This window comes from Tetrao urogallus (assembly GCF_951394365.1).
Source record: "Tetrao urogallus genome assembly, chromosome: 1".
Classification (NCBI taxonomy): Eukaryota; Metazoa; Chordata; class Aves; order Galliformes; family Phasianidae; genus Tetrao; species Tetrao urogallus.
In genome coordinates this window covers 121,882,510-121,954,598 of record NC_136813.1, presented here as the reverse complement: position 1 = coordinate 121,954,598, position 72,089 = coordinate 121,882,510, and the positions used below count along the sequence as shown (strand labels likewise).

The following is a 72,089-nucleotide window of genomic DNA, read 5'->3' as shown; positions in this document are numbered from 1 at the left end:
GTTATTATATAGATCCAAAATCTAGAAAAAAATATGTAGTTCATGTAATCCAACTAAAACAGTCTGTCTTTTCAGTACTACCTATCAAGTGAAAGGTCTCAGTACTACTGCTCAAACATACACTTGTCATGTGATAATACCGTTGCAGTTTTTTTCTTCCTTCAGTCCTAGAGACAAGTTTTATCCACAGCAGGGGTGCTGTGCATGTTCTCAGCATGCAGCAAGCAGATGAAAGGAAGTCATAGGATTTGCGGGCCATACCTGTGTTATGACAGAAGTCCTGGGGACGAGCAGTGGAAACAAAGGTCCATCCTCCCTGCTCCCCATAAATCCATGGGCTTAGAAACAACTGTCCATTAGCACCTTTTCTTCTCACACAGTTAAACAGTGTTTGCTTTTCCCTCTGATACTTTCAGCAGCCAGCACACATTGCCTTCATTTTTTTTTCACATTATTATCCCTGTCACTGAAACATGCACCAGAATGCAAGTTAGTTTTGAGACATCTATTCTTAAACTGTTTAATTCATTGCCAACTGATTTGCTGAATCCAAGAAGCCATAACTCTGTTGCCTCTGAGGTGTAACCAGGGAATGTCCCTGCTCCTGACAGCCTTTGGGCTTCTAAACACAGTTCTAATCAGTGACTTTTTAAAATATTGATTTGCGGAATCAAACTCTGTAACCCAGAGTTAGGTTATAAAGCAGGTATGTTTCATTCAGCATTTTCAATATTATTCATATTCATATCATTCACACATTATTCAGCCAAGCTGGGTGCAAGGGGGATAGCTCCTCCAAACTTGCACACCGTAGACAAAAGCTTGGTACAGATATAGACCGAACTAATACATAATCAGTGTTTTTCCCAGAATTCGTGTTCATATTCATCACATTTCCGAGAACCCATCAGCATACGGTCCCGCCCTCTTGCCCATGCGCAGTGGGCAGTGGGGGTCTTCTGGTGTTCATGGGATGAAGGCTCATTGTCTTCAACCGAAGGAATCTGATCCAACCTGTTCCTTGTGTGATGTTCTCTTCAAGTTTACAATAGAGTTTCAAGATGTTCTTTTCTTATCTGGCCTCACATCCTGCTTACCTGCATTCCTATGCAATGGTTAACCCTTATCTTGTCCTCTCTTTACTCACATTCCTTTGCAGTTGTTAACCCTTATTTACTGCATATCCTGCTTGCTACATTCTTTTGTCTTGTCTTCCTTTACAGCAGGCCCATGTTTACCCTTCATCCCCTAACTCAATCCCCCCTTTTTCTTGAACCTAGCAAATTCTTTTGCTGGATTATTCCATTCAGGAAAAGGGAAGTTTTAAAATAACTCCCACTTCCTTGTGAACTGCATTCAGTCGACTGGGCAAAACTCATCTAGGTCATTCAAGGCCTACTGTACTTCTCAATTTCTTTCTTTCATTAAAATCCCTGTTTCTATATACTTTCCAGGCCCCCTCATATAATTTGTCTAGTTCCGTTACTTCAATTCCTTTAACATGTATACTATCACGAAAAAATATTCTTGATCAAACTAGCAAAAGACCTTCGGAGGTATAAACAAGTTAAAGATTGTAACTCTTCATGCCAGACAGACCCTCTTGACATGATCACAAGACGTGGGTGTCAGCAGATGCTATAAAGACCATTGGCAAGCCCCACCAAAACTGAGGTGGCTTGGTGGAGGTGAGTGGCAAGGAACCATGGGTTTGTGTGTGACAAAGGAGAAGACGGCGGATTGCCAACTGACAGAAGAACCCATCAATTATACATGGAACCCACTTTACAATACGCTGGAGAAAATGAAATATAAAATAAAAGTAAAAATCAATACTGAATTCCCTATAAAGAGCACACGTGAAATGTGATACCACAAACAAAACTTTAGCAACTCTCATCACTAAACACCATAGGCTTAAGCCTCATTTCATGTTTAAGTTTGAGAAACAATCTGTTGCCTGTCAGCAAAAATCTATTGTCAGGAAGTGGTTACTAGCTCCTGGGGCTACCTACATATTCTGATTAAATTTCTGGGATAGGTAAGGTAGGTAAGATAGGAACAGGTAGGGTAAGCGATGGATGTGAGTTTAATGTTGTTGGCTCAGCAAGAAAGTCTGTCAAGCCTGCCATATGGCAATTTCTCTTTCTTCATCATCTGCTTTTACTCACTTGCTACTATCCATACTCTCTTTTGCAGCAGGCATTGTTTGTATTATAAGGGGGTCAAAACAGGTTGGAATTGTTTACTTGCTTAGAAATTGTTATTTACAGAGAACTGCTGAATAGTCTCGCTGGCAGCTTTTCAGTACCTACAGGGAAGGTGCTCACCAGGGGGAAACATACTTACCTTCCAGTGGAGATGGCCTATTCTTCCCTACCCTAAAAGAAATGAGGTGCTTTTTCCCGGTGCCTTGTAATCTTTGCATTTTTCTGTGATTTCCACAAACAACAAGCCATATTTTGATCTATTACTTCTGTAAATTCTGTTTTCCTTTTCTACTATACAGTTGCTAAAAATGGAGGAGATAAGTCTTACCTCTCAAAATACCTGCCTTTCTTTTCCTTGTATTTTTTCATTTTCTTGTGACTGAAAGTTGCCTCATCACTTGTTTGCAGATTTTCTCCTCCCTCTTTCTCTCTCTAATGTGAGAGGTTTTTATTTGACTTTGCAATTTTACTTAATATAGTGCACACAAATAAAAGATGGAGGTGCTTTCATAAAAGATATATTGCCAATATACACTATATTTTAGAGATTCTTGGTTTCTCCTAAGTTTCTTAATCTTTGTGCATACAACAGGGAAAAAAAAATCTTCAGTGTTTTAAAGTATCATCCTATTTATTCTATGTCATAACAAATTTAAATTAGCTCTTGTCTCGCTCCAATTTATGGGAGGGAGATGAGGTTCTTTTAACATCTATATATATAGATGTATACCCAGCATGAGATTAAGAAACAGTGGTTCAAATGTTACTCCAACAGTTTATTATAAATCCTAATCAGGGAGACAGGGAAGGGAAGGAGGGCAATAGGAAAGATAGGAAAAAGCAAGAATCGCGTAAAGCGGGGATAGCAGAATCCAGCAGCAATCCTGTTGCACAACGTTTTGAAGGTCCGAGGGGGGAGGCAGCAGGGGGGAGAGCAACAGCGTGGCCGGCCTTGGGCAGCAAGCAGGTAGCTGGTGGCAGTCACAGAGCCAATCCGGGAGGAAGCAGCAGGACTCAGGTAGCAGGCCCAGGAGAGTCCGTCAGCATGCAGGAATTCCGTAGTGAGGAATCTGATGGCAGACAGCTTTGTTCTTCTTCAGCATTGTGGTAGAGCGCAGAGCAAGTCCAGCAGGGAGAGAATGCAGAGCAAGTCCAGGAGGAAGAAAGGCAGGTTGTGAGGCTTCTCATGTCAGAGAACACAGAACATTCATCTTCATGAGGAATCTGTTGCCAGAAAACCTCTGTTCTTCATGAGGAATCTGTTGCCAGAAAACCTAAACCTCATGGTTTGCAATTGCTCTTTTATCCTACTTTTTCTCCTGCCTATGTGATGTCCCTGGGTTCTCGAGCAAGATTCATGTGAGTACCCCCTGAGATGGCCATCTTCCTTGAGATAAGTCCACACAAAAGACCGCTTCACAGCCATTAAGCTGTGGCTTATCTCTCATTCCCCTGGCCTTGTCCATCTGTGTCCCCCAGACAAAGGATTTCACAACCCTTGCCCAGGACTTGTCCTTCAAAGTTCTCCAGACAAAGGATTTCTCAACCTCAGTCCAGGACTTGCTTGGACTTTTTCATCTGTGTCCTCAGCATGCTTTGAGACAATGATGTAACAGAATAATCTCTTACAGCTGTGCTAGTGTACTGGATATCTGATGAACCAGTGTTAGAGATTCAAAGTGATAGCCCCTCTCTGCCCTGATCTCCCTTAAACACAGGACTATTTTGGAGAGTAGACAGTGCAACTGTAAACACATTTCTATTGTTCCTGTAGCCAGGGACAAATTCTGCTTAACATACTAACTAGGTATGAGTATTCTTCATTTAAATGTACAAATACTTGGAACTAGTATGCTAGCTAAAACACTGAGAGCAAACTGATGTTGAGTGTTTTATCAAAAGGGAATTCTTTCAAGGTCATGCTGTAATATTTTCCATGGAAGACAAGCCTAATGAAAACTCTTAAAGGAAAAGTAGTAATCATAACCAGAAGTAGTAGCCAACTTTTGGGTCTTGTATCAAATAATACTATTTCTAGTAAAGAATCTGTGCACAGGGTTCTGGTTTGTTTTTGTTTATCTGCTGCAAACAAGTGTACTCAAAGTGTTGATATACAAGACGTTTGTGGGAATTTTATCTCCTGAACAACAAGAAAAGGATGGGGGAGGAAGGAACAAAAATCAGCTGGAAGATGAGATATGTTCCTTGGCAACTAAGAACAAGAGAGTTGCTTTATGGTCTTTTGGGCTTGCCAAACTTAATTGACTGCCAAAAGTGTATTTTGAGAGAGGAAAACATTCTTAGAAAATGTGAGCTCTATACTGTACAATAATCAATGCAAACTGTTATATAGAAAAACTGCAGAAATCTGTGCTAGGATTTAGATACCTTGATCATGAGTCATTGATGTTTTTATACAACCACACCTGTTTTTCCCCTTATGTCCTCCTTTCTCAAAACAGAGCTTCCGTGACTTACTTTCCTATATAAAAACCCTTCACCTGGATAACTGCAAACCACAAAACCACAGCATGGCTATGGTTGGCAGGGTCCTCTGGGTTGATCTGGTCCAACCCCCTTCTCAAGCAGGGGTACCCAAAGCAGGGTGCCAAGGCCCAGGCAGGTTCTGAAGATCTCCAAGGAGGAGACTCCACAGCCTAACTGCGCAACCTGTGCCAGTGTTCCACCACATGCTCATCACAGAAGTGCTTCCTAGTTTGCAGAGGAAGCCTTCTGTGCTGCAGTTTGTGCCCACTGCCTCTTGTCCTAGTACAAGGCACCTCTAAAAAGAGGCTGGCTTCATCTTCCATGCAATGTCCATTCAGATATTTGTATATGCATGGCTTATTTGTGTCTCCAGTTTAAATTATAACCAAAAAGGGCTTTTTTTTTCTTCTCTGGGATAAAATTTTTATCCTATCTATTGTTTGCTCCAGCAAAATGTTTTGTTCTAACAAAATGCTGGGTGGGAGAGAAGAAATCCAGTTGCTTCAGCTAGAGTCAAATTACAAGAGAAAGAGATCAGACTGATGGTAGCATGTTTGAGTAAATTGATGTTCACCCATCCGAGTTTCAGCTTTTTTCTTGGTATTAGGCAACTGAGTTTACCAGCCCAAATGCTGAGAACTTTAAGACAGCATTTAAGACAACTGTTAGAGGGAGCAAATGATTTAGCCATCATAAAGTAATATGACGGGTTCCAGAGGTGTAGGTAGTTTTTTATTTTTGGCAGGCATATTGAGGTGGGCATGTCCATTCTTCTGATGTTACAAAAGTGTATTCTATTCTCATTTCTGAGTGCATGAAGTACCTCATTTTCTTCTGCATACTATTATACCACTTAATGTTCAACAGCCATATGATTCTATGAAACATTCTTTCTAGTCTAAGCTCATTCCTATTGTTTGTGTATTTTTGTTATCCAAAAAAATTTGTGACCAAGTCAGAAAGAGAAGAGGTTGCCTGTGTGCCCTTGTAGGCAGGTTTTGATGTCTATCAGTTCACTTATAGCTCTATTTCCAGTCTCCTGAGGCTTGATGTTTTGTTGAAAGATTTTGTGCTTTTATATATATAATCAGAAACAAATTAGACTTGGTCGGAAATATTGGTAAAGGAAGAATTTTTTTTCTGTTGAAAATACCAAGATGTTAAAATTAGAAAGGAGTCTGGGAATGTGTTGGTTTCAGCAGAACTGGAGAAGAAGACCAGACAGGTTTAATAGAAGTTTGCCTAGGCTTGGACTCTGCTAACTGGCAGGCTGTCTGGCAAGGATTTAGACATATCTGACTTTCTTTTTTTGCCTCAGAATAAAATATATATTCAGGGATTTTAAGCCTTCAACCAAAGGAAAATTCCAGCCATAACATGAGTACACTGAGGATGTCTGTTCTCAGATTTTTCTTCAGCTTATTCCAGGCTGAAGCCAGAAAAGACTGACACTAGCCCAGTGGCACGTAACACAAAGTTGCCCATCTGGCTCCAATCGGAAGAAAAGGATCCAGTGTGTTTCTGTTCAGTTTGAAATCTTACAAGTCTTGATTTTTGGTGGGGAGGAACATTACTGCTTGCTTTCAATGGACATAAAAGCTGTTTTTGAATGCTCACAACCTGCAATACAGCTTGCTTTCCTTGTACAAACTCTTTCACAGACTGTTCTTTCTGAGTCAGACTTATAGCTGTCTATATTGCACTGCTACATTTTTTTCTAAGGGCTAAGTCAGCCTCAGCTAAGAAAGGTTCAGGTATTCAGGTATACTCCTGACTTTGCCTCAGGGCATGCCAGTGTTCTGACCATGGAATAACTATGAGGACTAGACCTAGGACATCAGCTTTTAGCTTCTTCACTACAATACAACACCAGCAAATATGTTTAGAGGATGAAACTTGCATAACTTTCTTTAGAACTGTCAGAAATACCAATTTGGCAAAGTGATGACTGTCCACGCAAAGTCTTGATATATTGTTTCTATATTTTTATTTCTCTGCCGTAAACCTCGTCTCAGATATAATCACCACGTCTCATGATCTAACATACAAAGCTACTTCAGAACTATCTAAGTTTGACTTACTGTTTGAAACTTTCGCTACTTTGCTATTGACTATTACTGCTTTGAGAATCAAAACTAAATAATTCTCAAGGTTTTGTGAGAGTTTTAAAATGCCTCATGATGCATCAGACATAGTCAACACTACATTTACCTTTAAAAAAAAAAAGGCGTTTTCTAAGTGGTACTTTTATTTATCCTAAAATTACTGGAATTACTGCATGTATCATGTAAAAATTGACTTATCAGTATCATTAGTTGATGAAAGAGAAGAAAAAGAAGAAGAAAAAAACACTTTTTCTTGGTTAAATCAAAATGGAATCTTTCAGTCATTTTAATTTTAGAGCACACAAAAATTGATACAATGCAAACTCAATTATCTTTAATGAATGAATGAAACAAACAAAAAATTATTTTTCAGATTTTACTCATTGCTATTCAGAAACTAAATTGTCCAGGTTATTTTTTTATGGCCACTTTAGTTAATTACTGCCAGTACTTCAGTCTCCTTCAGAGGGGGATAATCTTGTCCCAAAAGTCTTAGAAGTAACTACCTAATATTTCTAAAACACCTAGGAAATCAACAAAGGGATTTACAAAGATATGTTACTATTCTGTATCTTTCTTGTGACCTTTGAGCTGCGTATGTGTGATCTATCACCAGCTTGAATCACTAGCTAGCAATGCTGTTCTGGTCATAGTGTGAGCCACATATCATAGAAAAAAATAATTCATTTGTAACCAGCTTTCTGAGTCAACTGACCAAAGACTTGCTATCTTTAAAGCATCTTTCTCATATTAGTAGCAAAGACTTCACATTTTTGAACTATCTAACAGTCTAATCTATCTGCTGTTCTTTAGAGAGTACTACAACACGGATTTTGCCTTTTCTCTGAATTTAACTTGCACTAGTCCAAAATGAGCAGAACACATTTATGCACTACAAAAAATGCAGTGGTATTAGAGAAACTCTTCTTCAGTGCCCTGCCATTCCTAGAGCTTAAGCTCCTCCGCTCAACCGAGTATCTTCCATTAATGCTTTCTTTGTTTTTGAGCTTATACCTCCATATGTCCTGTTACCTGTATGCTTGGATGTCCTTTCTGTCCTTTGGACAGAAATCAACATCTGTTTTGATTATTTGTCAGGCTTGCCACACTAAGTCTCTAAAAGAAAGGACCTAGTCACTTCTTCAAACATTCACAGAAATACTTCATCACACAACAACAGGATTTTATGATCAGTTTTTGTGGTTCTGACATATTTTCACTGGCCTTGGCTTTGAAACAGATCAGTAAGTTTTAGCATGTATCTTCATGCCGTATCTTCCTATCATGCTATTTCACAGAGACAGAAAATTACCACAGAGTAACACTGACCTCTTTGTTATGCTCACATTAATTACTATATTAAATTAATTAATATAAAAGCTTATAATGATGCAGTGCAACTTTATCCAGTATTAGGTTAATGTCAGCTTGTTGATTATCATAAAGAAGTCTAAAGCACTCCTCTTCTTGAACTAGCTACCATGTAAAGTCCACAGTTTAATGAGCAACTGTAACAATAGCATCAAGAAATACATTTTTGTTTTACTGCCGTCTGTAACAGCAGAAAATTTTTCCACAATATCATAACAAAATTCCATCATCAGCACCATATCAATGCCACAGCACAGTATTTGTTTTCACTATAGAAACAAACGGCTTCACTATAGGAAAAACATTAGCCTGTGAGGACATTAGACCATGCAATGATCTATTGCATGGTCTGTTACAAAATTGAGATTCTAAAATAAGGCGGATTAAATTTCTTACATAAATGATGGAAAAAGTCATCAATTATTTCAAAAAATGAAAATAAAACTTAGACAGCTTGTGGCTTTGTGCCCTGTGGTTAGGTTATTCTGTGCCTAAAAAGAAGGAAGCTCAGATCAAAGTTCTTCCTTAGAACTTTCATAACATCTCTCTTTTGAAAACTCTTTGGTGCCAATGCCAAACAATTTAACTGAGCTCAAAGTGAAGTGTTTTCATCTTTGGGATTATTAATTTTTTTTTCCTCTGTCCAACTGCTTATTTTAACAAAACTTGAAGAAATTTATTATCTCTGACATGTCTCATCCTCTGTCAATATTTGCTGAAACTTGCCAACTGGCTCAGAAGTTTTTGGTAAGGCACTTTCAGACAGATGTACTCAGTGTGGTTGCATAAACCTAATTTCCTTCGGAAAAGAGGCTAAACATTAATGACTGTTCCCATATATTTTTAGAACAACCTAATCTTGGACTTAAGAGAATCCTAAATATAATTCTCTTTAATATTAGTACATCTCCAATAGCAACTCAGTTCACTCAATTTTATCAACCAGTTTTACAGGTAACCCAAAGCAGTAAAAAGAATGTAACACTTCAATAAAATTAATAGTTCTTCAATTTCTTCCCTTTAATACTGCTCAGCTGTTGGTACCTGAAGTTATCCTCATAGACAAGACACTAGTTTAATGCCACTAAACTGCTAGTATATAGACAAAATGTAGTTGGAGTAGCTCCAAACTGAAAAACTTGTCAGTTCAGTTTCTGAGGAAAACATCCAAAATGTAACTGCTATTATGGCAAAAACAAACAAACAAACAAACAAACAAACATACAAACAAAAACTGAATCCAGCAATAATAAAAACCCCAAACTTACCCTTATGAAAGCACATCATGTCCAGACTTCAGCTTTGATATCAAGGTCAAAAACAGAATCTTGAAAGCAGTCATATGCTTATGATTACTCTGAACTTTAGTTGTTGCTGGTATTGCAATCACATCATTGGAAAAAGCAAAATACCGACATGCATTCTAGAGATAACTGCAGGAAGGACAGAGTTGGGAATTTGGCAGTCCCTTTGAGATAAACATATGAAAATAATGGGCTATAGGTTCCATTTACTAATAAAACATAAGCACTGTGTAAACTCACTTGCAAAATATATGCAGTTTCATTGAGAGCTGGTACACCCAAAGAACCAAAAGAAACAGAGTCATCTAAAGGAAGTAGACTAATGTTTTTGCCTCTTAGTGTTTTTTACACTAGCAGTTGTATGCCAAACAAAAATGGAATATCAGAACAGTGGATCTCAATTTCATTAGCATTGACAGAATATGTCTGCAGCATTTCCTACACAAAGCTGAGGAAAGTAAAAAAAAAAAAAAAAAAAAAAAAAAAAAAAAAAAGATAAAGCAAACTTTGAAGATAAATAATAATATGAGAATTTTTCAGTTTTTAGTTTGTCTCACTGATTAAATTATCTTCTTTATTCATTATGCGTGCTAACACAGACTTCCTTACATAGTGCCTCTTCTGCAGGAAAAATCCTAGCTAGCCAGCCAAAATTTTTAAAATGTGTCATGTTCTCTCTTTCCAAAGTTATAAATCAGTTATAAATAATAGAGTGTTTTTCATATATTTGTAAGAATCATCGATTTTGAAATTATTCAACATAGTTATTTTCAGCAAATAGCCAGGAGTGTGCATTTGTGTGTGCTTATGTGCCTCTGCATGAAGAAGCTGTGGAAGCCAGTGCAAAGGAAGAGAGGTGTAACAAAGTGAACTCAGGGTGTTTTCATATACAACAGAGCCAACATCATACTCTGGTGGCAAAAAGGAGAGCTCTCATTCATCCTATTGCACCCTTACCAGCTGGTTAGGATTGGCTCCAGCTCAAGTCAGACCAATATTGTATTATATTGTGTTATCTTGTGTTCCTATATCATACTTAGTAAACTAACTGTCTTAGTGCTCCAAGGATAGTCAAGGACAACCAGAGCTGTCAGAAGCAAGCTGAATGGCTAAGGCAGACACAGGAAGCAGAACTGGAGGTAACCCAGTAGCAACAGACTGTTACACCTGTTCACCTTGTCTCATGGGAATCTGCGGGATATTTAAAGTGGTCTGACTTTTGAATGGGAGCAAGATCTAAGATACATTTAACAAGTGAAACCACCACAAAGTAACCTTGAACAGCTGCAATTTTGTACTTAGACTTTTGCAGTGTTACACAACAAGCAAGTAGCAGGCGTGAGAATAAAGCCGAGGAGTTCATCTCATAGGTTTCCTTCTTGACTCAGACTTACTTCTCTTTTCAACCAGCCTGTAGTTTCTCCACTGCCAGCCTGCAAGTCTTTCAGCTGTGCAAACTCCAGTAGTGATGCTGACATCCGTCCAATAAGAACTGGAATGAGACCATTGGCTCTTTTTCGAACTCCCTGAAAACCTTATTTCTTTGGTATTGACTTGGATGAGATTCAACCAGTTGCCTATGGGAGAAAGGTTCCTTCTTCCACCATGAATTCCATGCTCTCCCCTTCCCCTAGCCTCCTCCCATCACGTCCTAAACTTTCTTTTTCTTAGTGGCTCTCTTTGAGCTTCTTGACCTATTTCAGCTGTCTCACAATTCCAGCTTCTTATGTCTAGTCAGTCTTCTGATATCCAAGAGGTAAGCCTTGTTTTGTCCTTCCTGCAGTTCCTAAGACAAGTTAAATCTAGCCTTCTATGAAAGCTTCTCTGTTTCTTTCCTGGGCTCAGGGAGGTGCAGCTGTGCAGCACAGTGCTACACTATGATGCAGACATCCTTGGGTTGGCAGAGTGTCCTCAGTCACTCACATTCAGAACAAATCAATAACTGAAAGGAAGCAATTACCTCTTCTCTCTGAGCACAACTGAAACCGTATGGTTCCATAAGCTTGAATGAGCCAGTAGTGTATGCTTGCAGCCCAGAAGGCCAACAGTATCCTGAACTACTTTTAAAAGAGGGGTGGCCGACAGGATGAGGGAGGTTGATTGTCTCCTTCTTCTCTGCCCATGTGAGACCTCAACTGCTGAATCATGTCAAGAGGAGGGCCACAAAGATGACTGCAGCACCTCTCCTAAAAAAGCTGAGAGAGCTGGGCTTGTTCAGCCCGGAGAAGGCTCTGGGGAGACTTCATTGTGGCCCTCCAGTACTTAGATGGAGTTTATGATCAGGAGGGAGACTGACTTTTTACATGGGCGGATAGTGATAGGACATTAGAGAATGGTTCAAAACTAAAAGAGGGGAGATTTAGATGTCAGGAGGATTTTTTTCACAGAGGATGCTGAGGTGCTAGAACACCTGGGCTCCCACTGCAAAAATGATAGAGATCTCCTGGAAAGAGTTCAGAAGAGGGCCACGTATATGATAAAGGGCCTGGAGCACCTCTCTAATGAGGAAGGGCTGAGCTACCTGGGTCGGTAGGGGCTTGAGAAAAGAAGACTGAGAGGGGATCTGATCAATGTCTATAAATATACCAGGTACAGGAGTTTCTTTCAGCTGTTCGTAGTGATAGGACAAGGGGAAATGGCCACAAACTGAAGCATAGGAAGTTCCACACAAATGTGCACAGGAACTTCTTCTCGGTAAGCATGACAGAGCACTGGAACAGGCTACCCAGGGAGACTGTGGAATCTCCTTCTGTGGAGATATTCAAGACATGCTTGGATGCCTATCTGTGCAGCCTGCTGTAGGGATCCTGCTTTGGCAAGGGGGATTGGATTCAATGATCTCTAGAGGTCCTTTCTAGCCCCTACAGTTCTGTGATTCTGTGATCCTGTGAACAGGCTGCCCAGAGAAGCTGTGGATGCTCCATTCCTGGAGCTGGTCAAGGCCAGGCTGAATGGGGCCCTTAGCAGCCTCATCTAGTGAATGGTAACTGCACATGGCAGGGAGTTGGAGCTTGATCTTAAAGGTCCCATCCAACCCAAGCCATTCTGTGATTACATGATTCTATGATTTTATGATTCTATGATTCTATCTCTTTAACAATCAGTTGCCACTTAAGTATAAGTGTGTGGCAGGACACATGAAATGAACCTTTAGTTTCAAAAGCTTGAGTTACATCCTCCTGCTTCTTATTTGATGCCTTTGTAAACATGGCAGAGAAGACAGACCATCTCCACCCCTTGTTTACAGCCAAGGTGGCCTGCAAAGGCTAGGCAACATTTCCCACTCAGAATTACATATCAGCACTTCAATCATATACACTGGATCCTGCTTTTGGTTTATAATAGTTGATATCTAAACTGTGGTCAATAATCTTGCTATCAGGAAAACTGTCTGGTGTCATCACTTTCTACTCTACACAGGTATGTGTACAAAAAATAAAATATTTTAGCCAAATGAGCACCATATTCTAGACAACCATCAAGCCATCTGCAATTCTAGTTGTAATTATAAATATTTCAGAAATGCAAACTCATTACATGAAAAAGGCTCGTTACCATGCATTACTCATCACCAATATATAAGAATACGTAGAAGACTCATACCAATAAATAAGAACTTGCATATTGTATTTTTCATTCAGAAGATAAAATGTGAGGTTTCCATTCCAATACCTTCGTATGTAGCTGTGATGTAAACAATGTGTAGTTAAACTTACAAACCAAATGCAAGCCAGTCATCCACTTCTTTTTTTGGACTGATGACTACACATCTAACAGTTGGACTCTAACATATATTGATATCCAGTACCTTAAGGCTCTTACATAGCAGCAAGAACTGCCTAGTTATGATTGGTGTATTGCTACTGCATGTCACAGCTGTTCCTGAAGACCTCACCTCTGAAGCCCTCTTTCTAATTTGTCAGTGTGGTCCTCTACCTTGTTCCTGAGGCTTTAAGGAGTTAAGTATCTCACAACATTTTCTGTGAAGCTGAAAATTACCTAAGTGACAAGATTTTGGGGATCGGGAGAGGGAATTCTCAAACAAACTTTCTTCACCTCTTGAAATATTTTGTCCTGAAACAATTATTTTAGCCTGGGAAAACTACAAAAAATCAGCAGTAAATACAAATTAAATTAAACAAAAATAATTCCTATTTCTAACAAACATCGCAAGGTTGCTTAGGAGCATGAGTTTACCTCCTTACAAAATAACTTTTTAAGTATTAAAAAAAGTTTTAAGTATCAGGAAAGCTATAAATATTACATGAGACAAGAGATTATTTTGCTAGTTTCAGAATACAAAAGCACTATCATTCTCTAGTGTTTTCTCACTTTGCCTGTTCACAGAAAAGTTAGGTTTTCTGTAGTAAAACTGGCTCCAGATCAGAAGAGACTCCAGTCCTTCCTAGTAAGAAAATTCCCATAAGTTTGTACATGACTTACACGGTCCTTATTGCATATGAAGGGCAAAATGATGATTAAAGTACTCTGTTGCTCCCCCAGGCTACACAGTATTCAGCTACATACTTGGAAGACTGGATTTGTTATCAAAATATCAACAGAACAACTTTAAATAAATTGCATAAATAAGTAACAAGGGAGACTTTTAAAAAATAAATTATAGTTTATCCTCATTATAAAATAAATTGTATTTTAGATCACCTCTCTACTGCTTAAATAAATAAATAAATAAATAAATAAATATTGTTGTATAGCATCTTCTTTCCAAAACAAAAACTAGCCTCAAAAAATGGACATAACTATTGTGATAATTATGAGGACAAATAACTTATGACAAAATGCTGTCTAAAAGCTTCTAAGCAATCCTAAAGGAAAAACTTTCAGAACAATTAAAATATTCTTAAGTTAGAAACCCTTACACATTTTTATTAAATACACACACACATATATGTATATATATATCTGCCCTAATACCTATATTTTCTCCAGTTCTCTACTGTGAATTGAATGGGATGGGGTTTGATAGAGTGGGGCACATGCATGTGTGTGTGTGTGCAGTATGTATTTACTTTTATTTATTCTGGATTTAAATGTTTGTAGCAAAATATAAGAACATATTAAAGCCTGAGTGTCCAACCTTTTGTCTTGCCTGGGCCATATTTAGTGAACAGAAATTGCCTTGGGTGACATATATATAGGTCACTCCAAAAGTAACATCTCCTGTTTATTTCCATGGAAACAACAACAGATACAAAAAGCACAATAACACTATTTGATAGAGCAAATTCTTAGCTACAAAACACTATTTTTCAACATAGCCACCATCACTAGATACCCACTTTTTTGCCAGCAATGAACAAGAGCCTGCATGCCACACTCATCAAAATCTAAACCAGTGACCCACTGTCACCAATTACGAAATGCACCACCCACCACCTTATTGTGATCATATCAGCTGTTTGGTCTCCATAAACATTCAACAAGCATTGGTGAATGTCAGTGGGTGCCATTTTTTCCACATGGAGGAATTCAATTACACATCTTTGCTTCATACACACTTCCATGTAAGAAATCATTTTGTCAAACTGCCCCTCTGCTGCCCTCTGTTGCATTGCAACAAAATGTAACAGATACTGGTGGGAACATTCAACCTCTACTGCCGTACCATCAATATCTACCTTCAACATTGCTGGCCAACATAATAAAATAGGGGGCATTACTTTTGGTGCAGTTCTCACAAAATATACAATACGTTAATATATACATTAAAAAAAAAAAAAAAAGAAAAAAATTGCATTGAAACACTACAGAAAAAAAAAAGATGGAGGAACAAAAGCATAAAACTAGTGGGATATTTGACCCTGGTTTTGTGAAACTAACATACCTGTACTTCATTCTTGACAACAATTGTTCACAAATGTATGTACTGCCAAAAAGTGATGATATAAAAAATGTATGATTGTAAAGCAAAGGATATTTTTCTCTGCTAAGATAGGGATTATGCAAGTCTCATAAAGAGAAATGATCAGATTTTTGACTTGAATATCTGATCACAATTTTATACATTCCATTTCAATTCCACTGCAGAGTACATATTTATAACAACTGAAAATGGTCTTGTAAATGCAAATTGATGGGGATTTTTTGGTTGTCTTGAAAGCTGTCGGGTGCAGTTGATCAACCTGAGGGATAGGATGCCATCCAGAGACCTAGATAGGCTTGAGCACATTGAACCTCATGAGGTTCAACAAAGCCAAGTGCAAGGTCTTGCACCTGGGTTGAAGCAAGTCCCAGTACTAATACAAACTGAGGAATTAAATGATTGAGCTCACCCCTGCCAGCATTATCTGGGGGTTATGCTGGATGGCAAGCTGGATATGAGTCAGCAGTGTGTCATCACATCCCAGAAAGCCAACTATATCCTGGGCTACATCCAAAGCAGTGTAGCCATCAGGTTGAGGGAGGTGATCCTGCCCCTCTACTCTGAGCTCCTGAGACTCCACATGAAATACTGAGTTCAGAACTGGAGTCCTCAGCACAGGAGAGTCATAGACCTGTTGAAATGCATTCAGAGGAGGGCAACAAAAATGATCCAAGGGATGAAGACATTCAAATTCAGGCTGGATGGGGCTTTGAGCAAATTGCAGGAGAGTAGGACTAGATGATCTTCAAAGGTCCCTTCAAACTCTAAGGGTTCTATGATTCTGTCATTCCATTATCAAATTTCATTACCAAAATAGAAAGCATGGATGCATATTCTTCACTGTTCAGAGATCTGTCAGTCAAAATGCATACAGTTAAGTGCCATCATTTGAGTCAGCACTGCACAGCACTGCCCTCCCCATGCCCTACTTTCGGTTGACAATGTTAATAGCACAGTGACGGTTTGATTGCTGCTGAGCCACGAGCACTGGACAGGGAAGCTTTGTAGCACCAGGAGGAGGTAGGCTGCAGGTTGGACTGATCTGTATTACAGGTTAACTTCAGTCTGAGATAACTAAATAACATGAATAATGAAACAAATGCATTTTTGTAAGCTTAATAAATCCTAATCTGAAATAGGCTTAAATCCTGATCATTCACATATTTCAATCTACACAAATTACATCCGTCTAAGACCTAGGAATCATTGTATAATATAAACCTATTCCATGAATGAGGTTTCAAGAATCAAAATATGCTTTTAAAAAAAAGTCAAAGACTATCTTCAGAGATAAATGGAAGTAAATATTGGTAGAACCATCTATTTTGTGCCAAGTAGAAGCACTATGATTCATTCTTAAAATCCTGACTGCAATAACTGATCTGTATCTGAGATGAACAGAGTAATTCCAATGAGCTGCATTTCTTCAGGACATATGAGTGTTAATAAAGGCAAGGACTTTTGGCACAGTTTGCAATCACTTTAGCCAGTGAAATTTCCTCCTATCTTGGTGGGCACAACAGGACTCTTTCTACAACTAAGAAGACATATTATTAAACTGTTTTGCAGCATTTAAAATAGTACTTGAAGTCCAGCTAAATTTGACAGATGCTATAAGCAGCTCAGAGAAAATGGTAGCAGCTGTATTAATTTATTAAGTGCTGCTTCACAAAGGTAAATATAAGCTTTATATTCTTTTTGTTTGTACTATAAACATGACATAATGAAAACTTTTTGCTAAATTTGTACTTATGTTCACACCTATAAATTAATTCAGATGAGTAATGTTATGACTAAATGTTTTTCCAACAAATTACTTCAGCATGAGCAAAATGTTTTTATAAAAGTGCCAGAAGTCTGATCATAACTAAACTTTCTACCTCAAGCTAAAAACTGCAGTATCTGAAGCCAGAACAATGTAAAACAGCTAAGGCATATATATATATGAGTTGTCATGAGCATCTAGGACTTCAGCTCACAAATATCACGTATATATAGTACATCTTTAAAGATAACTATCAAGAATAAACATTGCTTCTCTGTAAATGTTAATGAATATGATGACTGATACTTTGTGAAACCAGCTTTTTCTTTGTTTAGAATGGCATTATTCACTTAACTGAAGTTTTCAACCTTGGAGTTAAAGTAATGTGATTTCTGATTGATAAAGGGGATAGCTTCAAATTTTTCTTAAACCAAAGATTATGTAAAAAATGTAGTTACACAGTAAAATGATAAACAAAACTCTTTCACCCACTGGGCCTCTCCAGGAAGACATCTACCTGCGTATGGTTTTAGTTAACTAACAGTTATGGAAACAATTTCTTGTACAGGCCCTGTGGACTTTACTTGTCAAGGCTGAGGCCTTTACGCCTTCCTTGGGATTAGAGGGAATTGCAGATCCATTATTTATGAGGGCATCTGGAGCCAGTGCCACCAAAGAGTACTTCATGTTGCTTGAGTTCCTCTTGACTTTCAGCAAAGATGCAAATTTACTATTTCCATTCAGACTACAAAGTTGGGAAACAGAGCCTTGAACTTGTAGACAGAGGTTATACATGGGGTGCCCAACAGTTTATCTGTTATCACAGAATGTTGTGCAAAAATGTGTAGGTATTACTAAGCCTAATCACTATTTTAAATCACAATAGTTACTGTATGACACTCTTTTAGCTAAAAAAATGACTGAGGTGACAGAGCAGGCTTTTTCACTGGAGTCAGGCTTGTCATGCTAGATGGAAAAACACAAAAACACAAGGAAGAACAAAAATAGTAGTAACTTAAATGCATGTTCACACTATATTAGATTATCTAACATCTCTAATACCTTTATGATTAGCCAGAGTTTCTAAATAACATGTATTATGTAAATAATATGTGTTCTCCTCATCTCATTTTTATGTAAAGTCATGGTTTTGAATAAAGATTCTTTTTCTCATACTGAAACTGGAAATGCTTTGCAAAATTTATATCTCAAAGTAAAGGAGTAACACTTGTATACAAAATAGGTGCACAAATAATGTATCCTGAGGTAAGTTCATAAGGCCAATCCATAGATCTCTTCATCTAAACTTAATGTATGCATAAATTGATCACTAGAGCAGCAGTTTTAGGAATATCTGTTTAATCTTAACTAAAGCCATTCAGATGAAGTTTTTAATTATGAATTTACAGATTATATCTCTTTTTTTAAAATATATATTTCTGGAAAAGCTTGCTAGGATGGAAAAAGGCAATATAGAAAAAATGCCAGCAGACGCATCTTAATTAAATAGTAGCAATGGTCAAAAATGCAGTGAAAAGTAACATTTATTATAAATAAAAACATAGTATTTTCTCTGGGTAGCAATTTTTAATAATTTGTGATGATGCATGGAAAATAATATTTTATTTGTTTTTGCAGCTGTATTGTGTTACCGTCGCTTACAGGAAAATCGGATCTTCTGAATCTATTTTTTCCCTTCACTCTTCAATATAAAAATAACATTATTTTCTCAATTGTTACTGAGCTTACAAGACAAATTTGGACTTATGTCCTGTTACGTTTTAACCTCGGAGGTGGCTAAGCACCACACAGTCATTTGCTCATGCCTCCCTCTTGCCAGATGGGGGAGAGAATAAAAAAAAACAAAGTAGAACTGATGGGTTGCAATAAAACTACCACTAAGATAGAGAAGTGGGAAAGGATAATAATTATGATATACGCATATTTATACTCACATATAAATATACAAATCCATATAACAAGTGATGCACAAGCAATTGTTCCCGGGGGGTGACTGATGACCAACCAGCTTCCCAAGGAGCAGAGAGAGCGAGACAAACTCCCATCTCCTTCAAAACTCCTTCCACATGATGTCATATGGTATGGAATATCCCTTTGGCCTCTTAAGTCATCTGTCCTAATTCTGTTCTATCTCAGCTCCTCATGCTCTTTGCTGAGAACAGCCTTCACTCTGTACAACACTGCTTATAGCAGCAACTGTAAACATCTCTGTGTGATCAACATTGTTTTTCTCCTAGAACTAAAACATACTACTGTAACAGACACTCAGAAGAAATCAGTTCCTGTCCCAGTTGAAACTAAGACATGTTATCTCAGGGAAACAAGCAAAAAGAGCAAAGGAAATGCTTAAGAACTAAATAATTCAAAACCAGGAAAGAATACAAAACATTATTTTAAATAGTTTCGCTGTTGTTATTTTTGTTGTTTGGCTTGTTTGTTGTTTTATTCACACATACTTGCTGATAGGTGGTTTTTTTCCTCCTTTTTTTTTTTTTCATAAGAAATCAGCTGTGATTGTGTAGACTTATTTCTTTTCAGGTATACATATGTTGGATAAGCCAGGCAATATGAAATCAAGAAAATGTTCTGAAGGAAGATTTTAATCAAACTTGAAAGGCTGTAGAGATTCTTTTAATTTTAGTGTATTTTCTAGTCTACTCATATTATCCCTCATTACCTTTGCATTAGAAATTTTCAAAGTATCACTAATAAAACAGGTGGAAAGAGGGTGAAGAATCAGATGAACATGATGAGTTCAGCAGGGAATATCTGCATATGAGGCACTTCAGACTACTTTTAATTACCTTTGAGAAATCCAAGACTGTATTTAGCTTGGCTTAGTCAGTGTAGTCAATAAGCAAAGGAATTGGTAACAAGACACCATTTGATCTGCTTAAAAGTAGCTATGGAAAAAAAAACTGCCTCATAAATAAGTGTCCTTGAAGAAGCTGGGATTCTTTAGAACTGTTTATTACAGCAATTAGAAGATCCTATAAATGCTTTCTTAAAACATTCTTCTGAAGTAGACAGTAGGATGTTCACTTGGCTTGAGGAAAATCTAACTTCAGCAGTAAGTGGTGCGTTGAACACAAAACAGTTTATGTTTAAATTGTGACTAACTGGCTAACTTTAGAAAGCGCATTAAAAAATTTGAAGAGGGTCTTAAAATAAATTAATAACTTTACATACTGCAGTCTAACAAATGCAAATGATTTTTGCTTAAGTCATGAACCAAGAACTTCTAGTTTACATATAAAACCTGCAGTTAACTGGATCTAGTTCTGCACTACATGCTTTAAACAACAAAAGATCTCTCCTTATGTTACCATAATATGGAAAATATAATAAGCTAAAACTCAGAGCATCTTCTATTAAGAATAAGTAAGAACACTCTAGTAAGAATATATAGCAGAATTTCAGTGCAGCTGCCTAAATTTTGTTTTGTATTTGTAAAATTCAATAAATATACTGCTAACATAACAAAAAAAAAATTAAATTGTTTAAATACAAACTTTATTATCCATTTTATCTTCACATGAATAAGCTAACTTAAAAAGTTTCTATCAGGATGAAAACAGCAGGAGCATAGGTGTGTGTGTAAACTCAGGAAGTGTTTCTCTGAAACTAGGCAATAGTGTAACATGAAGGCAATGGAATCTGCATCACAGATAACCTAAAAGTAAAAATGCAGTAATGCTTTAAATTGGGAAAGCAGGTACTAAAAAATATATGTAAGATATATTTCTGAACTTATCCCATGGTATTCAACGTAATTTTGTATAGCTCATGTAAATAGCGTTAACTAGTCACTTACAGGTTGATTTACATATAGGACAGTGTGATCCTCGGTTTCCAGTTCATACTCCAGCAGGGCAGAACCCTTTCAGGTTTTAGCTAAGGAGAAATAATTTCTGAAGAAGTGCTATGAAAAAACACTGACCTGCACACAGCCTTGCCCCTATCTCGGCAGTACCAAACACTCAGAAGTTGAGCATGGAACTTCCTGACTGCACCACTGACAAGAAACCCATTCTCTCTAAAAGAGATTTAAAATGCAGTTCCTGCGCAACAATACAGTGCCATCACAGGGGCAGTTGAAACGTCCCCACAGAGAGCTACCCCTATCTTGCATAGACTCAGCACTACGGGCAGGAGGCCCACTTACACTGACCTACGTTACTTAATCAACCCAGGTTGCGGAGCTCTGCTCTTCCACTTAATTCCTCTTTCACATATGCCTTCAATTGCTTGAACCTGCCTACGTCCTTATCACCTCTCTTTATCACTGATCCTCCCCTGCTTTAGGGGGGCAAAGAGCAAAAGAACTCGTACGTATTTTTTTATTCATGAAACGAAAAAAAAATCCCTAGGGAGATTCGCTCTCACCCGACACTCCTCGCCTAGGGATCGGCTGCACCCGTGGAGCACTAACAATGCTGCGCAAAGCACGACAACACAGCAAAGGAAATTAACGAGCTCAAATCAATTTCCGACTGTCTCCCTCTCTTTACCCATCCTGCTTCTCTTCCAGGAGACGAATCAGTTTGAGTGTTCTGCTAAGCTTGCCCTTCCCCTTTGTAGGCGGGAAATATCGCACGCAGCTCCTCTCCCGAAAATGGCGGCGGCGGGCTGGGCAGTGTGTGGCTCGGGCCGTTGGCCCGCGCTGGCCCGGTGCTGCTGGAGGGCAGAGGTGGTTGCTTACTTTTCTGCACCAGCTGCGAGCAACAGGGAAGCCCAGCGGAGGGAAGGTGAGGGTGGCCCGGCTCGCTCCGCGACGCTGCCGCCGGGCATGAGGCTGAATTCCGGCCTTGCCTGTTTACGGGCGGTAAGGCCTTGAGGGCGGGTGGGGAGCTCGGCCCGCCACCTTCCTCCCTTCGGGTCAGGATTGTGCTTGTCCCAGCAGGCCAGTGCCTGTGAATTTAAGTTGTTGAAATTAGAATCTAGCAGTTGCCAAGGGATATGAACTTGCACTGTGTGTTTGGCTGAACAATTGTGCCTCCTCAGAGTCCAGATGAGTCCAAAGTGTTCGGAGCCCCGTTAATCAGGGCTGTAACCAGCATTTTTTCTGAGGTAGTGTGGACGTTTGTCATTTGCAGATTGCCAGGTTTGTAAAAGGGCCCTGGAGCGATGTCAGGTGGTGGGGCTCATTGGGGCATTCCTAGTCATAGACTGTAGATGTTTGTGACTGAAAGTATAAGACTAGTATGAATTGTGTGTGTCTGTGTATGAATGCTCCACAAAGTAATAGTGGTTGTTGCAGAGCTCTGTATGTATTCTTTATTTTAAATGTCTTTATAGTAGGAAGAGTTAGAATGGAATTGCTTTATGATGTAAGTATATGTTGATTTTGCAAGAGAAAAAAAAAATGTGCGGTGTGCGCTGTATTTGAACACCACATAACAGTTCGTATTATGAAAAATTTTCTTATTTTTTTCGTTCAGACTCAACAAGGAGAAGAGGCAGGACAGAACAGTTCATAAGATCGGTAAGAATTGAGTATGTTTGCAGCTAACTCAGAAATGGATGAGAGCATTTTCCATGTTCGAATAGTCTTAATAGTTTCTATAGGAACCCCTTAAAACAAGGTGAACTGATTTAACGTGAATCAATTCCTGAATGTACACTTACCTTCTTTAATCTCCTAACTCTTTTCAATCTGTAATCTGAAAAAAAGGCTTGTGCAGAGTCCATGTTTGTGACTAAAGGTTGCATTTAAGCATGAAAGTAACTTAAGGTTGCATTTAAAAGAAAAACAGGTACCTTAATGTTACATACAGATTGGCAGGATTTGTAGTGTTTGCTTTCTGGCATAATTAAAAGACGTCTGTTAACATGTATAAGTGAAACTGTGCTTCCACAGTAGAATTGGTCTGATATCCAAGGAAGTAATTGCTAGGAGTTTTGTCACACAAATTTTAAAAGCAATAAAAAACCAAAATTTTAAAAACAACAAAAAAACAAAAAAAATAAGGTTTTAGAAAAAGAAATAGTGGCTTTACTTTTTTGCATGTATATCCATTTCTTTTAATATGAAACTATTCAGGCTTTTGGAATTCAAAAAACTTAAAACTCATGTTCTTGCCTCCTGCAGTGAGCGCTTGGGCACTTCAGGCAATTGAGTTTGATTTCTGAACTCTTCCCCACTTCTTCCCCAACTTGCCAAGGCTTCTTTTTAAATATTTCTGAAATAATGGATTTTTATTATTTAGGCTGAGAAGGGCACGCATCTTAACCTTTGATCGCTTCTCTTTTAAAAATTCCTTGGGAAGTGAGCACTAATTTTTTTTATATTAAGGTGTGTCATGAAATTTTTAGTTAGGAGAACTTATCCCTGAATAACTTTCCATGTACGTTCCTGCTTGATATCACAAATCAGTATGTCTCCCATCAAACTTGTACAATCTTCAATTTGTTAGCATGCACCTCCCAGAACTGAGAGGATGGCTGTTGACCAGGACTGGAGCAGCGTTTATCCAACAGCAGCTCCATTTAAACCTGCATCTGTACCTCTCCCAATTCGAATGGGCTACCCAGTGAAGGGAGGAGTACCTCCACCAAAAGAAGGCAACTTAGAGCTTATAAAGGTAAGTCACATTCTACTGGTGTGCGATAACACTGAAAATTATTATTCATTAGGATTGAGCTATTTTAATTGAAATAGTTTTATTGGATACTGTTTTCTATAAGTAGAATAATATTCTATATAACTTCTAGATTAAAAAGTAACCAAGACAAAGCTTAAAAAGAAATACAAGTGAATCAAATTAGCAGGCTTTGATTGGATTATCAGGCCTGTGACTTATTATTGAACTTAAAATATTTTCCTGAATGAAGCTTGAGGATTTTTCTTACCTTTATCTTCTGTTAAATGTATTGAATTACATTAACAAATTCTGAAAATGTAACCAAATTTCAGTTATGCCCCTTTAATTATTAAGAGGCAAAATGATGTTATTTTGGTAACTCTTGGTATGTCTATTCTAGATTCCCAATTTTTTACATCTTACTCCTCCTGCAATTAAGAAACACTGTGCAGCTCTCAGAGGTAGGATTTGTTTACTTTGTTTTACTTTCTCAGGCTTTTTTTTGTTGGGATGTGTGGGGGGGGGTGTATGTGTGGATGTGTTTGTGTTGGGGTGGGCATCTCTGAAGCTGTTTTTTTGTCAGGCTTTGGCTAGTATAGTATGCTTTGGTTTTGCTTCATTATATTATACACGTGGTAAGCAGATAGGTCTTGTGAGGTTTCCAGTACACCTGTGAGACTTGAATTTTACTGTTCTATTAGACCCTGCTTGTACTGAAGAATTCATAGTTTGGACTCATAAGGTAAATGGATGGTGAATATGACTCAGTTCTCAGAAAATTAAAGCCTGGTTTAATCACAGCTAATCAATGGTCGTTCGTGTGTACAATTAAATTTAAAAAAAGGAAAAAAAAAAAAGCCATATATAAGAGATTGTGTGAGATTCAGTGAAGAGCAGAGGATCTACCAGCCAGAGCTAATTAGGAGTTCCTAATGAGGTTAGTCCAGAGCGAAGTGGAGGGAGGAGGTGCTAAGAGACCTGGCTTGAACTACCTGTTTACAAACACATGCAGCATTTACAGGAGGAATTACAAGTTTGAAGAGTCATGGAAATGCAAGGAGAAATCTTGTTCCTGTCTGTTTCACAATCATGCAGGATGGAGGAGCTGCTGATCTGTTCTGAAACAACTTGGTTATGGAGGTTTGCTGTGAGATGGGTTACAAGCCAATTGAGAGTCTGGTGGGCCAGGCTGCCTGAAGAAGTGAAAGTAGATGAACTGTTCCTGAAATAGATGAAAAACCCTGACCCTTACCATCTTTGGTACTGATGGGAAGCTGCAGCCATCTAAACATTGTCTAGAAAAGTAGCAGAACGGAATAGAAACAATCTTGGAGACTTGTGGAGTATTATCAATGTTATTGTGTTCAGATCCTGGGCAAACTGTCCATGAGAAAATTCTGTTTTACGTGTGCTAGTCACAAGTATGGAAGAACTGGCTGTGGATTTGAAAGCTGATGGCAGCTCTTGATTGTGAAAAAAGATGTTGGAGTTCAAGATCTTGAGAGAACTAAGGAGGACACTTAGCATATTAACAGCAATTTGTTGATGCACATGATCTGCCAGTTGACTACAAGAAATGCTCTGCTGGATTTGTCATTCACAAACTAGGAAGGACTGGTTGCACCTAAGAAGGTTAGGGGCAGCCTTGATAACAGTGATCATGAAACTGTGTAGTTTAAAATCCTCGGAGAACTGCAGCCAGAAATTCAGGAGAATGATATTTGTTTATTCAGAAGTCTGCTTGGCAGATCTTATTGGAGGTAGCGGGGAGAAAGGGAGCTTTTAGAACTGCCTCCTAAAAGCACAAGAATAGTCCATTCCAGTCAGCAAAAGCTTGAGTAAGTATGGTAGAAGGACAGCATGGGTGAGCAGGGAACTCCTGAGTGACCCAAGATACAAAAACAAAGATTACTTAGGATTACCCAGGATGAGTAGGATATTTTTTGTGAAAATTTCATGAAGGTGAGAGAGAAGGTGTCAGAAACAACATGTCAGTCAGCCTCACTGTAGTCTTTAGAAGATGATGAAGCAAACCTATAAACCATTTCCAAGTATGTGTGAAGTATGCATTGTAACAAGCTGGGTGATGACAGAGAGCACCACTTCATCACGTTTTCATATAGTAACAAATAGGGGAGGGAGTAAAACAGGCTGTCATTCAGAGGGATGTCAACAGGCGGGGAAAAAAAATCTGCTGCTAGGACTTCCATGAAGTTAATTAACTGTAAATAGTCGTGTGTCTGGGATGGAGTAGCTCATGCCAGTTGTATGTGAGGCCTACAAAGGACAAAGCATCTTTGTGGACAAGACCATGGAGAGCCCAGCAGGCTTTTGAAGGTCGAATGTGGAACAGCAGTGTACCCTGGCAACGATGAAGTCTAACTGTATTCTGGGTTGTACTAGCAGAAGCGTAGCCAACGTATTTAGGAAATTATTTTTTTTTTCCCCATCTTTGTAATTTCTGAGACTGCATCCGGAATACTGTGTCCAGTTTTGAGGAACCCAGTCCAAAAAAGACATTGAAATACTGGAGGGAGTCTAGCAGAGATGCTGCTATTGCCTGTGAAAGAGTATAGTTTCTCTAGAATTACTCCTAAAAACACGAATTACAGTAAACTTGAGAAAAGACAGAAATTACTTGGGTTGTTTTCTTTTATTATACAGATTTCTGCACTGAATGGCCAAGTGCTTTGGACAGTGATGAGAAATGCGAACAGCATTTTCCTATTGAAATTGAGACAGTGGATTATGTTTCTTCAGGTACATCTATTCGTAATCCCAAAGCAAGAATAGTGACTTTAAGAGTAAGTAGTACTCTTGGAAAGCAAACACCTTTGTTTTTAACGCCCAGATACTTGACTTTCTTTTAAAACATTTTAGAAGTATGGGAATGTGGGAAATGGTTCATTGAATGACCAAAAAAAAGCAGCAGAGGATTGCCTTATATATTGCAGCATGTTAGAACTCAGCTTATAATGATGTGAATATATATTTATAAGTAAATTCTGAGCTTTGATACAGACAAAACAGCATGCATTCTTAAAAATCAACTTTTCCATATGTAGACACAGTAGGTGCTATGTTGTCACTTGAACAGTGTGAGGCTACATGTTGTCCTTTATTAAAAAGGGTATTCGTTTTTTTTTCCAGACATCTCTTTTCTTTGGTTGAGAAATCTTAGTTTTCTGTCCGGAATTGTGACATAAATAGAGCATCTCTAGATTCTTCTGTTTTCAAGCATGCATTGGGAATATGTATCTGGCACCCTAAGCTCATTCTTTTTTTTTGATTTGGCATGTTTTAACTTTTTTTTTTTTTTTATAAAGATGCTGAAATATGTGTAGGAATCAATATAATGATGCACTCTGGGAAATGATAGGATGTATTTGATACACGACCTCGCTTTGAGCAATCAGTTGAGGTGTTTTCCTGTCCTTGTGGTATAAATGTTAGGACTGTGGCTTTTGAATATGCCTTTCGAGACTAGATTCTAAAAGCCTATTCTAAAAGCAGCATCAGTGGAGTCAGTGATGGCTGTATTCTTTTGGTGCATAAGCTAAAATGCCACATTATAGCAGCTTCATAGCATCTAATTAAGCAACCAAACAGCAGTCATTCGTTTTATCTATAGGAGGCTACATCTTCCCTTTTGATTGTGAAATGTTATTGGTTGAAATTTAATTTGGTTTGTCATTTACTTAAATATACATTTCAACCAACTATTAGCAGTAGTTTCCCTTTTTTGTCATTGCATATTAGAGTTTAACTGTTTGTCTCTTAATTCACATTTCTAGTCAAGGCCAAATTTTTGCAGATTTGTATGTATTGTAAATATCAGAAAATTGAATGAGAATGTAAGCCTCTGGCTTTATGCCGGACTGTAAATTACAGAAGGAGACACTCATTTGACCTCACGCTCCCACCCCCCTCATCACTCCTGTGTTCAAAGCATTCTCAGGACAGTGGTGGGCATGGTATCTCAGGTAGGGCAAAGAGCTCAGCTGCTTGGTCAAGCAACCTTCAGTCTCCTCCCAGTAAAAACAGTAGATTGTGAGAGCATGCAAGTTTCTTGCCTTCTAAATTATGTAAAATGTTACTAAATATAAGTCTCTTCTTTCAGTTGAGGTTCTTGAGACAAAAGGTGTTGGTGTAGGAGTCAGATTAGTTGCAGTAGAGAGGATAATTCAAAATGATACATGGAAATAAGTTTGTATTATCCTGTCTAAATCTTCCATTAATGTTAGCTGGCCCTGATTCCTGTGAGGCTTGATGTGGTTGTCCATTATGCATGTGTTATAGAAAAAGGAGGGGTTGGAGTGGGAGACAAATATGGAACAACTGTCTGTATGCCTTCTTCAGTTACAGGTGTTCTGATCTCAGATTTATTAATAAATTAATTGTCTAGTATTTTGTGATTAGTCCTCTGACAGCAGAAACTGCTTAGGGAGGAAGAAGAGAAGGATTTAAAAGTGAAAGCAGATGACATTAAGTCAGATAAGGTTGAGTTTGTATCAGTGAGAGCTTTTTCTGTTTGCTCTGTTACAGACTGCAATGCACTTTCTCATGGTTCTTTAAGAAAATAATGAAAACTGTAAGAATTAAAAGCAAAAATTCTTAAAGAGATTTTTTGTTTGTTTGTTTCAAGTTGAGATCTTACTGTAGATGCTCATTTTTCATCTGTTGTAGCCTAGTGCCTGTATTTCTTGGTACCAAGTTTATCATAGTCTGGTCCCAAGTGCAGTTGTCGGAATTGTGCCAAACAACAGGATTTAAAAGAAAACTATTTTTCAAGCAATCGTTATTTTTTGTGGAGCTCTAGCTTGTCTAAAATTCAACATGAAATAGCATGCAGCATTTCAGGTCACAATTATAAGCTCTCTAAACCGTATCTTGTTTTTGAAGCAAGAAGTCATGCAAACATTTGTCACTTTAATATGAGTTTGGATTGGTTTTTTTTGTGTTCCTGTAGCATAGATAACAGACCAGATAGTCTTCTTATACAAGATTCCTGAATTTGATCAGTTCCTTTGTACTGCAGTGATGTGTTAGGAAGGATATAGAGGGAACAAAAAAAGCAATGGTCCAATACATGAAAGGCATTTAATGTCTTAAAATTTTTAGTATTCATCATCAGCTTACATTTCTAACCCTTGTACTTTCAGACACTAGCTTTACTGTTTGCTGTTGTACAAACATTGAATATCTAAAAACACCTAGCTTTACTTATGGTACTTGTAACTGTATTCAGAAATTAGCTTCAGAGTAACTACTTCATTATGGGTTTTCTGTGGTGTAGTGGTTTTTTTCTTTTTAGAAAAGTAACAGTTATTTCCTTATGTTTGTTTTTTTTTGTTTTGTTTTTGATACTATAAGAAACGGGAAGCTGTTAACACAGTAGTTGGATGAATTATGTGAGATGGTTGTGGTCCCTTAGGTTTGTATGCATTTTAGTATACTGATATTAATGATCTTCTAATAATGATGGTGAGAATTCTGAGTCGATGACTGTTGATGTCTTCTCTTCTGGGTGCTTGTAACAAATATTTTTTAAATATCCTAATATTACCCTTACCAATCTCTATCTAGAAAACATAAACTTGCTAAAAATATTTATTTTCCCCATTAAGTTCATATGAGTATGAAGTGAAGGTACAGATGAAACTGACAGCTTTTTTTTCCCATCTGAAAGAAGTTAAAGTAGAATTATTCTCTCAACCCCTCTGGTATTTGAATGAGAAGAAATCTATTACTTGAATATTCACATTGTATTTGCCATGTGCTTAAAAGTTTTTGGTAAGTGATAAAACTGGAAGATAAAACTCTAAAAATGCATATTTAATAACTATGCTTTTAATTTCAGATATGTCCAGATATGAAAGATATGTCTAATCATATCTAAAAGTATTTTGGGGGGTGCAGAGATTGAATTTCTCCAAATAAACAAGAGTGTTTTCTTTTCTACTTCAAGGTTAAACTTTCTAACCTGAATTTGGACGACCATGCAAAGAAGAAGCTCATTAAACTTGTAGGAGCGCGGTACTGCAAGGATACAGATGTACTCACTATTGTAATAGACAGGTATGATTACAGGATGAAAAAATGTCAGTTTCAGCAGTTGCAGTATAGAAAGGGGCCAGATCTTTTCCAATTCAGTCAGTACCAGTACTTCTGTTCTGTGATAAGTGATAAAATGTTATGGACAAATCACATAATACCAAGCATAATCTTTGTTTAGTATTATCAGATATTGTATTTAAAAATATTATAAGTAGTAGCAGTTGTTCACAAACAGCTTCTGTAGGTTACAACAATTTTCAAAAGAAGTGTGGACAAGAAAAATGAGGACATCAGTGCTCAGACATTTTTCAGTGTTTTGATGTTCTAGATTTTAAAAAGATGATGGTAGTTATTCACATTCATTTTCAGAAAACTGCACTGGAGAAGTTTGTTTTCTGTGTTTGAATTCTGAAGCGCTTATGAGAATCCATTTGTATTGCTTTATGTGCTTTATTTCATATCTGCATTCACTGCTAGGAAAAAAAATATTGGTAGTTTTATCTCTTAGCTTTTTAAAATTATTATGAGTTGTTTTCCCATTATTTCCTGACATTCAGTCAGTTTTATTGCTGCTATTAAAAACTGTATTCCTTTTGTCTTGGAAGTCTGGGTGGCTTACTGGGTCCACGTGAGCTACAGTTTCTTATCCATGGCAAAACTTACTGTGTGGCTATTAGCATAGCTGAAAGGTGTTTTACCTCTATAGTATTTGTAAACGATCTCATGAATCATTCCTGGAGGATTTTTTAATGTGCTTATTAATATTTCACTTTATTTCTAGTAAACTCTGCGGCTTAATCTCTGCGCAGTATCCATTTTGTTCTAGGCTAGTATTTGAAGTACTTCTAAACTGAAGTTTCTTCTTTGTGAAGGAAGTATGAGCAGGAAGTTTGAGCCCTTTTAAGAGGTTATTTGCTAGAATAGTCAGTCCCTAGCCATTCAGATTAATGTTTTCAAAGCATCTCAGATGTAGTCTTGTATGATTCAATCTGTTCTGTATTCATCAGTAAGAGAAATCAGGGATCAAAAAAAAAAAAAGTATGCTAACTGCTTCCAGGCTTATTTCTGATGACAGCTTTTATAACAGACAACCAGTGCTTGAATTTTCAGAACAACCATTGTAGGAAATTCCTGTTTTAATTAACTTGTTCACTTCAAAAATAGCAGGCAATCCCATCTGGAATTGTTACTGCTTTTTAAATGAGAAAGTAATACCATGAGTAGTATAGGTCAGTAAAGGCTGGAAGTAGAATTATAAAATATTTTTAAAATATTTATTCTCTGGTAGTGTGAAACAATTGTAATTAATTCAAAGTTAACTAGGTTCACCTACTAATTTCAACTGGAAAACTGAACACCCTTTTTACTGTCTTGATTTCAGCGTAAATTCTCATAAAATGAAAGAGGAGAAGTTTCATACATTGTGACAATCGTAATTCTTACTACTTAAGGTTCCTGTTGATCCTTAGAGCAAGTAAAAAATTCATGATTTATGGGTTTTGTGTAACTTACATCGTTAAAGAATACAGTTTCGCAGTCACTGTAATCTACTGTAATTCAGTACTGCTGCTGAAAGAGTTTGTCCCTCAGAAGGAAAGGTGAAAAAAAGAACCAGCTTTGACTGGTATCAGTCCTTGATCTGGTTTACTGCAGAGCTGCTGGAACTGAGATACTATATGGTGTATAGGACAAATAGTTTCCGAAGTTTCAGTGTATCTGCTACACAATATTCTAGAAGAGAGAGAATTGAACTCTTGCTTATTAAAAAAGTGGGAGACAAAACAGCCTCTTGGAAAAGGTGTGAGGAAGAGGAGGTTACTCGTGATCAGCATGAGAAAATAATTAATGTCACCAAAATCTCAGCAGGCATTTTGTATTACTTCTTTGAAGAAGTGCTTGTGCAGTGCTGTGCCTTATCTGGACAAATGTTGCTGGTGATTCTATTTTGATTTAAAGCTACATTGACTTAGAGACTTTTTCTGTCTAGGTTATTGACTAGGTCTTCTGTTCTGAACTGCATTGAATTGATTTGCTCACCTATTTCTTCCTTTTAGATCTACGGTTAAAAAAAAAATCAGGTCTTAAGGCAGTATGGACTAATGCATGTTGGATTCAATTTTGGCTATTTCTAGCAGAGTAATGCAGCATACCGTTAGTCTGGTTTTTTAAAGGTTCTGAAGATCTGTAAATTGCTTTTGTACATTTTCCTTTAGACTTGAAGATGTTCTGTGATGTCTTTATGATCATGTTATTCTTGATAACGTGTAATTCAGAAATGTTTGAATCAGACACAGACACATTTCCGTAGAATTGCCTATTTACAGATTAGAAATTTTGGTAAGTTTATTATTTTCTTCAAGTATATTTACATCTTTACTGTAGTTCGATTTCAGAAAGACTAGCTTTGTGAATTTTTCAGATGTCCACTAAGAAGACAGAACTATGATTATGGAATACATCTCCTCACAGTTCTGTACCATGAGTCTTGGGTAAGTAGTTGGAGAAGAAAATCTCTCATGCTCTTTCTCCCTTCTCTCCCATCTACATAAACTAAACTTACCTGAAACTTAAATAAAAGTTTCTGACTGAACTGCTTAAAGTATATTACCTTAGATTCTTTTCCCCATCTCGGTTCTTCAAAATCAACAAAAATGACTATGCTTGGATCATACTTCCACAGTTAACTAAGACTTCATTTAATTACCTTTATAAGGCCTATGCTGTTTTTATTTTGTGTGTGTATTTTATATCTATACCTGAAATGTTACATCATAGGGTTTAAAACTTCTCTAAAATTCCCTTTTAAGACAGATTTTGTTTGAATTTATCTGACTTGGCTAATGGACTGATTCCAGTTAGTCTAAGTTTCACACATAACTGAGAGTCACATGTGTCGTAATGATGTTTGTTTGCTTGAAAAGTCTCCCTAGGTGAATGAGTTTGTTTTATCATAGAATCATAGAATGGCCTGGGTCGAAAAGGAACTCAAAGATCATCTAGTTTCAAACCCCCCCATGCCATGGGTGGGGTCACCAGTCACCAGACCAGGCTGCCCAGAGCCACATCCAGCCTGGCCTTGAATGCCTCCAGGGATGCAGCATCCACAACCTCCTTGGGCAACCTGTTCCAATGTGTCACCACCCTCTGGGTGAAAAACTCCCTACTCTCCTGTCTCAGTTGAAAACCATTCCCCCTCATCCTGTCACTGTCCACCTATGTAAACAGCTGTTCCCTCTCCTGTTTATAAGCTCCCTTCAAGTACTGGAAGGCCACAATGAGTTCTCCCCGAACCCTTCTCCTTTCCAAGCTAAACAAGCCCAGTTCCCTCAACCTTTCGTCATAGGAGAGGTGCTCCAGCCCTCTGATCATCGTAGTTGCCCTTCTCTTGACTCGTTCCAAGAGCTCTGCGTCTTTCTTATGCTGAGGCCCCAGGCCTGGACGCAGTACTCCAGATGGGGCCACACAAGAGCTGAGTAGAGGAGAACAAGCACCTCCCTATCCCTGCTGGCCACCCTTTTTTTTTTTTTTTTTTTTTATGCATCCTGGGATGTAGTTGGCCTTCCAGCCTGCAAACACACACTGCTGGCTCATGTCCAGCTTGTCCACCAGGACCCCCAAGTCCTTCTCCACAGGGCTGCTCTCAAGGAGTTCTTCCCCCAGACTGTATAAATACCTGGGATTTCTCTGGCCCAAGTGCAGCACCTTGCACTTGGCCTTGTGGAGCCTCATTAAGTTTTCCAGCCTGTCCAGGTTCCTCTGGATGGCTTCCCTTTCCTCCAGTGTATCAGCTGCACTACTCAGCTTGGTGTCATCTGCAGTGATTTATGTGATGATTTATGTGGCTGAAAAATAAAGTGGCTCATCTTAAATAAGCAGAACATCTTTAAGCATGTATTTGAAGTTATGAAATTATAAAAAATTACAGAAACTAAAATATAGCCTGATTCCAAGCTCCTCCTACTTAATAATTAGAATCTGTCATTTCATGATCTCTTTTAAACCACAGCTGTGACTTGGAAATATTCCTTTAAAGTACTCTCCTAAATTTTTCCTCAAGCTGAAAGGAATGAGGACTGAAAGTCCTATTCTGAGCTCAGAAAAGGGACACATCATCCCCAGCTTCTGTTGGCTTTAGAGATAGTTGGCACTATAAAGTAGTTTAATTGTGCTCTTTGTATCTGTTGTAGTTTCCATGCAAACTAATGAGACGTTATTTTTGGAGCAATCTACAGATGATTTGCCAAGTTGGGAGGAGCCATTAACATGCTTGAGGATAGGAAGGACATCTGGGTAGGCTGGATTCATGGGCTGAAGCACAAGACCAAGTGCGGGGTCATCTGCTTGGGTTGTAACAACCCCATGCATCACTATAAGCTTTGGGCAGAATGACTGAAAAGCTGTGTGGTAGAATGGGATCTGGTGGTGTTATTCAATGGTGGATGAACAGCAGTGTGCCTAGGTGGCCAAGAAGGCCAGTGACTTGTATGAGAAATAGTATAGCCAGGAGGACTAGGAAGATGATTATCCCTTTGTGTTTGGCACGACAAGGCTACGTCTCAAGCAGTGTGTTCAGTTTTGGGCCCCTCACTACAAGAGATGCATTGAGGCCCTGGAGCATGCCACAAGAAGGATAACAAAGCTGGTAAAGGTTTTTGAACACCAGTCTTGTGAGGAGCTGCTGAGGGAACTGGCATTGTTTTGTCTGGAGGAAGCTCAAGAGAGACCATGTCACTCTACACAACTACCTAAAAGGAAGTTGTAGTGAGGTGTGGGGGGGTTGACCCTAGTGACAGCTGCACTCTCCAGCTGGGATGGAGGGAGTGGGATTCAAGCTGGGTATTAGGAAAATCTTCTCAGGAGCCATAGTCGAGAACTGGAACAGGCTGCCCAGAGGGGAGGTGGAGTCAGTGTCTGTGTAGGTTTTCTCGAAATTGAAGATGGGACACGTAGGGACATGGTTTAGTAGTCATGGGTGATGATGAGTTGTTGGACCAGATGATCTTAGAGATCTTTTCCAACTTTTACAATTCTATGATTATTTTTAGGAGAACTAGAATACTACTGGATAGCCTTTGGGGTAATATAAGCCCTGGGGATTTGTAGTTAAAAGTAATATTGCACTTGAAGCTAGCATATCTTATAGCTTTCACACAAATGTAAGCAATTAACTTTACCAAAATATTGCTAAAGCTGAAGGCTTTTTAAAAAAAAAAAAAAAAAAAAACAACAAAAACTTAAGGGTTTTCTTAAAAACATAAAGAAGTGTTACCTGACTTTACACTAACTAAAACCCTTTCTTTGGAAGCAATAATTGTGGTGTTTATTATTGTTCCTGTAATGAATAGTGTAGCCCATCCTTTTGGCAGCAGGTATCTTGGTATTTTCTGATAGTCTTTGTTACTTTCGAGTGGATAAATTTGAATGTTTATTTGTTTTAGTAGGGAAAATGAAGGAAGAGAGGAAGAAATAAGTGACTTTATTGTTTGGTTCTTAATTTATTCTATTATTGCTGTTTCAAATAAGGTGTACATAACACAGAACAGCTATGTAGATATCTGACATGCACCATCTGTAGCAAAAATCAACCTTCTTTCATTGGACTTTCTCTGATTCCTTTCAAATTATTTCCCAGGATTGTGCCTGGAGTGAATTCAGCAAATGAAAGAGTGAGATACATTAAGTACATTATTAAACAGCAGATAAAATAGTTGTATTTCTGCTGCTTTATGTGAGTGCTTCTTGAATGCTGCAACTTCAGCTTTTAAGGTATTAAGTGGTTTTTAAAAACTAATGGTTTCCTGCCCCCACGTGGTTAAAAAGAGCACATAATTGGGATTGGTAGTTTGTCACTATAAAGTGAAGTCCTGTATGAATTTCAAGTGGAAGGGAGAACAAAGTGGAGCACACAGTCTTAAGTTTTGAATAAGAAAAAAACATTACTAGTAGCTATAAAGGTGGTGAATATGGAAAAGATAATGATGAGAAAGAAAGAATTCAATCGTTTTAAATGAGATTAAAAAAAGTTGCAACAGTATTTCGTAGTCCGGATAGACATGATTTTCAACATGCACAAAGCGAGATGATGCGGAATGGAGGATATAATTCTCCATTACACAGATAAGATCTTAAAAGATTATTAGTGAAAAGTTACACAGGAATAGAAAGTGAAAGGGCATCTCTTAAAGTAAAAAGTGCAATCTCGCATACTAAAAACAGTAATAACATTGTGCACACTTCTTGTATCTTGCTTTTTCTAAAGTTGTAAGTACAGAAGAATGATTATAAAAGATTTGAGACTTGAACAGTAAGGAAGGAGGCGTGTAGGAGTAGACATAATTAGATAGTGGTTTCTGATAGAGTATGTACAGTTATAGCCAAAGGTCTTCTGGGTGTTTTCCTTTATCATATGTTTGCATTGCAGTTAATACTTGATGAACTGAAGGAACAGGGAAGTTGAAGCAGGAGGGTGGATGGGAGAAGAAGAAAACAGTGGAATGTACAGGACATTGTGATACTAAACAATTAAATTTGCCTGTGAACTCCCAAAGCTTTATGTATTAAATAAATTTGAGGAAGACATCCCACCTTGCTTCTATGTTCCTTTTACGGTAGAGCATTTAACTACAAGACACGGGTGGTATATGCTTGCTTGCAGCAGAATGAATATTTTACATAATCATTGGTTATCCCAATATCCATAGTAGTTTTCCTCTAGACTCGAATTCACATTTACATTGTATTGCCTTTTTTCTCTTTGGTCATTTACATTACAAGATATTTTTATCACTTCAGGTTATATCAGGAGAATTTGGCAGCAATGGAACATTGCGATTTTCATAGTAGGATTTTAATATTTTTATTTGGATTATAAGATGAAGTTCTGAAACCTAAGCAGGCCTTGTTGTGAACACTCACAATGCTGTGACCTGTGGGTTGTAGGATTAAAATGGCAGGTTGAAGAATGGCATTCTCATCTTGCTGGAACTCTCTCCCTGAGTGGGAAAAAGGCTCAAGATGCATAGAAAATGAAAGGAGTGCTGTAACCCAGTGATTAGTGAAAGACAGATACCTAGCTCTGAGCACCGTTTAGTGTATTTTAAGACTTTGTTTAAATTTCATGGCTTTGAGATTGCAGAATAATAAAGTGTGATATAATTGTACCATTCCTGAGTGTTCTTTCTCAGTACATCCTTATACCAATAATGTAAACTGAGGCTGAGGTAGGGGTGATTTCTAAATGCTGTGATACTTTATGTTACATTTCCTTATGAACTCACTCATAGTCAAAATCTAACAACTTCCAAAGAGTCTTTATCATTAATGTCAGTCAGAAAAGCTAAGTGGCATAAATAGATAATTTAATAACTTTCTTTGAAGTTCTGAATTCAGACATTTAAAATCAAAAGAAGGAATTTTACTGACAGGAAATGCTCACTTCAGTGAGAGAAAGAAAAATGACTTCATCCCACAAGGGATGAATATTTAAGCAAACATTTATCACAAAGCTGGAATTGAAACAATACTGTCGCTTGCAGTGTTTCAGTTAAATCTTTGACTATGTGCTATTTCAGACTGTAGTAATTTTTTGCATACCTTTTGTTTAACCTTAATTTTTTTAATTATTGGAGAAACAAGTCTCCTTTTTAATGTGTAGATATTTTTACAATTGTGTCATTCTAAATATTTGAGAGAAAGTCTTACAGGAGATAGGTATTAGCAAATTCAACAGAAAATAGAGAATGGGACCATTAATATCACCACTGTTTTTGGTGAAATCAGAGTCTTTTCTGATTCAGATAGTAGGAAACAATTGAGTGAAATAAATACCTTTCAACTGACCTTTCAGAGGCATGAAGATTCCACAGCCTCTCTGGGCAGCTTGTTGCAGTGCTCAGAAGTTTTTCCTCATGTTTGTATGGAACTTCCTGTGTTCCAGTTTGTTACTGTTGCCTCTTGTCCTGTTGCTGGACACCTCTGAAAAGATCTGGGGTCCATCCTCTTGACACCTGCCCTTTAGATATCAATAAGCACTGATAAGATTCCTATTCTAGTTTTCTCTAGGCTGAGGGTCTCAGACTTTCCTCATAAGAGATGTTCCAGGGCCCTAATCAGCTTTGTGGCTCTCTGCTGGACTTTCCCCAGCAGTTTCCTGTCTTTCTTGAGCTGGGGAGTGCAGTACTCCAGCTGTGATCTCAGCAAGGCAGAGCAGAGAGAGAGGAGTACCTCCCTTGACTTACTGGCCATGCTCTTTTTAGTGCATTCCAGAATACCATTGGCCTCATTGGCACAGTGGTGGTTTGTGGTTAACCTGTTGTCCTCCTGGGCACCTAGATCCTTCCGTGCAGAGCTCCTTTCTTGCAGGTTAGCAATTAAATTGTACTGATATGTGTGGTTGTTCTTCCTTAGGTGTAGGACCCTTCACTTGCTCTGTATATGCCTTTTTCAGCATGTCAGATTAATCATTTATTTTGGAAAGTTTCCAAGTCTTTGCAGTATTTAAAGTGCAAGTTTTGCTTTAAAATAAATCCTTATGCTGTTTGTGATGTTAAAAAAAAAATGTTTATTTGTATTAGCAAGTGTATAAAAACAAATCACAGTCATCTGTGCCTGTTGTTTAGTACTAAGTTTGGTTACTGTGTTTTTTTGGATGAAGAGGTGTTTTTTCCTTGGGTTATTCCCCCCAGTTCTTATTGGAATTTTTGTGAGAAAAACAGTTGAAATTAGCTACTGAGCATATTATCAGCCAAACGGGTTAATATTAACTGAAATTCTGAATTATCTGGGATAGAATGAAGAAATCATTTTATTTAGTCCATTGAAGAACACGTTCATGATCTTTTAACTTACTACAGTAAATGTGAATTCTAGAAATATGTTACACAGCTCCACACTTACATTACGTTTTCATTGTTTTATTCTCTTGCTTGTAAGGCTCTTACTACATTGTTTACTAAAATATTAAATTCTCAGGGAATGAAAATAATTATAATAATACGGATTGGGATTTGTTTTGCTTTTTACCTGAATTGGAATGAGGAAAAAAGAGTCTACAAATTATTTTGGCTTTGTTTCAGTTTTTAGTTTTAAAATCAGGTACATTTTCTTTCAGAAAACTGAGGCATGGGAGAGCGAGAAGACTGAGGAAGACATGGAAGAGTATATTTGGGAAAACAGCTCCTCGCAGAGAAATGCCCTGGCTACACTACTTCAAATAAAAGCCACGGAGAATGTCAGTAATGTAACTAAGGAAGAGCTTCTTGCATCTGAAGTAGTTAGAAATTACAGAAACTCTGTAATTGCACTTAAAAATGAAGGTGAAACAGAAAGTAACATGTCTCAGTATAAGGAATCCGTGAAAAAACTATTAAATATACAAGCATTACCATGAAAGATTCTGCAGGTACATTTAGTTATTACAGAAATACTAAATTATAATATGTTGATATTGCTGTATGATATGGGTTCAGAACTTTAACCAAAACTATGAAACTTGTCGATGAGTTAGTCTTGAAAGTAGTTAGATTTTTCTTTTTTTTTTTTTTTAAGATTTTCTTGTAAACATAACTGTCCAGGAATCTTGTTCTTGAATAAAGTATGCCTTAAGTCATATATTGGTGACTTGAACATTCTGTTCTGTACTTTTGTCATGGTTCTATGTTTTTTGTTTTTTGGGTTTCAGTATTCCACATCAAAACATCATGTAGTGTACGGGGCATTAAAGTGTTAATGCCCCAGTTCCAGGTACCTATCCCTGTACATTACAGAAGTCATGGGATCTGGCCATTCCAGGTGGGGGGAGGCACTCTTTTTGCTGCCTTGCAGTGGGTGCTGGAGGGTGCTTTCCTAGCTGTTCCAAGCTTTTCAGGTTTGACTCGGTCCCGGGAACTCTCATCTTGTCTGATTTATTAATCTCAATTTCAATTAAATTGTATATATTGTGTTATCTTGTATTCCAGTATTATAGTAAAATAAGTTTTCCTCCATAGATTGTTGCCGCTGCTCTTTTCCTCCCTTCCTTCCTTCCCATTTTTGTGGGACTGGGGTGGGGGGGAGGGCAGAGGCCTGTTGCCCCCTGTCATGGACATAGATTGATCTAGTCAACTCCGTGACTACGTTTCTTAGCCTGAGAAATCCTGTCTTAGTTCTGTGTTTAATCACATTCTGACTTCTCACAGAACTTCTTTTGATGTATTATTTTTGAAAACTTTCAAGTTATGAAATGGGTTGGGTTCCAAGTTCCATTAACTTAATTAAGAGATCCAAAGTTTTTCAATGCTTTCCAAGCATCTCAGATTTTTTTCTACCTCAGCTTCCTTTCTGGAAAGTAAAGATTGTGTTACCTAAGTTTAACTGTTGGAGAGATGTTGAAGTACACTGAGTGATATGAGGTTCTCGGTTGACATCACAAGGGCTAACATACTCTAAATTAGAATACAATAATGGAACAAAATATGGCAAGAGACCTAAGAACCACCTTCATTGTATGTGCTTACAACCTTTTATACCTGTGCAACAACTTGGTCACATGTAGAACCAGGTACCTTGTGTGTGTTTACATCTGGCTCAAGTAGTTGCTGAGCTTGTTTACTCATTTAGCAAGGTAATGACTTTCACTGTCCCACAACAAAATAAGGTACAAAATGGGATGAGGATTGCAAGATGAACTGACAGTTATTTACAGAATACTAAAGTAGCTTGGGAAGAAAGAATGAGGGTTGCTGAAATTGAGGGCTGGTGGAGTGGTGAGGTGAGTACACTGCCTAAACAGGAATGGATTGAGTCTTAGTACATTGAGGCCTTCTGTGTTCTTTCTTGTGTGTAGTATTCAGATTTGGCAAGGAAAAAATGTGTGTAGCTTCCCACTTAATAAATTATAAATTCCTTTTTGTAATAGATAGCAATTGACTTCTTCCTTTGTTCATCATGGACTTTAAATGGATTTAAGTAGATGCCTGTGACAGTTGTAGTTCAAATAAATTTGACTTAATAATACCAGTAGAAAGAGCAGCAAAGCAAGGCAAATTGATTTTTCATTTTATTACGTTAGCATTTCATTAACTTGGCAGCTAATTCATGAAAAACCTAAAAATAACCAGGCTTCTAGAGTTCTCTCAGAAGTATTTGAGCCAAGCTTATTTATGTTCTATAAATGCTTCAGAAAATAAGACAAGATAAAAGCTGACATCTCCTTAGTGGCAAGGCATCAAAGTGGTGGATCGTGACACCACCACATGAGTGGTGTTTGTTTTTTTTTTCTCATTCTAGCTATTTAATGGGAATTGCTTAGAACAATATTGGGACTAATTCACTATGTTCCGTGAACACATCCAACACTTACCATTAAATCAAAGATACCAATTTTCCAGTCATTTCTGGCTTACTGACTCCTTGGTTACAGAATGCTTGGCCAAATGGCTTTAAAAATCTACAACATTGACCTCCAACTTGCTTTTCAATGTCTTTGTCACTTCCTCTCCTTGCTAAGAAACATATGAGCAAGAACAAGATCTTTATAATCCTGCAAGTGCTCAGTCTAACTGCTAGAAAGGAAATATCAAATTCAGCTGCATTTGTGGTTTTAGCTAATGATCTGTGTTACAGTGCAGAATTTGTGTAATGCAGTAGACTGGATCACAGGTAGACTGGATGATATTTTGAGCTCTCATCTTCAGTATTTCTTACTTCTCCCTCAAAATTGTTTATGTGTTTAGGGGTGACAGTATTTTGCTGTGATTTTGTAGAATACGTAAAACTCTGGGATCTTAACTCCAGTGTGAATCCTTCCGACTTTTATTGTAGTTTAAAAGCTGTGAAGAGTTAAGAGTAATAGATTTGCAGGTTATAGTAGTAAATACATCTTTATCAGTGGTCTGTATCATACATTATAATACAAATGCATGACTCTTAAGATTTGTATCCCTCAATACGTCTATGTGCGAGTGTATGTACACATTCTAGTACAGGGAAGTGCTCAGGGTTTATGTTACTTTTAAATGGCAATGAAGATAGTTAACATATAAATTAGGAATCAGGGCAACCCCCCAGTGCATAGACTGGGAAGTAAGGTGGAGCAGAAAACGATATACAGTATTTGGAGACATTGTCTCTCTCCTTGGGCAATTATTTTACTGGTGATTACTGGCCAAATGGCAGGTTCCTGACAGCCCTGACCTCAGGCAACTCTGTCCATCACCAGTTGAAACTTGAACAGGAAGGCTACTAGATGTACTTCTCTGCGGTCATTGCTTCTCTAACCTCCAAGTAGCAGATGCCTTATTTCAAATCCAAACACTTGTCTCCGCAAACTGGAAAAGTTCTTTGCTGCAAGGGAAAAATAAGCTGCCTCCAATGGGAAAAAATCACAGAAGTTAAGTTCTTGGCCCTCTGAACGAATTCTGATGCATAGTTTCACTGGTGCTGTTGAGGAGCCTAACTTTTCTTTTATCTCCCATATAAACATTCCAAAGAAAAGTTGAAATCTGATGTTAGGTCAAACAGGAAAAGAACTTGCTTTGTCAGGATTCTGACTAATTTTTTGCATCTTAGAAACTGCTGTAAGGACTGTCATAAGATGTCTTTAGTAAACTGTGTTAGGAATTGTGAGGTAAGATGTTTGTTGTCACTATGTTTTCTTGAGGTTTATTGTCTGCACTGTGTCATGCTTTCGCCATTTAAAAGTGACACTAAACATAATCTGCTTCTTAGATTTGACAAAAAGGCTGTAAGACAGACATGGTTTGATCTTTGGCAGAGAGGATAGATGTTAGAACTGGTTGGGGTTTCACTCAAATGTGACTGACTGTCTGAAAACTCAGTTATAGACAGTCTGCTGGACTTCTGAGAAGTCATTGATACTCCTGGCAGGAGCTGACACTTCGATTGTGTTTTTGTGTATAGCATTGCTACAAACACAGCTAAGAAATGAAAGGACTATAAAAGGGACGTACTATCTGAACAAAAAATCTTTCTACCTAGTCCCTGGTACCTAAAATGTATGTGTTAACTTTCTTGTTACTGCACTAGTCTGTAATAAAGTAGTCCTGCTACAACTGTATTTTATACAAAGGCTGCTCTGAAAGTAATGCCTCCCATTTTACTATGTGGGCCCATAACTTCAGTGGTGGATGTTGGTGGTATGGTAGTAGAGGTTGAAAGTTCCTGCCAATATTCTGTTACATTTTGTTGCTGTGTGACAGATGGCAGCAGAGAGGGGCAGTCTGACAACATGGTATCTGACATGGAAGTGGATATGAAGCAGAGGTGTGGAATTGAATTCCTCCATGTGGAAAAAATGGCACCCATTATCATTCATCAGTGCTTGCTGAACATATGGACCAAACAGTGGATCTCAGCAAAGTGGGGTGGTGGGTGGTGCATTTCGGAAGTGGTGAGAGCGACATGAAAGACAAGCCACCAGACAAGCTTCTTATCCTATGTCAGTCTCTCTTTTGTGACAATGTAAATTAGTAAATATGTTCTATCAAGAACTAAAATTTCTTATAAACTTCAGCTCCTTAAACTGCAGTTTGCTCAGTGTGCCCTAAAATATAATTTTAGGGTGGTCTTTTCCTCTGAAACCAAGCTGCTCAACTGTAATTAGATATACATGGGACTTTCTAACTTCATCACTATAATTATTAAGTTTTACATAAATCTTACTATTTTTAACATAATTTTCTACATAGACACATGACAATCAATTTTATTGTTGCTTGTTTCCTTTAATAACATGAGTGTAAACTTGTCTAGGATATAGATATTTCTTCTTATATCTAGTGAAGAAAGTGAGAAACTCTGAGACATCAACAAATATAAAAGAAAAAGAACAATCCTGACTACTGCTGAAAATATTTGCTTTCCTAAGCAATGTTCCTGAGCAAGGTAAGTCAAGGAAACATCTTGTTGATGTAGTCATTTGATTTATGTTCAGGAGTAGCAGTTTTATGAAGAGAGTACACAGGATGAAGAAACAAAAAGTTTGTTTTTAATTATAATTCTAACTTCTAAAGCTTTAAAATCTTTTGTATATCTCTGTGCAATGTACATTAAATGTCCATATTAAAAAAAGCAAATGATGTAAATGATAAATATGTGTGAGCATAATAACGCAAGTGAAGGTGGACAGTACAAATTGACCATAACTGCAATTCATGAACAGTTGGTGGTTGCATTTGTGCTTTCCTTAGTAGTAGTAGAGTGGATCTGTCAGTGCATCACACAGCAATTAAGTTTTAAAAAGAAGTCTAATGGTAGTAGGAGGTAGTGGTACTAGTCTAGGAGGGCTTCAGAAACATTTCAAGTTATTGTCAGAAGATTGAAGTGAAAGCAAAGCATAAATAATTGGATGATCAGATGTTTGAGTTAATGGAAGTCAGTAGTTTTGGAGCCTTACGTTATTAATGGGCATTTTTCTTTGAGGAAGTAAAAAGTGCGTGTTAAATTGTTTTATTCCAGTATTAGGAGTGCATAGTAAAAAACAATCTAGAATTTAACAGGAAAAAATGAATACAGTTTTTATGAAAACAACTAGATCTGGGGCAATTAAATAAATGCTATCATTAAATCTTTTATGATATTATAACATTTAAATCAGTTTTACTAAGGCTGGTCAAAGTCAGGGCAGAGGTCACTTAAGCTGCAGTGAATCTGCTCTCTTAAATTAGGGTAAGCATATTGTTTTTGTTAGGCGTTATTCTGAGTCAGATTTTGTACCAAATATGCTCAAACAGATTTGAACATGTAATGAGACCTGTGAGTGTGCAATTCTTACCCAAAGAGACCGTGGAAATATGTTTAATTGTTGAGAGTGAAATTATAGCTGAATGATTCTGAAACTTACTCTTTGTTCTGTAAAAGAATCAGGCCAGGAAATACAATTCATTTTAAAAAAGCTGTTTGTTCCACAACAAGGGTGGTGACTGTATTTTACAGGCCACCTTGGACAGTAGTGTATTTTATTTGCCTAGACATTGTTCTTCCTCTCTGTATGGGTTGGTAGTGACCTTTCCTACTTCTGCAGCACCCTGCTCCAGGAGCCACAGTACAAAAGCAAAGGAAGATGAGATAAGAGCAGAGAATAACAGGAATCAGCCAGACACCCAGAGCTGCAGCTTCCCAAATAGGAGCTTCATTGTCTGAAGTATAATTCCTGCCACTGTAACCTTTGGTTTCATTTAAGTGTTGTTTGCTGCTGTTCAGATGAGGAGGAGTGGGCATGCGGGATAACACCTCTGCAGATTTAGGTATCAAAGTTGAGTGTATCCTTCTGTCTGAGCTAGTGAATAGTCTAGTACTTCCTGAAGTTGTGCTTGTCCTCTTAGCCAAATGGTTATCCAGCAGAGAAGTTGATTCCCTGGAATATGTGCTGCCTTTTGTTTTTACAGCCATCAGGCTTGTGCTGGAGGTGATGGTAGAAGATGGAGCTTGGAGTAGAAGTGAACTTGACGTAACATTACCATGCTGGCATCTTTCCCACTCAGAGGTCTTTGTGCTGTTTTGCCTTTCGTATTTATTCTGCGAGGTGTAAGTACTTGGCCCCTTGAATTTCAGTCTTTCAAAAATAAGAAGGTCTGGATCAATCCCTATTAAATCATAAACAATATTAGTTTATGTGATAAAAGCTCATCTGCGTACAAGAGAAGAAGAGAATCCATTTGACCAGCAGCTCTAGGGTGATTGTGCTCCTGGGGGCTCATGCATCCAGGTGCTAGCAGTTGAGGAGACTGGGATCCAGGGGCAGATGCTGGTTGTCTGAGCCAAGCTACTAGAGCTTTAAGACAGTTTGTATATGAATTAAATATATATTTAAATATACACATTATCATATATATATGTATATACACATATATATATTAAATATATATGCACGCATATTAAAAAACTGTATATTCTCACTATATATACATATGTATATTTTCAGTAGCAGTTCTCTATGTGGCTGCACAGCACGGAGGACAAGGCTCTTGGTATTGCCTTTATGTGTCTGCTTTATGCATCTCACTGTGTTACCTATGTGGATAGCTGTGTATATATGTATATGTACACATGTGATATACTTGTATGCGTGGTCGATATGCATGTGCAGAATGGGAACAGATTTTTAGCCATGCTATTGTGTGAATCTAGGGGCACAGAGCAGCAACAGCCTCTCCTCTCTCTGTCAGATCTTACATGGCACTTTTCTTTAACAAGAGTATTCGTTAAATATTCAAAGAACAAATCTTGGCAGCAGGGTGAACCTTCAAGGTTCTTTCTCAAATGCTGAATGAAAGAAAGAGTGGGGAAGTATCCCAAAAAGTATGAACATTAAAGAAAAAAAAGTATTACACATTTTTATCACTGTGTGTTGTTACAAAAGGTCTTTTAGCAACTTACTATATATATACATATTGCTGTGTTTTCTGCCTTTATGCACACAATATTTGATTACCTGTCGTGATGTTGTACAAAACAACGTTGATTCTAGCCTTTAGTATGCAACTTTCCAGTGCTGGGCAAGACACGTGCAAGCAATTCATATTTTCATTAGTAGCTCCATGGTAGAACACTGCTAGATTACAGGAAACTATAATACAAAAAGAACAAAGCTGGATTTATCAGCACTATAACTGTTGTATTTTCCATGTTATTACAAGGGCTTCTCTGAAAGTAATGCCTCCTAATTTGTTGGCCCATAACATCAGAGGATGTTAGTGATGTGGCAGTTGCTATGTGACTGATGGCCACAGAGGGGCAGTCTGACAAAATGGTGTCTGACATGGAAGGGGATATGAAGCAAAGGTGTAGAACTGAATTCCTCCATGCAGAAAAAGTGGCACACAATCATCACACTGCAACACACACTGCATGTTTATGGAGACCAAACAATGGATGTTAGCTTAGTGAGGCAGTAGTGGTTTGTCTCGGTAGTGGTGACAGCAATGCAAAAGACAAGCCACATTCCAGACAGCCAGGTACAGCTGTCCTACCATGAAGTGAGGAGTTTCTTGGCCAGCTGATCCAAGTCAATTGGCAGATTACAACCATGGAATCATGTATGGAATGAAATATTGGCTTCAGTGCATTGGAACCTGCGGTGGTAATGTTGGAGCATCACAGTTTGCACCATGTGGGTCCCACAAATGCTCACACAAGAAATAGACAGTCTTCGCTGGACTGTCTTTCCATACCCACTGTACAGATTTAGCATGTTCTGAATACCATCTGTTTGGGCTGATGGAAGATGGAAGATGGTGAAGGGCCTGGAGCATCTCCCCTATGAAGAAAGGCTGAGTGAACTGGGTCTGTTCAGCCTTGAGAAAAGAAGACTTAGAGGGGACCTGATCCAGGTCTATAAATATCTAAGGTGTGGGGGGCAGAATGGTGAGGCCAGACTCTTTTCAGCAGTGTGTGGAGACAGGACAAGGGGAAACGGCTGGAAACTGCAGCATAGGAAGTTCCACACAAATGTGCGCAAGAACTTCTTTACAGTGAGGTGACGGAGCACTGGAACAGGCTGCCCAGGGAGGTGGTGGAGTCTCCTTCTCTGGAGATGTTCAAGACCTGCCTGGATGCCTACCTGTGCGACCTGCTGTAGGGAACCTGCTTTGGCAGGGGGGTTGGACTTGATCTCTGGAGGTCTCTTCCAACCCCTATGATTCTGTGATTCTGTGATTCTGTGACTGTACGTGAAGTATTTTCCTAGCAATAACACTGTCACAGCAGCTGTGAAACAGTGGGTCAACTCCACTAGTGCAGATTTCTACACAGGCTCTTGCTGGCAAAAATGCATAGCTAGTGGTGGTGACTAAGCTGAAAAATAGTGTTTTGTAGTTGAGCATTTGCTCTAGGAAACAGTGTTATTGTACTCTTTATATCTGTTGTAATCGCTATGGAAACAAGTAAGAAGCATTACTTTCAGAGTGACCTACATGCATTATTTAACATTAAAAGAAACATTAATACTGACTAGTTGCACAGTACATAAAGTCTGTGATTCTCTCATTATCATGCAAACTTCTTAAGCACCCACTTGTAAAAGTAGAACAACTTTAACTATATTCATATTTTATACCTAGAGAAGGTGAAAAGGATAGCCAAATGAATTCTAAATGAATTCTCAGAATAAATAAAACCATATGCTGTAGCCTGCAGTCCTCTCTTATCTTTCCTTTATATCTTTATTGCAGTGATTGGACTATTTCTGAAAGTAAAGCTGTCAGTACAAGTTTGAGGTGTTGGCTCTTGTGCAATTGATACCTGTCTACTTGAAACTGGAGAGCAAACATTTCTTTCCTCAGACTATTAAACAACCATCAGATGGCGTATCCTGAACTACAATATGTAACTGGCATCCTGCCTTGCTTTATCTTGTCTGGCTTTGGGCTATTTATTTCTGTGAATATAATATTTTAAACAATTCATCATCTGTATTTGGAGTCTGGCTTCTCTCTTACCACCTGAGGAAAATGTCACTGGGAACTAATTTTCAGAACTATGTAAATACCTGAATGCTAGTGGTTTAAGATAGCTGAAAGCATGAAAATGGAGATTTAGGAGTCAATTTAATTAAACGCTCTTGAAAATGTTATATTATGTGCTCATAGAGATGCTTCGATACTCAAGGTAAATGTTATACTCAAAGTCAAAATATCAAGTCAAAAGTTGAATTTATTTTATATCACTGTGCTTGGAGTAGGATCAGTGTTAATTTTTGTCACATGAAGGTTTTTTTGTTTGTTTTTAATATTATAAAATCATTCTAGTTGCAGGGTAATGATGTCAAGACAATAATGGAAAAGCTTTATTTTACATGAATTGTTAAGAAACTACCTAGCTTTAAAATATTTTCCATTTACTTTGGTATTTATTGTAAATATTGCCTTACATTTATAAGTAATGATACCAACTTGTAATATCCATGTAGTGAAAAGTAATGCAACTCTTTCCTCTTTCCACAGTATGTGTAACTAAAAAACTAACCCTATCTTATCGACAAATGAGAAGAAGAAAGAACATGCTCTCTACCCACCCTTGCAATCTTTTCTGTATTTGCTGTGTTTTTTCAGTTAGTAATCTAAATACTGCATTGAATAACCCGGTAAACACAACTGAAAAATATTTTTCCATCATAATGAACATATCAGATGTCAGAGATGAACACTGTTTTCAGAAGATGTGTGATCCATGTGATTTAAAATTTGCAATCAAAATGCACTGTGTCTGAAAAATACAAATTCAGCAGCTTTCAGGAATACTGAATGTATATTGTACTATGTTTTTTACCTATTTGCATGAAGTATTCAAAGTTGTCTGCATAGCTCAAACAAAAATAGTAATACTTGCAAGAACAACTAGAATCCTAAGCTGTAATGAATAGCGAGTAAAGTCATTACTTGATATTGAATGTAAGTCAAAGGGGTTAAACAACAGTTTTTCTTTCACTGAGACCATGTTCTATCTCTAACTAGGCTTCATCAGTTTCCAGTCATGAAAATAGCAGCTGAGCTTAGAGAAGGCTTTTACAAAACTAGAATTGGTACAAAAAAGTTATGGCTATTTATAGCAATAGAAGAACAGTGCTTGCCAGAAACAGAATAATTTAAAAGGACTACACAAACTCTGACTCTATTATGTATCAATTAGTTTACATTTTTCTTTAAAAGATTACAAGCACAATGTAGTGTTCAGAAAACATCTGTAGCCAGTACACCTTGATGTACTTCCTGAGAACTATAGACTTTTAGACAAATAGACAAAAAAGAATATAAAAATATAGACATATAGATTAAAAAAAAAAAAAAGAATATAAAAACAGTTCTAGTCATCAGTAAACATTTTGTATCACTTTTAGTATGAACTCACAATAAAAATAACAAAGGCCTTCAAATATTTCTATGAAGTATCTATGTAGTAGTTGCTTTTCTGTGATACCTTTTGCTGAAAGAATGTCAAACACTCTGGAAACACTAAAAATAGAATATTATGAATATTATCTTTTTTTTTTAATCGAAATATTCTGATGCTTGCTCAGAGTGATTTTTTTTTCCCAGCAGAAAACTGTTCTTCACTTTCCTTGTATGTTATAGCAACGTATAACTTTGCTTTGAAACCCAACTACTTAGTGTTCTGGATTTTGTTGAAGAATTGACATTTTGTACTATCTGTATGTTTTATGCTTGTTTTTCAGTATGATACATGAACATAGTGTAGGTTTGGTGATATATTGCAAGGATATAAATTCTTAGTTAAAAAAATAGAAGATAAATGAAAATACATGAATTTGTTTTAAGGTAAGAGTGAGATTTCAAATCCTTTTCTATCTTCAAAGTTTGATCAAAGTTCTGTTGTTGTTAGAAAATCATATTTTTAGCACAACATAATTCCAGAAGTTTTTCATCATGATTAGTATACCTGCTTTATGAAAATATCATTAATATTAAAAAGAAAAAACATATTGCTTCTGAAGAAATTGGCTTTTGAGGAAGTATTCTGAGTATTCTGAGGAAGTATTTTGAGGAAGTATTGGTAAATGTGTTAGATTTTATTGCATAAAATTGAGTAAGAATAGTAAATCATAAACCTATTTTTGGGGTGAGAAAAAATAGTTCTTTGGTCAGGAAAAATACGTAAAAAGCATGCTATAAGATATTTCACATCACCTTGAGGAGGTACAAGCCAACTATGCCATTGTCTGTTTTTAAATTATTTCAAAATTTGTATTTATCTTCTATGATTACCTTTCAGTAACTGTACTATTACTGAGAATCCAGCAAATAAGACTGTCTTATCAATTGTCAATATCTCTTGAAGTCTTAATTAGGACATTTATTGACAACATCTGTCGTAGGCTACATCTGTCTCTTTGGGACTGTATGGAAATTACAATCTGATTTAAAGCATGTTTATGAAATGCCATCTGATATCTCTGTACTTCAGTTAAGGTTATAACAAATCTGCACTTGACTGTGAAAGATTATAAAAACAAGACTCCAATTACCATTACTTACCTTCATTACGTACTTAGTCTCACACTTTATGACCAAAAAGGTTATTGTCCAAAAAGGAAAAAATGTTACTAAAATTTTCATAATTATTCTTTATTCACCTTATTTAAAACAGAAGTTGGCTCCAGAGTATATTTCTACTGTAGAATATAGTAGGAATTGAAAGAAGACCCAAATATAACAGACTTGTGTGAAGATTCTCCCCCCCGCCCCTCGCAGCCATTCTCACTAGCTTCCATAACGTTCATGCACTGGGATCATAAAAGGGAAGATTAATTAGATGAAATATGGTGTGAACACAGAGCAGGAGAGTGTTCTTTCCTCTCAAAGAAATGAATACCGTTGTATCTCAGAGATGGCTAAGTAGTGTGATCCCTCCCTTCCACAAACCATGTCCTCATCTACCAAGGAAGAACCCTATTGTAATCGGTGTCTATTTACAGTGGAGTAGAATTTTTCTGTACTTCTGTTCTTGTTTTCATGTATGCCACAGTCTTTATAATAAACACTCACCATTCCTCTGAAGGCAGCAGGTTCTGCTGCACTGCTGGGAGGAGACTTCTGCGTAAATCTTCAGCACCTGGGCTCCTCTCTTCTGTGATTCCTGCAGGTCAATCAGAAGACCAGGAAAGCGTCGGATCCAGCAGTTCTTGTAAAACATGGTGGGTGAGCAGAGAGAATCTGACTCCACTGCCAATCCCAGAAGCAACAGCACCTCTGATATTGCCACCAGCAGAACCATCTCTTCTGTGTAATTGGCTTAGTGAGTGTGCTTTCTCCTTCATGGATGTGCTGAAGTTTGGACCAGCTTTTTAAGAGACATTATCTTGAGTCATAAGGACGCTACCAATTCTGCCAGGGGAAGAAGTCAAGACAAGTTTTTTTTCAAACAATTCTGGTGATGTTGTTTGGCCTGCTGTCAAGGGAAGCAGTCATTCTATGAGCTACATATGATTGTAATAATAATTACTATTTTTCTCTGCATTATTTGGAGAAAGTTTTTGAGAGACAACAGGCTTGTGCATGTACTGCTTATAGTCATTCAGAGATCTTGCTTCTGTAATCTCAAGTTTGTCGTAAGTCCTTCTAAGACCAAACTATGCAGACAGCCTTAGTGTGTGACAAATAATGGTAAGCACAGTATTCCATTTCACCTCAGCTCTGAAAGTATGCAGCCCTGTCATTTGAGAGCAGGTGGGTCTGCTACTTAGTTCATCCTCACTGCTACTCTCAGTACAGAAAGAACAGCTCCGCTTAGTTTCTTAATGCATTTTGAATTATCTGGTTCTTGCAAATTTAGTTTCCTTCTTGAGTAACAAACTGAAGCATCTAATAATGTCTGCCAGCCAGAGGTGAAAATTTGTTCTTCTCCACTCTACTTCTGTTGTAAAAGTAGAATGATTTTATTTGCAAGGATCTAGCAATAGATAACTATGTCTAGAGAAGGCTGTAACCTACAGAATCACAGAATTGCAGAGGTTAGAAGATCATCAAGTCCAACACTCTGCTAAAGGAGGCTTCCTATAGTAGATCACACAGGTAGGTGCCCAGACAGGTCTTGAATATCTCCAAAGAAGGAGACTCCACAACCTCTCTGGGTGACCTGTTCCAGTGCTCTGTCATCCTCAATGTAGAGAAGTTCTTCTATATATTTGCGTGGAACTTTCTGTGTTCCAGCTTTTGGGCATTGCTTCTTGTCCTATTACTATACACCACTAAAAAGAGTCTGGACTTGTGCAATTGACTCCTGCGCTTTAGATATTTATAAGCACTGGTCGTATTCCTTCTCAGTCTTCTTTAAGTTGAACGAACGCAGGTTTTCAGCCTTTCCTCAAATAGGAGATGCTGCAAGCCCCTTAACATCTTTGTCACTATCCACTGGACTCTCTAGGAGATACCTGTTTGGAACCTGATTTTTGGAACGGGGGAGCCCAGAACCTGACATAGTATTCCAGATCTGGCCTCATCATGGCAGAGTAGAGGGGGAGCACCTCCTTCAACCTGTTCAACTTACTCTTTTTAATGCAACCCAGAATAAAATTGGACCTCTTGGCTACAAGGCCATGAATGGCTTGTGGCTAACCTGTTATCCACCAGGTCCTTCTCTGCAGAGCTACTCATCAGCAGACAATTCATTAACCTATAGTTATTTCTCCTCAGGTGTAGGACTCTTGCTTTCGTTGAACCTCATGAGTTTCCTCTCCACCCAAATCTTCAATCTGTCTAGGTCCTGCTGAATGACAGCACAGCCTTCTGGAACATCAGCCACTCCTCCCAGCTTCATATAACCAGCAAACTGCTGAGGGTGGGCTCTATTCCATCATCCTGATCACTGACAAACAAAACCGGACCCAGCACTGACCACTAGGGTCAGTTACAGGACCCATTAGTTACAGGACTCCAGCTAGACTCTATGCCACTGATCACAACTCTATGAACTCTTCCAGTCAGCTAATCCTCAACCTATCTCACTGTTCACTCATCTATCCTGTACTTTCTAAACTTCATTACAAGGATACTGTGGGAGACAGTGTCAAATGTCTTGCTGAAGTCAAAGTACACAACATCCACTGCTCTCTCCCCATGTATTCAGGCAGCCAAGACATCAGAGAAGGCTACCAGGTTGGTCAAGCATGATTTCCCCCTGTTGAATCCATACTCCTGAAAACCTCCTTCTTTTCCAATTGTTTGGGGATAGTATCCAGAGCAAATTCCATCATCTTTCTAGGGACAGAGGAGAGGCTGACTGGCCTGTAGTTTCCCAAATCATCCTCTACATTTGTCTGCAGACTAGAGAAGTAATTGCAGTCCTGCCTTTAATCTTTCACACATTTAAGAATACTGAATGGTTTGCACTGTCAAAATAACATGTAACATATAACATGTTTATAGTAACTAAAAATGCAGGTTAAAACTCCAGCTTACTGGAGTGTATTCTAGGAAATACTGACTTCTAAAAGTATTTATTTATTGCTTGTTTATATTAATCAGGTGGTTCAAACTTAATTGATAAGAGACTATGTCAAAAACAGTTAAGCAGTTTTGTGATGGATGACTTCAAGAAGGTTTCATAGAATCATAGAATCATAGAATCACCAAGGTTGGAGAAGACCTGAGAGATCATCCAGTCCAACTGTTCACCTACTCCCAATAGCTCCCACTAAACCATGTCCCTCAACACGACATCCAGTCTTTCCTTGAACACCCCCAGGCTCGGTGACTCCACCACCTCCCTGGGCAGTCCATTCCAGTGCCTGACCACCCTTTCTGAAAAGTAATACTTCCTCATGTCCAGCCTGAATCTCCCCTGCCGTAGCTTGAAGCCATTCCCTCTGGTCCTATCACTAATGACACGAGAGAAGAGGCCGACCCCCAGCTCACTACAACCTCCCTTCAGGAAGTTATAGAGAGCAATGAGGTCTCCCCTGAGCCTCCTCTTCTCCAGGCTGAACATTCCCAGCTCCTTCAGCCTCTCCTCATATGGCCTGTGTTCCAGACCCCTCACCAGCTTTGTTGCCCTCCTTTGAACACGTTCCAGGGCCTCAATATCTTTCTTGCAGTGAGGGGCCCAAAACTGGACACAGTACTTGAGGTGCGGCCTCACTAGTGCTGAATATAGGGGAACAATCACCTCTCTGCTCCTGCTTGCAACGCTGTTTCTGATGCAAGCCAGGATGCCATTGGCCTTCTTGGCCACCTGGGCACACTGTCAGCTCATGTTCAGCCGAGCATCAATCAATACCCCCAGGTCCGTTTCCTCTACGCAGTCCTCCAGCCACACTGCCCCAAGCCTGTAGCGTCGCCTGGGGTTGTTGTAGCCGAAGTGCAGGACCCGGCATTTGGCCTTGTTGAACCTCATCCCATTGGCTTCAGCCCAGCTCTCCAGCCTGTCCAGATCCCTCTGTAGGGCCTCGCTACCCCCAGGCAGATCCACGCTTCCAGCCAATTTGGTGTCATCTGCGAATTTACTGAGGGTGCACTCGATGCCCTCATCGAGGTCATCAATAAAGATATTGAAGAGGACAGGCCCCAGCACCGACCCCTGCGGAACACCACTCACGACCAGCTGGATTTGACTCCATTCACCACCACTCTCTGTGCCCGGCCCTCCAGCCAGCTCTTCACCCAGCCAAGAGTGTACCCATCCAAGCCTCGGGCTGCCAGCTTCTGCAGGAGAATGCTGTGGGAGACAGTGTCAAAGGCTTTGCTGAAGTCTAGGTAGACCACATCAACAGCCTTTCCCTCATCCACCAGATGGGTCACTAGATCATAGAAGGAGATCAGGTTGGTCAAGCAGAACCTGCCCTTCACGAACCCATGCTGGCTAGGCCTGATCCCCCGCTCATCCCGCACATGCCGCATGATCTCCCTCAAGACAATCTGCTCCATAACCTTCCCTGGCACCGAGGTCAGGCTGACAGGCCTGTAGTTCCCCGGATCCTCCTTACGACCTTTCTTGTAAATGGGAGTCACGTTGGCAAGCCTCCAGTCTTCTGGGACCTCACCAGTCAACAAGGAGCGCTGACAGATGGTGGAAAGCGGCTCGGCTATCACCTCCGCCAGTTCCCTCAGCACTCTCGGGTGGATCTCATCTGGCCCCACCGACTTGTGACAGTCCAGCTGGAGCACTAGGTCTCTGACTGTTTCTTTCAGAATCACAGGGGGGTTAGTGTGCTCCCCAGCTGAGATTACCAGGTCAGAGAGAAGAGTATCCTGAGGATAACTGGTCTGACTTTTAAAGACAGACGTAAAGAAGGTATTCAGAACCTCTGCCTTTTCCTTATCCTCAGTGGTCACATTCCCAGCCTCATCCAGCAAAGAGTGGATATTCTCCTTTGTCCTCCTCTTACTGTTAATGTATTTATAAAAGAGTTTCTTATTCCTTTTCACCCCAGCGGCTAGGTTAAATTCAAGCTGGGCTTTTGCCTTTCTGATTTCACCTCTACACATCCTAACGACTTCCTTGTATTCGTTCTGAGTGGCCTGTCCCTCTTTCCACAGGCGGTAGATTCTCTTTTTCTCCCGGAGCCTCAAGAATAGCTCCCTATTCATCCACGCCGGTCTTCTTCCCCGCCGGCTCATTTTGCAGCTCAGGGGGACTGCCTGCTCCTGCGCCCTTAAGACTTCCTTCTTGAAGAGCAACCAGCTCTCTTGGACCCCTTTACTCGCTAAGACTGAATGCCAGGGGACTCCCCCTATTAGTCCCTTGAACAATTCAAAGTCCGCCCTCCTAAAGTCCAAGGTAGTAATTTTACTTTTCCCCCTCCAGGCTCCACCATGAATCATGAAGTCTATCATTTCATGGTCACTCTGTCCAAGACAGCCTCCAACCTCCACATCTCCCACCAAACCTTCCCTGTTTGTGAACAGCAGGTCTAGTGGGGCAGTTCCTCTTGTGGGCTCCCTGACCAGCTGTATCAGGAAGTTGTCCTCTACGCATTCCAGAAACCTCCTAGACTGCTTCCTGTGTGCTGTGCTGTACTCCCAGCATATGTCAGGGAAGTTAAAGTCCCCCACGAGGACAAGGGCAGGCGACTGTGCAGCTTGTGCCAGCTGCTTATAGAATACCTCGTCTGTCTCTTCATCCTGATTTGGAGGTCTATAACAGACGCCCACCAGGGTGCCTGTCTTGTCAGCCCTTCCTCTGATCTTGACCCATAGGGATTCAACGTTATCATCCCCAGTCATAATCTCAGTAGCGTAAAAGCATTCCCTAACGTAGAGAGCTACACCGCCACCCCGCTTTCCTTGCCTATCTTTCCTGAAGAATTTGTAGCCATCCATTGCAGCGCTCCAATCGTGGGAGCAATCCCACCATGTTTCCGTTATGGCAACTAGGTCATAGTTTGCCTGCTGCACAATGGCTTCCAACTCTTCTTGTTTGTTGCCCATGCTGCGTGCATTAGTGTAGACGCACCTCAGCTGAGCCCCTTGCCTCTTACCTAATCCCAGTACCACTTCCCCAGTCTACTCTCTAGCAGGCCTGGCTTTATCCCCTTCCCCCTTCCTATCTAGTTTAAAGCTCTCTCTACAAGTCCCGCCAGCTCCTGGGCAAGTATCTGTCTCCCTTTTGGAGACAAGCAATTCCCATCAGCAGACCCCAGGCCAGGTGCCGAGTAGACAGCCCCATGATCAAAGAATCCAAAAATTTTTGCGCTTGCACCAGCCTCTCAGCCATGCATTTATAAGATGGCTTTTCCTGGTCATCTCAGCGCTCGTCCCCGCCACCAAGGGAATACTGGCAAACACTACTTGTATGCCTGCTCCATCAACTAACTTCCCCAGTCTCCTAAAATCATTTTTTATAATCCTCAGGCTTCTAACAGGGATCTCATCACTGCCAGCCTGAACTATCAACAGAGGGTAATAATCAGAGGGGCAGATAAGGCTGGGGAGTTTTCTAGAAATATCCCTGACCTGGGCTGCGGGAAGGCAGCACACCTCCCTATGGGTAGGGTCAGGCCGACATATTGGACCCTCTGTTCCTCTCAGAAGAGAGTCACCTACAACTACCACTCTCCTTTCTTTCTTGGAGAAGGCAGTCCTTAAACGCGGAGCTGACCGCCTCACCTTAGGCAAGCTTGGGGGCAGTGCTCCCACGTTATCATCAGTCACCACACCCTCTGGTTTCAGGGCTTCATACCTATTACAGAGAGGCACCAGGGGAACCGAGGTAGGTCGGGAAACTGGGGGTTGCCTGCGACGCCGGGATGAGACCAGCTGCCATTCCTCATGTTCTCTCAAGCTGTCTCTCCCTGCTTGACTACAATGAGAGAGAGGGTTCATTGTTCCCTCAGTCTGGGTAGTGCAATCTCTGCGCCTTTCTCGCAGAGAGTCACTCCACCAGTCAATCTCTCGCTCGCACTCTCTGATGGTCCGCAGTCTACCTACCTCCTCCCTAAGTTCCACCACCAGGTTGAGCAGCTCGTCCAGCTGCTCACACCGCACACAAGTGGCATCCTTCCCATCCTCCCCCGGCAGCAGCAGGTTGAGGCACTCCTGGCAGCAGGTAACTGATTAAGAGAAGACTGAGATGGGAATCTTATCCATGCTTATTGATATCCAAAGAGCAGGTGTCAAGAGGATGGACCCAAGATCTTTTCAGTGGTGCCCAGCAACAGGACAAGGAGCAGCAGGCACAAACTAGAACACAGGAGGTTCCATATGAACATGAGGAGAAACTTCCTTACTTTGAGTGTGACTGAGCACTGCAACAAGCTGCCCAAAGATGTTGTGGAGACTCCTTCCCTGAAGACCTTCAAAGCCCACCTGGATACTTTCTTGTGTAACCTGCTGTAGGGAACCTGCTTTAGCAGGGAAGTTGGAATAGGCAATCTCTAGATAGAATCTTCCAGCTCCTACAATTCTGTGATTCAGTGTGATTCTGTAATTTTTCTGCTTACGTTAAAGCTTGGAAGAAGCCTGTGAGAGTGTAAGAAACTACATATGGCATATAGGAAGGCAACTTTTCAAGCACCTGATCTGAAACCTGAAACTCCTGTGCATATTGTTTCTTAAAAGGGTGCAATCTGATCTTTGGTTCCCACTGCTGTGTGCAACATAACGTAACATACAGAAAGGATTTAAAATGCTACAATACACGTGTTCACATACACTCACATAGAAGTGCTGACAGAATTAGGCAGAAATACAGTTTTCTACCATAAAGATCATGTGTGAAACAGACAACAGTGTTTTAGACAGGAATTTTTTTCTTCAAGATTAGCATTGTCCTGTGAGATGCATAGAGAGTTTCAAGGTCATTTTAATTCTTTAGGCATTACTGCTAGCATTTGTTTTGCAAAACAGATCCCCCATTTTGGAAATGAGACAGCTCGTACAGAGTTTTATTCTTTACAGAGCTCCTTAAAAGGTAAGGAGCTCAGCACAGGTTAACTCCTGTTGACAAAATAACAAGATCAAAGGATTTATTTCTTCAGCTAAAATACTGGCTATGATTATAATGTATATGTAGGTCACCCCAAAAGTAATGCCACCTATTTATTTCTATGGAAACTATGACAAATACAGAGAGCACAGTAACACTGTTTGGTTCAGCACATTTTCAGCTACAGAACACTGTCTTGCAGTGTAGTCATTAACTATGCATTTTCACCAGCAATGAACAAGAGCCAGCATACTGTGCTTGTAACCATCTGCATCCATCTACCAGCAGAGGTGACCTGCTGTCACTGTCACTACTGCTGAAATGCACCACAAACCACCTCACTGTGTTCACATCAACTGTTTGGTCTCCATAAACATTCAGCAAGCATCAATAAATACCAGTGGGTGCCATTTTTCCACATGGAGGAATTCCGTTCCACACCTTTGTTTCATAGGCACTTCCATACCAGACATCATTTTGTCCGACTGCCGCTTTGCTGCCATCTGTTGCATGGCAACAATGTGTAACTGAATATTGGTGGGAAGGTTTAGCCTCTACTGTCATATACCAACTTCCATCACCGATGTTGTGGACTAACACAGTAAAATGGAAGACATTACATTCTGAGAAGCCTTCATATTATAATGTTCTCATACAGACTATGTCTATTGTGAGAGCATTAATTAAATCGTTAAAAGGAGCCTAAGTAAGTAATTATTTAGGCATCTGTCTTAAAATGAGCTTTTGGCATTTCTGTTATTTTACTTGTTGTTGTGATTTATTTATCTGTAGTCTGTTGTGCATTATTTTTGTTTTTATCTCTGCCTGAACATCATTATTTAAAACCTTGAACAGGTTTCAATATACTTTTTTGCAGTCAGTGAAATGCAAAGAGGAGATTGTAAGCATCTGCCATTGTCACGAGCATCACTGAATGTATTTTTCTGAGATACATTTTGGTTTAAGCTTTCCAAATATTCCAGCACACCACTTGAAATGAGACACACTTTTTTTGAAAATATGCTTGTATTGTGGTTTTACCTCCAGCATTTAGTATGAATTTTGTCTGTAAGACTGATATACAGTAATATTCATTCTTGACTGCTTTCTTTGCTCCAACTCTTCTCAAAGAAAACAAGAGTTTCTGAATAATATATTTCTGAATAATATGGGGAAATGTAGAACATAAAGATTAAACTCATAGTAAAGAAGCATTTTTATTGGGTAAAGCTGAATATGTCTTTAGTTCACTGAACTGAATTAGACTACTTGTATGACAAAAAAATTGATATAATAGGTAACTTTAACAGTAATGGTGTATATATTTATGGTTACTAAATATTGTGATGACTCATCATCTGCTTTTATATAAGTGTGATGCCTTGCAAATTATATGTGTAGATATACTTCTTCCTTTTTAGGAAAAGATAATTAATTAAAGACTAGTCTTGTGCCCTATTTCAGTTAGAAGGACTTGAAATATCATACAATTTCTTCAGTTTCAATGATGCTGTCTCTAGACATTAGGATGAAGTGTAACGCTGGATGTGAAACATGCCTGAATATCTAATCATATTTCAGACTGTTCATTAAGTCTTTATCTGGCATCACATTTTGATTAAAGGAACAAATACTCAAATATCTGCTGTTGCCTTTGATGCAGTCACCGAACACGGTTAAGTGAGAGTACTCCTTGTGTTTAACTATGTTGTTTTCAAGATTGAGATTTGGTAAGCAGTCAAGTTGTGTATAGATTTATGTAGCTGCAATATATTTTATATCTGTATTTAGTTTGCCACTGCTTGGCAATAGGCATGTTGCTAGTCTTTCTCAGTACCTTCCCGTTTTTATCCTGTTCCGCTGCCTGCTAAGCTGCTAAGCAGCTATTTTCTACCTCATTACTCAAAACTCTTTCTCCTTTCTCTGTTTCTGACTAAATTATGAGAGCAGGAACAGCTGCACTTGTTTAAAGAATCATAAAGATATTGAAATAAATAGATAAATTACGTAGACAACTTTCTTTCAAAACTAAAAAGTATTTTCTGTTAAAGCCCGAAGTCTTCTGCCACCTTACCCAAAATTTCACTTAGACTTTTCGATGGAAAATGCATATTTGATACTGAAATTTAGTTAAAACTTTTTGTAAGAAGTAGATATCTGAATCTTACCTGCAAACTAGTAACCGACTGTTCCATGTGCTCTGAAAGGAGGGATCAAGAGACTTTTGCTGTTAGTAAGGAGTCTCCGGTATCAAGCCAGATATCATGCTATTTGTAATTCTTTTCACCATTCTTCTCAAATTTCTTCCTGGAAAACAAACTGTCATTTACCTGTTTTCTGTAAGAATACAGATGCATTTGCAGGTCTTTCAGTAAAAGAGATACAAGTGTACCTGGCACAAAGGAGAAGAATGATATTTCTTGTTATAAACAGAAACAGCACCTGAAGAGTTCCACCTGAGCTGGCAGGAATAGTGGCACAATCCAAAAGCTTACTAGTACAAAGGAGTCATCAGACATTAACTCTTTTTTTGCCAGATTTATATAAAAGTAGACAACTTTTCCACCTGTAGTTTCAAATATATATATGCTTTTTTATTTAGCTTATATGGAATATATGTTTCTAGTACTTGGAATATGTAAAGACCAAAAAAGAAGATCTCTATCGTTCAGGGAAGCATTCCTGAAAGTGATCTAAAGTGCCAAGGCTTTGATTCTGTAGTCAGGTCAGTCAATCTTAAATTATAGAGCACAAATAGTTTGGCTTTGTTCACAATTGCCCTCTGGCTGCTCAGAGGGAACAGATGAACAGTAGATGTCTCCTTGTGGCTTTGTGGCATTACACTTTTTTTCTGCTTGAAGTGCTATGATAGAAAATGTTGCACCTTGCTCTTTCCCAACCAGCACTAGGTCCTTTCTTGGAAAGTTTCCCATTTTCTGCTCTGTCAGTGCTGGTTAAACCAGAGGTGCATGAGAGATGGATGCATCCATCGTGTAGATGCAGACTAGACAACAGAGAACAGGTGGGCCTCATGTCTGGGCCTTGTCTGTAGAAGGTTATGGGAGAGAAGCAAGAGATGCTCTTAATGCCCATATGCAGCCAAGAATCACTCCTTGATGCTGCCATGTTGATACACAGTGTAGAAAATACGTAGAAAATTATTCTTGCAAACACAGACCCAGCCTATTTCACGCTTAGGAACTGACCACTGCTAAATATAGAAACCAGTATATATATATTCTCTACTGCAGCTGAAGTCATACACATTAGCTTAAATCACGTGTGTCCAACCTTTAGTCTTGCCTGGGCTGCATTAATTGAAGAGGAATTGTCTTGGGCTGCATTTACATAGGTCGCTTAAGAAGTAATATCTCCTATTTATTTCCACAGAAATGACAACAGACACAAAGAGCACAGTCACATTGTTTGATAAAGAAAACTCACATCTACAAAATGCTATTTTTCAACATAGTCACCACCATTAACTATGTGTTTTGGCCAGTGATGAACAAAAGCCGGCATACTCTGCTTGTAAAAATCTGTCAGCAGAGGTGACCGATTATTGCTGTCTCCACTGCTGAAATGCACTACCCACTGCCTCACTGTGCTGCTATCCACTATTTGGTGTCTATATATATATTCAGCAAGTGTTGATAAACATCAGTGGGTGCAATTTTTTTGGCATAGAGGAATTCATTTCTACAGCTTTGCCTCATACCCATGTCAGATGCCATTTTGTCAGACTGCCCCTTGGCTGCCATCTGTTGCACAGCAATAAAACCTAATGTTTGATTACTGCTTAGGGGCTGGCTGGGTCGCTCGGTGTGGCAGAGACACAGCCATTATGGTGCAGGACAGAGGGTGGGATGCATAGTGAGTTGTGTGATGCTGCACACAGCCTGCAGATTGGACATGCCTGACTTAATCCATTTGTGTTATAGAGTGATAGAACAGCTGAAAGTGGACAATTGCAGCCGAGATGCAAGACTGAAATCTTCATCTCATTTGACTTAAATACATACATGTGTTTTTTATTTTACTACAGAAGTGAAAAGATAAAAATTTTACCTAAGCCTGAATATTTCGATAATGTCAGAATATATCACTGTGACTCTTACAGTCCAGAAGTTGTAGATGTATCATGAAATAATGAAATATAATACTTTGAAACAAATGTAAATGCAAAATATCTCTGACACTACTGGAAAAAACTGTGTTCACTTTCTTCTTTCAAATTTCCTTGAAATCAAAATATATCTGTGAAGTGTTTTAAGTAAACAAACAAATAAACCCTAGATTTCTTGAGATAACTTCTGTTAAAAACAACTATTAGCAGTCAGATTTTGGTTTGGAACAATATACTGACTTCTTAATAAATTGAATTTTCTCCAAATTTTGGGATAGTTGGATCCAAGACTCTGATTATAAACACATTTCTCTGTATTTCTTCTCTGGTAAAAAGAGGTAAACCTTTACATTTTCTATCCTTGAGAGATTGTGGAAAAAAAAAAAAAAAGAAAAGAAAACATATTTTAAACATAGTTTCCAAGGGGCTGCCAGGCCCTAAGATTCTCTCAGAACTTAGCCTTAAAATAATTCTGGCAAAGCTTCAATATGAAAGCTGGAGTCCTTGTGTTCAAACAAAGAGTAACATAAGGCTTAGGCAGATTAGTTTATACAAATATAAATCTACTAGCTTACATATAAACTTGAGCCAGGTTTATGACAAAAGGGCACAATGTTTAGCAAACTTTCCAATGTATGATGAACATTTATTTATGACAGAACAGAGAGCTAAGCAAAATAGATGGAGTTTCAATATTGTGAAAAAATTCATACTGCTGGATGCATAGTGAAAACCTTCCATGCAGAATACTGTTTATCTAACCCACTTGTTTTGTACTAAAACTCGGTTCCATCTGTTTATGTGAGGATAGAAATGTGCGTGATGTTTTAACAGCTACCACTTTACTCTCCTCTAGACAAAGTTATGCAAGAAAATTCTGGCCTGGGCATGCCCAATGAATTTGTTCAAAGCAACTAAATAGCATTTTAACTATTTACACACTCCCACCTCGATTCTGCTGTCTGGTGGCTGAAACTTACCACGATCCACGTAAAACAACAGTACACAAACAATTAGAACAGCTTCTGTTGCCTGTGACATACAGTCTAGTCTTAATCATTCATTAAATTTGATTCAAAAAATATCATGCAAGCATTTTTTCAATACCATTATAAAACATTTGTGTTACAATCAATAAATATTAAATTGTACATTCAGTGCAGAAAAAAAATAAACAAAAGAATAGGGAATAAAATCAAAATGTGAAATTAAAAATGAGTGTTTTTTTTTTTTCCTTAATAATATTGTTAGTGGAATTGTATAAGAAGTGCTAAGAAATGCTTTGTTTGGCTACAAATATGGAGAGGAAAAAAAAAAGCCTTTGGTTAGCAGCTTGTGGGAATACAAGAAAAACTGTTCAGAGCAGAAGCAGTGGAGCAAAACAAACTAAACATCATGAGAACCACGGACACTTCTAGAAGAAGAAAGAATGTCTCACGGCTCTAATTGGATAAGCGCCTGCGTGAACGGTTGAAGACTGTTTTGCAGAATGCTCTGTTGACATGTAAGGATGGATGGGAAAGTTGTAGGGTGGATGGGAAAACTAGAAGAAGAAAACTTGTGAAGGTAGATAAATGATGTGAGAAACTGTAATAAACGATTTGGATCGTTCACATCTGAGTCCATGCATCAGATGCTGCAGCAGCTCATTCTTCACAAATGATAAAGATTTCAGTTAAAGCATAATTATGCTCCAGTCAGGTTTTCTTAGAAATGCAAATATAATTTAAAACACTGACATTTTTAATGCTGAAATAGTGCAGGATATTTCCTATGTTCCACAGATACTTACTTTGTATCTCGTAATAAGGAAAATACTAAATAATGGCAACAGCTAGTGAGTTGTTTCCAAAGACTAATTCCTTTCTTGAGTAATTTACTATTTTTCAATATACAGTTCCCTGGCAGTACAGTACAATTCCCTGGCATCTAGAGGGAAGAATGTGGCACTTTATATTATAGCATTAATATTTTAAACAACCCCTGATTTTCCAGCTCACATTTCAGACTGACATGGTGAAAGGAATTTAGAGTTTACCTTGTCATTTTTTGGGGTTTTTTTTGCCCTCTTCATGTCCGGTCCTTAAAACAATCAGCTTGATGTTTCTTATTAATTCCCATGTATCACCCAGTGTCTCTGTATTAAATCAAGATAAGGTTTGCTTAAAACATACACAAAACAATGCAGTTCTCTACTGCTGCAGACTTTTTATGCAGTCTTGGGCTAGACTCACGAAGAAATCATAGGGTCACAGAATCATAGAATGGTTTGGGTTAGAAGGGACCTCAAGGACCATCAGGTTCCAATTGCCCCCTGCCACAGGCAAGGTTGCTAACCGCTATATCAAGTACCAATTCAGATTGACCAGGGCTGCCTCCAGACTGGCCTTGAACACCTCCATAGATAGGGCATCCACAGTCTCTCTGGGCAGCCTGTGTAAGCACCACCCACTCTGGAAAAAAAAATTTCCCCATGACATCTAATCCCTTCTTTAGTTTAAAACCATTCTCCCTTGTTCAATCACTATCTACCCATGCAAAAAGTTGATTTCCTTCCCGTTTATAATCTCCCTTTTAAATATTGGAAAGCTATAATAAGGCCTCCCTACAGACTTCTTGAACAAGCCCAGCTCCCTCAGCCTGTCTTCATAGGAGAGGTATTCCAGCCCTCTGATTATCTTCATGGCCTTCCACTGGAACCTCTCCAAAAGATCCACATCTTTTCCTGTGTTGGGGTCCCCAAACCTGGATGCAATTCACCAGATGGCACCTCACAAATGCAGAATGGAGAGGGACTCTCACCATGTCCATCATCTCAGGCTGTATTTCATGTATATGTAAACCAAGTTTCCTGTGAAGAAAAGCATTTGTCAATCTGATTCTCTGACTGATACTTCGGTTGCTGGTACTTTGTAGAGATATCATAGGAAAAAAGACTGGAGACCTATCCAGCTTGCCACAGAAAATCATCAAGTGGTTTGCTGAGATAAAATAACTGACTATAGCTTACTAAGTAAATTGTAGCGGTGTTAAATACCTAAAATGACCCTAAAGTTTAATCAGGCTTCAGTCTTAGCACACACAGAAGGTGTGCACCAGCCTTATAGCTGTTCTGTGCATCCATGCTCTCTGTGAGAGATTAAAGCAGGGAGCCACGCATAAGTACCACTTCTCTGTTATCTCTACCTTTACTTTGTTTTGATTTGTAGCAGCAGCAGTTCCTCCTGATTCTCTCTTTCCTTATTTTTGCTATGCTAGGAAAGTCAGAGAACTATAAGAATGTTTGCCCAGGCACAGTTGGGATCAGAAGCTTAGTTTTCCCATATCATGGTTGAATGGTCTGTTACAAAGGCTGTTGTGTAAAAGAGATTCTTCCATTTCTGAGTCTTTCCAATAGAAAAGAGTGATCTTTTTTTCAGTCCTGGAAACAATTTAGGCATTAAGTAAAGAGAATAGCTTAGGTACTGCACACAAGCAGATGTGTCTAGCTTGTGAACGCCAAGCAGAAATGGCCATCTCAAGGGTGAGAGCCCTTTACTGACCTTACTGGTAACTTCCTTTTTTATTTACTGGCACACGAGTGTTATTTATTTTTTTTCTAGAAATTAATTTGTCTCTCAGACACAGTAGATGGAAACGTGAAGCATCTAAAACAAGCTTCCAGATTTCACTCCAGAAGCTCAAATCCTAACGTTTGGCATTGAAAAGCTAAGAATAATTACACTTGTCTTCCTCTCTGTGTAAATGTCTTGTTCTTTGGGTCATGTTCTTTTTACACACACTTGTTTAATATCTACCAAACTTGTTTTCATGTTGTTCTATGCTTCAACTTGTTAGAGCTACAGATAGTCTTTCATATTTGCTTCAAAGATCACGCATGTTTTTATAGCTGCCTACAGATTTTGACTTTGTAGCTCTAGCACTAGAGATTTCCATTTTCAGCTGTGAAAAATACGTTGCTTACTCTCTTAAGATCAACTAAAATGACTACTAGTGAAACAGCAAGACCTTTTCTTTGACTCCAGTATAGCAGGATATATATTACCTATATATACTATATATACCTATAGGTACATGTATATATATATATATATATATATAGGTATATATATATTGTAGTATATACAATATACTACATTATAGGATATATAGTATATATATACCTAAAGGTATAGGTATATATATATATACATATAGGTATATATATAATGTAGTATATATACACCTATATATACTATAGTATAGCTGTGGACTGGGAGACAGATCGAATTCTGTGTACAAATGTGGAACAAAAAGGCAGTCATTACCTTGATACAACTGCAGTATTGGCACCACCTAAACACAGCACGCAGATTAATATAGTAAGAGAGCTTTAGTAAGAAGATCTACCCCGTCAGTGTGCTCTGACTTAATACAGTTGCCGAGTCCTAAAGCATGGATAAAAACATAGGTAGCTGAGAATCAGTCTAGGAAAAACCATAGATTGAGGAAACAGATTTAGGCTTTCTGCACAAGTGGCTACTTAGTAAGGAGTGCTGCTGTCTCACTGTGCATATGCCAACTCCTACAATGAGACCTACAGAAGCCAGCACTCTCAGAAGTGGTAGGAAGAAAGTACTCACATCTATTAGTACATTACAGAAGTGATGCTGTCTAATAAAAATCTCATGGAAGGTGAGCTTGAAATCCCTAGCAGAGTGACAGGTGAAAGCACACAGGAAGACACTAAGGCAGCATCAGAAATATACTATCTAGGTGCTGGTGTTCTTACTTGGAGGGAACAGAACTTATCATAACTCACTACATGGAAAAAATCACTCACCAATTAGTAGCTAACTTGCCAGTACATCAAACATATGAGATTCCAAACCAGATGTCTAAAGATGGCAAACATACCACCATGTTGGCAATCACACTGTATTCCAGAGGGAATCTTAATGGCCTTAACAGGCATGAGCTCTCTGTTTACATGTAGGATGTTAACCATTACAATGACTTGAAATGTCTGGCTCTGGGAATTATAGTGCAATAGGATGTATAGATTGGATTTCTTCTGAAGAGGTAGGAATCTCAGTTTGTTGTGAATGATATCACTGAAACTGCTGAAACTGCTTTGGGACTGAAAGGATTTCATATCACAAAACAGGCCATTTAAACCACTTGCATCATCTTGCTTTTGAACTGAGATGGAAAATAAAAATGAAGAGAAATCTACCCTACTTAAACACATACATGCTTTTGTGAAAGTTGGCAGAAAATAACACCTTTAACCTTGAGCTTGGCATTGATATCACCTGTATGGACTAGGATAAAGTAGCTGAAGAAAAAAAAAAAGTGAGAGAGGATCATTTTTCAGAGGAAATTCTAAAAAGCAAACAACTGCTTTTCTAAAACAAATGAAAAAACAACAAGCAAATAATCAACCAAACCAAACCCAGACATTCTGAAGAGTTCTATTAACTGGGGGAAATGAGCAGAGCAAGAAGGGATTTACCTGAGATCTACGCAATCTGCAGTAACAGGAGATAAGTCACATTAATGCTGAAAGGAAAAAAACAACTCTATAGACTAGAAATGCATAGAATGAAAATTATATATATATATATACATATATATATATAAAGAAGAATAGATTGTTAAAGCCTTTTTGTTGTGCGTTTTATATTAATTGTCATTATGTAAGAGTACTTATTACAGCATCACCTGTTTCAGAAGTTTAAAAAAGAAAAAGAAAAAACAACCACTTCCGTTGTGCTTCATGCACGCAACAAGGCCAGCACCAGAGCAGCCACTTTAAACATGAAGCTAGATGCTCAGCTATTAACTCCTTGGTTACTTATTCACACAAGATCAGGGCTCTGCTTGGAGATGATTCTGGTGACTAACACATATTTCCTATTCCTGGAACTTAGCTTAAATAGAAAAGACAGAATAGCAGAAAAGGTGATAGTGTCTCTATACGCCAAAGGAGGAGCTGGTACCTATACAAGAGGAGCACAGTAAGAGTTACTAAATCCTGGAACTAGAAGTGAAAGATGTTTCTTTTCGTTTTGTTTGTTACGCAGAACAGCAGCGAATCACGCTGCCGCCACCCCTTAGCTGTTCAGGGTCACACGCATTTCATCCCACGTTCCAGAACATTCCCCCCGCTGTAGAGCTTCACCACAGGGACATTTATGGCAGCGGGTTGGGGCAGTGCGACCAGCCCAATTCAGGCAGTGTGAGTAGGAGGTGAGCAGCTGCTCCCCACCCTGCAGCGGGCTCTCAGAGGGCCAGCAGCGGGCTCACGGGGGCGGAGCAAGGCGGCTGAGCACAGCGGCGTTCCCTTTTTAGGGCTTTTTTTTTTTTTTTTTTTTTTTTTTTTTTTTTTTTTTTTTTTTTTTTTTTTTGCCGGCTCAGCTCCTCCTACCCGGCAGCGATCCCCGGGGCAGAGGTGGAGCCGGCTGGGGCCGGCAGCGGCCGGGTTGGGTTGTAGGGGGTCGCGATGTCCCTTGCGGAGCGACAGCGAATGGAGGAAGAGGAGGGGGAAGGAGTCGGCAGCGGGGAGGAAGTGGTTCAGATCCGGTTGGGGGACAAGTGCTACCCGGTGTGCAAGAGGAAGCTGATCGAACAGAGCGACTATTTCCGAGCCCTGTACCGTTCGGGCATGCGGGAGGCAGGGCAGGGCCAGGAAGAGCAGCTGTTGCGCGGAGGGCTGAGCGCGCTGGGACTCGAGCTGGTGCTGGACTTCATCAACACTTCCTGCCTGGCCTGGCTGGAGCAGGAGGGCGAGGAGGAGCCCCCTCTGCTAGAGGAGCTGGTGGAGGCTGCCTCCTACTTGCAGGTCACTCCCCTGCTGCGCTTGCTGCTCTCCCAGGTGCGACTGGGCAACTGTCTGGAGCTACACCACTTGGCCCAGGTCTATGGCCTGCAGGACCTGCACGATGCCTGTTTGGACTTTATGGCTTCCCATTACCATCAGGTGCTGCGCAGGCCCGATACCCACCTCCATCTGCCTCACGCTCTCCAACAGCACCTGAAGGAGAGGCGGATGAGAGGCACTGCCACTCTGGTGGCCATTGGGGACTTCATGGGTACCTCATCCCTGGGCCTGTCCCCAGCCTGTCACCCACAGCCAGAGGCCCCGTGGTCCATGCTGAGGTACAACGAGGAAGCAGAGCAGTGGCTACCCCTGGCCAACAACCTACCTCCAGATCTGGTGAACGTGCGAGGCTACGGGTCGGCCATGCTGGACAACTATCTCTTCATCATTGGGGGGTACCGGATCACCACCAGTCAGGAAATCTCAGCTGCCCATTGTTACAACCCTTGCCTAAATGAGTGGAGTCAGCTGGCTTCAATGAACCAGAAGAGGTAACCTCTGCACCCTGGTGTGCACATGCGTCCCTGTCTGTTTTCAAAACAGAGACTGCTGAGTCACCTGGAGTTGGACAGATGCAACCTTACAAGTAGTGATTCAGAGCTGTCTCTTGCACCGTGTGATGGGAAGGACTGAAGGGTTTGGCAGTAGCATGGCAGTCTAAAGGCTTTGGCTTTGCTGGCAGCAGCCCCCCAGCTGTGGCACAGCTTGGCAGCCTCTCTACTTCTTGGTGACCCTAGAATCTGGCACAGGGAGCTGCTGTAGGAAGAGTGAGGAGAATGGGACTGTGAGCAAATGCAGGTGATTGAAGCCACAGCTGTGGGGAAATGGGAATTAGGCATCAGCTGAGGACTCAGATGTGGCCATCTGCCATATGTGGTCACTTTCACCTCTGTGTAAAGTAATGGTGGATTCCCATTTTTCCTTTAAATCATAGTGTTCTAGGAGCTCCGGTCTCTCTAAACAGCCATCAGTACTGGTAGTTGAAATTCTATTTAAAATAACAAAACAACACAAAAGAAAAATCTATTGGTTTTTTGTAAATTTTAGCTTCAGTACGCTACGTGGTAAGAAGTTTTACTACTCATAATAGAGGTGTTCAGTCCATCAGAGCTAGGGATTGCTGAAAAAGATTGCTGTTAGTTTGTGCTTTTATAAAAATCCCAGTGTTTTGTAGGTCTGCATTGTTGTGAAGTGTTTACCAGAAAAAAATGGCAGGAAGATAGTCAGAAATTTCTCAATTTATGAGACTATTTGGACCTAGTAAACATTCAGCATCTTGATTTATTTATTTATTTTTCTTTTAATGTTTCTGATGAAGTTGCTATTCAGAAACTTGTTTAGGGAGCTAGTGTTGATGAAGACCCAAGAAGAGTCCTTCTCCCCAGGAAAGGCTGTGGCTGCTCGGCCTTAGTCGTGTTGAAGAGTCATCAAAATACAGGCTTTTACTTCATTGAAACAAAATATCAAAAATAAATTTTCTAGGTATTTCATTTTAGAAAAAAGTGTTTAATTTTTTTTTTTTCTTCTGTATCAGAATCAGAGCTGAAGTAAGTAGGGAGTCTAGAATTTGCTTAAGAATGAAAATTCTCTTTTCTGTCCAGCAAATTGAAATAGCAGCCAGAGACCCCAACCATTGGCATGAATGCTTTGAATTAGTGTAGTAAATCTGTAATCTCTCTTCCAGTTGAGCTTGCATGCTAAAATGCCTCAAAAACAGAGGTTTGACCTAAAATGACCAATTTTCTACTTCAAGCTTCTTTCACTGCCTGTGTTTATCATTGTGAGAAATTCACTGAAATTTTGCCTACCTGGTCAGTCATTGGAATTGATTGGAAACATAGGGTGTGTCTGGTTTGTTGGAAAGACACTGTACAAATAACTGCTATGAGGTGTTTAGCTTTTAAACACTGTGAACAGCTCTTTCTGTGTGTGTATTTCTTGCAGTCTGTTGGTAATCTCTGGAGGTACCTTTGGGGACTGAGCTGTTTTGGTAGGCCTGGTCTATACAGCATTGCCTACCAAAATTGCAGAAACCACATTAGACTCAGTAGAAAAGAATGACAGATCAAACCAATCAGTGTCTCCTGTAGAAGCCCTGTTTTGATCAAATTATGAATTTTGGTATTGGTTTGCATGGTGTCCATAACAAGGTAGGTGTTACTATGTGAAATAACTCTGCAGCATGGCAAATGAGAGGGGTTTTAAAAATGTATTGTTAAAGGCCCCTTTTTTTTTTTTTTTTTTCACTTTATTACCTGACTGTTCAAATTCTAGATGAGCCTTTTGCTTTCACACTTTCCCATTTTTTCTAGGATATATAGTCATTACATGAAAGAAATAAATGATTGATTTCTCCTTTTATTAATATTTTCATCTGCACTACCTTGCCAACAATCTTTAAGCCCACAACACCTGGCAGGTGTTACTCAGCATGGGATTTC

The 72,089-nt window shown here is 38.9% G+C and overlaps 3 protein-coding genes across 3 annotated transcripts in view; 2 read left to right on the top strand and 1 right to left on the bottom strand.

The window, feature by feature from the left end:
- Nucleotides 1-21,762: 21,762 nt before the first annotated feature.
- On the top strand, nt 21,763-39,176 carry MRPS35 (mitochondrial ribosomal protein S35; the record flags this gene model as incomplete). The annotated part of the gene is made up of 8 exons (XM_079540827.1): nt 21,763-21,895; nt 22,589-22,632; nt 23,564-23,731; nt 24,132-24,192; nt 26,396-26,535; nt 29,700-29,809; nt 32,208-32,277; nt 38,898-39,176. The coding sequence occupies 8 exons, from the start codon at nt 21,763-21,765 to the stop codon at nt 39,174-39,176; spliced, it is 1,005 nt and encodes a 334-aa protein (XP_079396953.1).
- A 5,537-nt stretch (nt 39,177-44,713) lies between these two features.
- Nucleotides 44,714-51,514, bottom strand: MANSC4 (MANSC domain containing 4; the record flags this gene model as incomplete). Its single annotated transcript, XM_079549114.1, has 3 exons — nt 44,714-45,369; nt 46,218-46,352; nt 51,286-51,514. 3 exons carry the CDS (start codon nt 51,512-51,514, stop codon nt 44,714-44,716), a joined length of 1,020 nt encoding a protein of 339 aa, XP_079405240.1.
- Nucleotides 51,515-69,270: 17,756 nt separating this feature from the next.
- The window catches only part of KLHL42 (kelch like family member 42), a gene marked incomplete at both ends in the record, with an annotated part of 10,569 nt that continues 7,750 nt past the window's right edge, over nt 69,271-72,089 (top strand). Inside the window, one exon of the mRNA XM_079549081.1 lies at nt 69,271-70,139. Within this exon, the coding sequence (XP_079405207.1) occupies nt 69,271-70,139 (869 nt within the window). The remainder of the gene's footprint in view (nt 70,140-72,089) is intronic.